This window comes from Nicotiana tabacum, chromosome 4, assembly GCF_000715075.1.
Source record: "Nicotiana tabacum cultivar K326 chromosome 4, ASM71507v2, whole genome shotgun sequence".
Taxonomy (NCBI): Eukaryota; Viridiplantae; Streptophyta; class Magnoliopsida; order Solanales; family Solanaceae; genus Nicotiana; species Nicotiana tabacum.
In genome coordinates, this window is record NC_134083.1 from 32,016,727 (window position 1) to 32,088,815 (window position 72,089).

A 72,089-nucleotide genomic window follows, 5' to 3' on the forward strand; every position below is an offset into this window, starting at 1 on the left:
TTGTCACCAACAGTAATAGTCATTTTTGTGATTATAGCAACAAAGCTTCTTATGTTGCTGAATTAGCATCTTGTTTAAAGAATGAGGATTTTACTCCTTCTACTCCTTCGGGGTAGGGGTAAGGTCTGCGTACACACTACCCTCCCAAACCCCATTAATGAGATTTTACTAGGTTGTTGTTGTTGTTGTTGTTGTTGTTGTTGTTGTTTAATATAAACAATTTAAAATAGAGATGTAGTTTATAATATATATTATATATGCTTAAAAGTTATGCTCAATTATTTATTATTTTAATATTATATATGCTTAAAAGTTATGCTCAATTATTTATTATTTTAATATTATATATGCACAAAAAATATTTTAAACTTTTTTAACTTTATAATAAATTTTATTTGTTCTATAGGTACGTTCATAATATAGATCAAAAGGAAAAAAATCATAATATTTAAAAATATATAAAAATAAAAATTTGGAAGGTAAAATAGATATTTAGCAATCAAAAGTTTGAGAAATTTGGTTGAGTGACATTCTGAGTGCTATATGTATAGTTAAGTGACTTTTTTGTTATAAATGAAAGAAAAATGACTTTACTAAATAATTAGGGATAGTTCAATGACCATTTGAGTAATTGACTCTGGAGAAATTAGAAAAAAATTAATACGGATAGATACGTTTTAGGTGAGAGAGAATCTCAACAGAGATGTATAAGAATATGTTTTAGGTATGAAAATCTCAAAGAAAATATAACATATGTATATATTATACTGTTTATAGTCCTTATCAAAAAACAAATGATACTGTGTATAGTATATTTTTTAATAATATTTTTTTTAGTTCATGAATATTTGTATACTATATATATATATATATAAACTTGGGGGAAGTAAATACATTTTGGTGATGGAATGATAAAGAAGAAGCAAACTTGGGAAAACAAATATAATGTATATATTATTAAATGTATATAATAAAAAATATAAATATATACAATAACACAATATATAGTATATATAATATAAAATAATACATTGTCAAAAAATAGTGCCCTAATTACGAATAATGTCATTCCTTCATCACTTCCTCCATTACGAATATCAAACAGTGCCCCTGTAATGCCACCTCTTTCATCACCAACTAGGCATCCTAAGCAAACATTCAATTTGGAGACTTTGGCAAAAGAATCAATGTCCTTTAAACATCCCTTTCTTTGCTGCTTCAAGCCCAACTCAGGTTCAGCGTTTTACTCCTCCCACTATACCTTAGTATAATGAATCTGACACATCCACCATTGACTCAGGCCAGTGGATCAGCTTTCAAAAGTATGCTACCAATGTTTCTATGCAGTTTGACGTGCACCGGGGAAATTGATAGTGATCCATTCGTTAGGTAGAAAGAGCGAGAGATTTTAGGATATGAAAAGTTATACATAATTTAATTAAAAAGGTAAGATTTTAAAATAAATTATACTAAAAGTAATTTTATTAAAATAATTGTAAAAAATATAAATAAATCTTTAAATGGTTGTATTCTACATAAATTCCTCCATAAAAAAATTACCCATCCATGTTACTGTTTCTAACATGGAAGTGATTGTATAATTGAAACAATTACATTTCGGCAAATCGATTGAATAGCACTGGGCCTATCATAGGGTTCATTACCGAAGAAATGACCAAACTGACAAAGGCGCAAAAAAGCCGAAAGAGGAAAAAATCCGAAGACCAATGTTCACCTTCTCCATGTTCGTCTGCAAAATCATCGAAAACGGCTCAAGTCACCACTGCTTCCTCCAATGGCAGTGAGCCATTCCCCGATTTCCCTCGGCCTACGCCGGACGAATGCCGAACTGTGAGGGATGATCTCTTGGCCGTCCATGGTTTCCCCAAAGAATTTATCAAGTACCGCAAGCAAAGATCACTCAATCATGATAATGACATTGGAGATGAAGATGATGATGTTAGTGGTACTGAGTCTTGTAAACGGAGTGTACTGGACGGTCTAATAAGCACCATTTTGTCGCAGAACACCACTGAAGCTAACTCTCAGAGGGCTTTTGCTTCCCTCAAATCCTCTTTTCCAACCTGGGAATCTGTAAGCTTTTTTCAAATTAAGTTACTCCATTAATTCAATTTCTTCGTACATGCTTGCTTTATGATGGCTAAGGGTTTGATTAACCAAAGACGGTATTTTTATTTTAAGTTTAATAGGGTAACTCTTAAACCCCTTCTGAGGTGCTTTTCCTCTATTTTAGGATTTTACGTTACTTACATTTTATGTTGGCTCATAGCATTTTACCTGATCTGACATTGCTAGTGTAGATACTGGCCGATTCATTATGTTTTTATATGGTGCTTTATTTTAGTACTAGCTTTTTTTGTACTATCGCTCTCTATATTGCTTAAACCAAGAATGATCATGTATTTCCTTGACTACTCTATAATCGATTTATTGTGCATTGATGAAATGGATAAACTTTGGCACTTCGGACCAACTTATTTATTGAATTTTATCTTCAAATGCTTAGGTTCTAGCTGCTGATGCAAAGCTTGTTGAAGATGCCATAAGATGTGGAGGTTTAGCGCCCACCAAAACTTCTTGTATCAAGGGAATATTGAGTTCATTGTTTCAGAAAAAAGGAAATCTGTGCTTGGAGTACTTGAGAGAACTATCCATAGAGGAAATAAAAAGGGAACTCTCTTGTTTCAGAGGGATTGGCCCCAAAACGGTAACTTGTGCTCAGTTTTGTTTTAAATATTGCTTGGGGAATCGTGGACCGTGTTTAAGGCTAATATGAGTTGAGCTTGGAGTTTGGATATTAATATGCCTATTTAAGTGTTATTTTTTGGTATACTTGTCTCTTAGAGATCTGGCAAGTTCCTATTGCATATTAATTGAACAACCATGCATGGATTCATAACATTTTCATATTTCTTCTCTTCATGTTGATAACTAGACAGCGGCACCTTTGTAAATAGAAAATAAGGACGTTGTTCCTCTTTGTTATTAGCCCTCATCAGAACTGTAGAAACTTACTACTAGATTCTGTTGTATTACAAGAAAATATGGAAACTTAATTATTTTTAATCAATAAAAATGCCTTTACAGTGTATTCCTACACTATTTAAGATACCCTACTTCTGCTCTGTTCTCTTCATGGTACCTCAGAAAATGCAATTGCTTCCAAGCTTTCTGATGCCAATGCTTTGTCCACCCTCTACTGCATGTCTGGGTTGATCACCATGCTTCAAAGTATAGACTTTCTTTTTTCAGCGTGAGGGTGGTGTTGGACTATTTTTTGGTGCCTCCAAGGAAAAAGAAAATTTCTCCTTGTCTCTGCTCATAAGAGTAAATAAGTGGTAGAGAATTCTCGATCACACTTCTTTTTCTTGCTATATTTGTTTACAATCTTGTCCCATCCTACCATGAGGGACGGGAGTGACATGGGCAGAGTGGGGTGGAAGTCCTATAGACTATCATAACTTTGGTGAACCTCCACTTTCTTTCAATCCCTTAAACCTTTCGAGCCAAGTTCGAGCATCAAATGGTGAATTTTACAGGATTTCTTTCAGTTTGACATGAGAAATATGCTCTAAACAACTATCTCCCCCTGCTCTTGGAATTTGAAGTTAGAACCCCCCTTAGGCCTTAGCAAGCCTTTTCATTGTTAGTAATATCTGATGGAGTATTTGTTCAAAAAAAGAAAATATATCTGGAGTACTTATAAAAGGAAAATGAACAATTAATATCTAGTGGAGTCTCCATTAGGTCATAGAGCTTCCTAGTGCTTAGAATAAGTGTAGTGCCAGTATGAGTAGTACCAAACCAGACATGACTTGACTTTTGTGTCTGAAGCGAAAACTTGAAATTTCAAAATTTTGGGGGACTTGCAAGAATTGAGCATGTTATGGATCTCAATTAAATTGTTTTTATGCTTAAATTAGAAACAAAAAAGGAAAAAGAAAAGATAACATTGTAAGAAAGAGAATAAGATTCTTACTCTGTGACAGGAAAATGCAAAATTACATTGCAAGAATTTGCTAGATATTAAGAAAGAATCTATATAGAGCTACATATTATACTAGTTCTAAGAGTCCAACTCTTTTTGATATTGTATCAAAATGTACCATTCATTATCGAACATAGTCTATTTTTTTGGGGCTAAAGTATGTTGCAAAGAGCAGCATATTAAGCACGATTGAGGGAGCAAAGAAGTGATGAAAAGAAGAATACTTCCGAATGATAGGTGGAATTGTCGAGGTACCCGCAAGCAGGCCCGTACACCTCCTTGTTAAAAGAGACAGAAGCAGAATACTTGACCAAATGACCTGGAACTAGTAGAGCCAAGGAAGATCACGGGTAAAGAAGAAGAGCGAGAGGGAGAGGGAACAGAAGAAGAGAACCTGAAGCAGATGAGAGCATTGGCAAAACTTAGTGTTGATTTGGTTTCCAAGTCTAGTCACACGTCCCCAGTGCATGGAAGATATGTTTGTCTGAAATGGAGGACATATGTGCTGTTACCTTTTAAAAATTATTAGCAGGTATCCGTGTCCCAAAAACTTATAAGACGGCAGATTAGAAAATGCTTCAGACAAGTGGCAAAGGTTTGCCCAGAGCGTCCATGTCCTAAAAATGTCTGACTCCCATGCGCGACTTTAAAAATGTTGGTCGTGCTTACCATTGATGGGGAAAAAATGAAGTTATCTGAAAGATGGCATGAAAAAAAAAGGCGTATGCTAATGGTGGTGTTTGCAAACTGAAAGATCTTATCACCGGCAACCTTTCTAATTGGTCTTTTACCAGCTGCTGTGATTCTAACAATATGCAATGGATGCAGGTGGCATGTGTCTTGATGTTCCATCTTCAGCAAGATGATTTTCCAGTGGACACACATGTGAGTTTCACTTTAAAGGACTTATTTGCCTGTTCAAAGTATTCGCCTAACATTCAAAACTTACTACAGATTTTTCAGATTGCAAAGACTCTTCGTTGGGTACCCGCTGCAGCTGATGTAAAAAAGACATATCTTCATCTGAATCGGCGAATTCCAGATGAACTAAAGTTTGACCTTAATTGTCTCATTTATACCCATGGTAAGGTCTGTAGGGAATGCTCGGGAAAAGGTTCTGACAAACCCAAAAAGGAACACTGTGACAAACTTTGCCCATTACTGCGCCAAAGTTCTAATGCAATATGAAACCAAATTATGAACTCTATGCATCTATTCATGTACATGAGGTTTTTGTTTTTTTTTCTTTGTTCTCTTTTATGACCTCTGAACTCTATGCATCTATTCGCGTACATGATGTTTTTGCATTCTTTTTTGTACATGATCTCTTCACATTTGGTGCTGCATTTGGGTCCTGTGCACAAAGATTAAATAGGAAATCAATTACTTCATGTCTTTGGACCACTTCTTAGAGAAAACAGGTCACATCTCTCTATTTTCACTAGCGATTTGTAATGCATCTACGCCTGGTATATGCTTAATTATATCCTCTGGTCATTCTGCTTTTGTTGTGCTTTTCACCCCCCCCCCAAACCCCTCCCTATTGAGGAATAAAACTTTTTGTAAATTGAGTGAGAAGAATGAAATGGGGCTTGAGATGATTGTTGATAAGCACCAAATAAAAATGTGGTATTACAACACATTCCATTAGGCTTCTGAAATGGCAAAAAAGCTCCAAAGATGTGGTCCATTGAGCCAACTTGGGCAGATGGAACAAAAAGCTTTAGCTGGCTAATGCTAATACATGCCAATGACTTGCTTTAGCTGTAAATCTATTTTTCTAGGTGCTGGATACAAATTTATTATGCTCAAACCAGATATGCTCAGATCTAATTGGTGACCTTGATTAAAAGATTTGCTCCTCTCATTATCCACTTCTGAATTTATTTTATTTTGCTTGTAACCAAGAAGTAATTTCTTATGCTTTTGACAGGAAATAATAACTGTATTATAGTAGAAATTTAAATTTCTCAATCTTAAATTATGCAGCTTACCAGCTGTGGTGCTGGTTTCTTTTTTGAGGATGTGGTCCACATCTTGTACAAGTCTATAAAATCGTCGATTATCAAGTTCGCTACCTTTTGGTGCAAGTTTTGTGCTGCTAAGTTACTTTAAGAGGTGATATTTCTGAGTGAAATACGGATTTCCTTCGCGAGATTAACTAATGACATGTCTAGGAAAAAAAAAAAACAGAAAGAATAACTAATGGCATGTACTGGAAAATAAAGATAAAATGGAAAAAGTCCTAATTGAGTAATGCGCTAGGGCTCCTTGTTCTGACTTTATGTGAACCTTTTCATTATATAATGATTTAGTTGGATATAATGTTGGATATGCATGAGTGTGACATCTTCTTTTGGTGGTTCTACTATAATATATAGTGCATCTCCTATAAATGTAGCATTCCAAAACATTTGGCATGCCGGGAACTTTTCAGTCCAATGGATGAGGCAGTGTACCAAAAATCTACCAACTATAATCTCCTTTCAACCGGAAGGAATGGAACAGATATTATCTGTTGCAAAACTAGTGCTTCAGATTAAAAGCTTAGAATATTTGGCTTTGAGTTAAATCCTTGTTTGAAGGATAGCATTTGTTCAAGATCTGAAAGACACGAGAGTGTAAGCTCCTTAGAAACATTTATGGATGAACGACCAAAGGAAAAAACTTCCATCTGTATGAATTCCTCTGGTATAGTTCTTCCCAACCCAAACGAGAACCTCCGAAACTTGAGTGTCTCAGCTGTCATGGAGCTTAAATATGAGTGCCACTTCTGTTTGAAAAAGTTTTCAAACTCACGGGCACTTGGAGGTCACCAAAATGCCCATAGAAGAGAGAGGCTGAAGAAGAAAAGGATGGATCTTGAAGCAAAAAGGGCAAGTAGCTCCATGTTCTACCTTAATGCTTTAATCAGAAACAATGGAGTTATGTACCCTTACTCTTATGTTCCCACCATTGTTTACGGAAGTTCACTTATCAGTTTCAGCTCTGTATATCACTGTCAGAACGGCACTCATTCCCCATGTTTTACTGTTGCTAGTTCTTCAGGTGAACTATACTTGCAGAATAGCTCTTTTATCGCGATTCAGGGTGGTGAGTCTAGAGGGAGATATCCCTTGTCCCTTGTCATCGTGCCCTCTACTTCCTGAGCGTTAAGTAGTTTGCTGGAAAGTTGCTGTCATCTAAAAGTGGTGTGCTAATATCCTTTGAATATGCTCTTGTTTTATCAGACAAGGATATAGCAGCTCGTTGTACTAACACTACATTTTTCTTATTTTGAATATATCCTGTTTTGGATTTAATATATTCTTAATTACTACTCTATGTTTACGCTTCGGGACCACCGCTAAAATAAAAGTTCAAGAAAACCCTTAGACAACATCGAACTTTCCTTTTACGAATTTTTAAATTAAAAGAATGCGAGGTTGGCTTTAATTGAAAAAGGAGCAGCTAGCACTATGGCTAACATAATACTTCAGATGGAAATTTACGTGGCTTAAATATGTAGCTGTATTAGCTTAGGTTTTGCCTCAGAAAGTAATTGTATTTAGTGTTTACATGTATTTTGACTGAATTTATGTAAGTATTTTGATTTAGTAAAAGCAACTTGTCTCGTACTAATTCGAGATCAACTACTAATTTAGTAATATCTATAATATAATACTGAGGCGTAAGCTTTAGTGTGTTAGTAGGCATGGGACGCTAGTTTATATAAGGCATGAAGCATAAGTTCAACGAAAGTTTTATTTAAAAATATACAATAACAATATATCTACATGAAATATACTATTATAGAACAAAAATATGAGAAACCTAGAAGTCATAGTCAAATAGTTTTAAAAATGTTATAAATAGAAAATTCAAGGCACAACATGTATAATATAGAAAATTTGTGTATTAGCATGTATATTTAACGCACGAGATAGACCATTAGAGATGTGGTCGTACGAATATTGGATAATAAGACCTTACATACTGATTTTGATTAATAGATTACTTAAAAAGGCATAGAATAACCCACAATTTATTATAGTGAGGAGTCATAGGAGGTTGAATCTCTTGGAAATTATTAGGATTAGACAAGAAAGGGAACAAAATAACTGCGTGATATGGCGGCTTGTGATTGGGCTCTCCAACGAAGCAATGCTGACAAGGAATTTTGAATACATCACAACAGATCCAAGATCTACTGCACTTTCAACCCCCTCGTCCCTCGCTTCTCAATACCCATCTTCTTCTCCAATTTTCCCTCCATTAATTTTCGACCAGCGGTGGCAATATGGATTCTTCTCTATCTTGTCATCTCTCCCTCCATATTTATCATCTGTTTGTCACAACAACACTCCACCAATCTTATGGCAGATAAAAGGAAGCGCATGAGCGATAGAGTTCGCGAAATGTAAGTCTAAACTTGTCTCAATCGCCTATCTTTCATTAATATCAATTAAAGATGTGATTTCCTTTACAAAAAAACTTGAAAAGGCTTTTGATGAATATATAGTCTAAAGTTTAATTTCCTCGCAAATTATACATGATGTAGCTATAAATGCTCGTTTTCATATTCCGTTGTCATTTACGAGCCTACAAGAGAGGAGGAAAGTACAATTAACATAATTTTCTTGTTAACATGCTACATTATTAAATAACGTTTTCTGGTGTGGCAGGTTTTACCATGCTTATGATAACTACATGATGTATGCTTTTCCGGTGAGACAAACCTCTGCATTTACTTTTCCTGTTTTACATTCCATCTGCTACTGTTGAATCAGCATCCAGAAGCTACCAACTCAAGTTACTAACTTTTTGGCTGTCTAATTTTTGTTGCAGCATGATGAGCTGAAACCTCTGACCAACACCTACACAGATTCTCTAAGTGAACTTGGAAATTTGAAGGTAAGAGTATGCCTTAACTTTAAAAGAATTCTCATTGAAGAAAACAAGCCTTATTTATTACTAATAGTATGAAATGGTTTACCATGTGTCGCCATATTTAGCTTGAACATCTGCCACAACAGTACAATGGGTCTGCTCTTACCCTAATTGAATCACTCTCCAGGTAGGTTACACTTGTTGTTCTTCTTGCAACTCAGAACCAATTATGTATCATTTTTATTTTGCCCATTTATCTTTTTTTCTTCCAGCCTCGCAATCTTGGGTAACTACACTGAGTTTGAAAAGGCTATTCTTTGGCTATCCGAAAATCTATCATTTGATGTTGATGCAAGGATAAATCTGTTTGAGGTAATACATATATTGTAACATTTACATTTCTTTGTATGGTCTAATTGGGTGATTGTGCTTGCCTTGTGTATCTTCAATTTTTTGGCGCAATTAATACTTTTGATAACCACGTTTAAGTAGTATTTCCAAGCACTCAATCAAGGAGGATATGTGCTTTGGCTCACGTTTTATTCAAGTCACTTAATAATTTTTCTCTTTTCCTGACCACCAATTGTAGTGCAACATAAGAGTTCTTGGAGGACTTGTTTCTGCTCATATTCTTGCCACTGATTCTACGAACAGGTTGGTTCAAGGAACTTATAAGAATCAACTCCTTGACCTGGCTGAGGATTTGGGACAACGCTTTCTACCTGCTTTCAATACTCCAACCGGATTACCTTATGCTTGGATCAACTTAAAGGTACATATCATCAATCTTACTGCTTTCTTGTTTGGTAATTCTTATCACAATGTATGCAAGAGATACTCACAGAGAGGTACTTCCGGACAAAATAAATAGAAAGCAAGGAAATGCTTGATGGAAATAAATCAGTTGAAGAGATATTCAAGTTAGTCTATGCTTTTACTTGAAGGTCAAGAGATAACCTTGTAGATTACCATTTTAGCAACACATTCTTTATTATGACAGCTGTCTTACCAAGGAAGGAAACAATAGTACAAAATGTAGGATTGCATATAGATGTTCGTAACACGCAGCCGAAGACAATAACAATCCTAGGTATATCTTTTCGTGTTTAAAATTTATTTACATGTCAAAGATTGAATCTAAGACGTACCTGGTGAATAGAGTCTTGTTTCAAAATTTCTTCGATAGTGCGAAGACTCTATGCGTATCCACACCGAGACCGATCCTTGCTATCAACTCTTTGATCAATGAAATCGCTAACAAATTGGATGAAGAATACCATGCTGAAGTTTTTTCTCATAAACCTTCAGTGTAGTAGTAATCGGACAAGAAACTATTTTTCTTGTCAAAGACGTTTCTCTCGCCTTTTGGATTTTGTGAAGACAATCTCTACTGCTTCTAGTTGAATAATATCTATATATATATATATATATAACCATAGCCTTATTTCCTTTTATGTTAAGGAAAAGGCTAATGACGGTGACTTCACGTAGCTAAGCCCAAAGTTCTTAAAATTGGGCATGTACAATTTTCTTATAAAATTGCAAATCCCATTCCTAATGGGAATCAGATGAAAGCCACGTCCAACATATATACATAGTATATATGTATTGATAACTATTTTAGATAATAATTAACCAAGAGATATAATTCAATATACTATTCTAAATATTAAAATCCAATTTGCTTACAATATTCATTAAATTCTGTGTGCCAGCAAAGAATATAATAATATTTCATCCGTATTAATAACTAACTTTATTTGACTAATTAAATTATTTAATTTAATTATCAAATAAAATAATTAATCCTTTAGCAAAGATTAGAACACTCGTTAGTGTGCGACCCCACAGGTTCAATACTAAACCTGTAGTAAATTGATCGCATCAATATACTAATCAAGGGTGGCGTCTAGCAACACTCAACGATCGGATAGAATGAAGTATATAATTTACTCTCAAGAATCAGTAGAAGAATAATGTAGTAATTCCTTCTGTCCTTATAGCTCCGGGTCACCCTAGGATATGATTCAACTGTCAAATCCTAATAGGCGACCAACTATGTGTTCATATCAAATATAATCGACTATTGAATGACCTAATAAACTCTTTTCTTCTTTCATTTAATTGCTATGGCCAAGGTCTTAATTTGGTCGTTTACAATTCATGACAACATGGAGCTTAAACTCATTACCAAGAGTTGACTGACTCCATTTTGATCAGTCACTAATTCTACAAGTATTTAATCGTACCCAATATCCTTTCAGCTATCGCCCTAGGGCCATAGGTGTCTAGTATCAAAACATAGTAAATAACTTGTCAATTACTATGACGATCTCAGGTCAAAGGAAACTTTTACATCACATTCTTCAAGAGAATATCCTATTGACAATTTATGGTAATTTTTACCATTAGGAATTATTCAATGAGTCGGTTCAATGATCATATCTCTATATGCATCATCTATCTATATGATTTAGTTGGTGAGATCAACTAATCTTTATCCAATAAACACGATCACATAAATATTGATCTAATCAGATTACTAATGTCCAAATTAATAACCCTATGATCAAGAACAAATTTAGATTAAATTATAATCTCCATCACAATATCAAGTCTCAAAATTTAATCAAGGACCTTATCAAGTTAATCAAACAATTAATAATAACTATGATGAAAGAATATCAGATGCAATATGTTTTTATATCAAATAACGTTCACAAAAATATGTTCAAATCATCAAATATGAGATTGGATCTAGGGCATATCTACTATATCCCTAACAATCTCCCACTTGTTTTAGAGCCAATCGCTATTGTACTCCATTCCCAATTTTCACTTGTGTTTGTCAAACTCCTTTGCACCAAGAGCTTTAGTGAATGGGTCTGGAGTATTTTCCTTTCCATCAACCTTTTGAATCTAGACGTCTCCACGTTCAATGATTTCTCTTATCAAGTGATACCTTCGCATGACGTGTTTGGATTTTTGGTGTGATTTTGGTTCTTTTACTAGAGCAATGGCTCCAGTATTGTCACACAACAATGGAACCGCACCTTCTATTGAAGGAACCACACCAAGTTCAGTTAAGAACTTTTTCACCCATACAGCTTCCTTAGCAGCTAGTGATATATTCTGCTTGAGTAACTGAATCAGTTACTGTAGCTTGTTTGGAGCTTTTCCAACTCACTGCACCACCATTTAAGGTGAATACATAACCAGAAATAGATTTGCTATTATCTCTATATGAAGAGAAACTTGCATCAGTATAACCTTCAAGTTTCAATTCAGAATCTCCATATATGAGGAATTGATATTTAGTCCTTCTTAAGTACTTAAGAATGGTCTCCACCACCTTCCAATGTTCCTCACCAAGATTTGCCTGATATCGGCTAGTCACTCCTAGTGCATAAGCCACATCAGGACGTGTACATGTCATGGTATGCATGATAGCTCCCACTGCACTAGCGTATGGGATCCTACTTATGTGTTCTCTCTCCTTAGGTGTTTTAGGACAATCCTCCCTACTAAGAGTAATTCTACCGACAGGCTCTTTTGGAATTATCCATGCTATACCTCTTTAAGATGGTATCAATGTACAAAGACCGGGAAAGTACAAGCAGCTTCCTCGATCTATCTCTATAGATCTTTATTCCCAAAATATAAGCTGCTTCTCCCAAGTCTTTCATGGAGAACTGTTCAGATAGCCAAATCTTGGTACTTTGCAATGCCGGTATATCATTCCCTATGAGTAATATATCATCAACATACAGTACTAAGAGTATAATTATGCTCCCACTAACCTTTTTGTACACACAAGGCTCTTCTTCGCATCTAACAAAATTGAACTTTTCAATTGTCTTGTTAAATCGAATATTCCAACTTCGAGAATCTTGCTTTACTCCATAAATGGATTTTTGTAGCTTGCAAATTTTATTATGATCAAACGGAGATGTGAAACCTTCAGGTTGTGTCATGTACACATCCTCTTCTAGCTCACTATAAAGGAAAGCTGTTTTCACATCCATTTGCCATATTTCATAATCATAGTATGCTGCTATAGCAAGCAAAATTTGAATTTATTTGAGCATTGCCACGGGAGAGAAAGTCTTGTCATAGTCGACTCCTTCTTTCTGACGATATCCCTTGACAACAAGACGAGCTTTGTAGGTCTCTACCTTTTTGTCTGCTTCAATCTTTTTCTTAAAAACCCATTTACAACCTATAGGTTTTATATCCTTTGAAGGTTCAACTAAAGTCCATACTTTATTTTCCTTCATGGATTCCATTTCGGATTCCATAGCCTTTTGCCATCTCTCATAGTCAGAACTTTGTATAGCCTCTTCATAGGTCTTAGGGTCATTATCAAATGATGATCAACCTCATTTGATACATCATCTTGTACCATTAGATTTAATCTAGTTGGTACATGACGTTCTCGTGTAGACCTTCTAAGAGGTGCTTGTACAACTTGTTCACCTTGTGCTGGATTTGGTTGTTGTTCAATTTGGTTTGTAACTGGTTTATTAACCTGTTCTTGAACTACATTTAGTTCTTGAACTTCAACCGTTGAAGATGGAAACTTCCTTGTCAACTTCAAAACATCCAATAAAGGTTGTTCAACTTGTGTCTCATGATCTTGATTTTGTGTTGATTCATTAGTTTCTTGAACTTCATCAAGTTCTATTTCTCCACTATAATTTCCTTCCAAAAGAAATTCTCTTTCCAAAAAGGGTGCTCCTCTAGCCACAAACACTTTATGGTCAGAAGGGTGATAGAAATAATATCCCATTGTTTCTTTGGAATAACCAATGAACCTATACTTCTGAGATCTTAAGTCAAGTTTATCAGACTGCAGTCTCTTAACATAAGCTGGACAACCCCAAACTTTAATATGTTTAAGGTTAGGCTTACGTCCTTTCCATATCTCATATGGTGTTGTAGAGACTGACTTAGTGAGAACTTTATTAAGTATGTTGCTGCTTGCAAAGCATATCTCCATAAATTTATTGGAAGAACAGTGAACCTCATCATAGATCTCAGCATATCTAATAAGGTTCGATTTCTCCTTTCAGATACACCATTGTGTTGTGTTCCTGGAGGTGTCCACTGTGAGAGAATCCCATTCTCTTTGAGATACCTAGTAAAATCTTCACTAAGATATTCTCCACCTCTATCAGACCTTAGTACTTTGATACTTTTACTAGTTTGTTTCTCAACTTCAGTACGGAACCTTTTGAACATTTCAAAAGATTCAGATTTGTGTTTCATAAGATACACAAATCCATATCTTGACATATCATAAGTGAAGGTGATGAAGTTAGAATATCCACCTCTAGCTTGAATTTTCATGGATCCACAAACATCTGTATGAATTAGTCCCAATAATTCAGAAGCTCTTTCTCCACTTTCAGTAAATTGAGATTTGGTCATTTTTCCTTTGAGACAAGATTCACAAGTTGGATATGATTCAAATCATACTTGTCAAAGTACCCTTCCTTGTACAACTTGTTAATTCTTTTCTCTCCAATATGACCAAGCCTACGATGCTAAAGGTATGTATGATTTACTTGATCATCTCTTTTTCTCTTAAGACTAGAAACATGCATAATCGAATTTGCATTCACATTAGGTAAGAAATAAACATCATGTTGGAGATAGCCATTCACATATAAATCATCACCATAATAAATAGAGCAAATACCATTGCCTATGTTAATGCGAAACCCACGCTTGTCCAACATAGAAACTGAAATTATGTTCGAAACAAATTTAGGAACATAATAACAATCATCCATCATAAGTACTTTGCCCGAAGACATTATTAAAGAAGTTGATCCTACAGCTATGACTACAACTTTTGCACTATTTCCAACTTGTAGATTAACTTCTGCTTTCTTCAACCTTCTACTTATCTTGAACCCTTGTAACCTATTGCAGATGTTATAACCACTGCCAGTATCTAATACCCACAATGAAGAATTAGTAGTAGCTAAAGAAACCTTGAAAACATTTTTCATTATTGTCTCACTTTGTTTCTTATCCTTTAGAGTTGCAAGATACTCCTTGCAGTTCCTCTTCCAATGTCCTTTCTTCTTACAGTGAAAACATTCAGCATCATATATTGATTGCAAGATCAAATCTTCAGAAAGCTCTTTACCAAGCTTGTACCCCAACTTCTCAAGTTTTTCGGTAAGATCAATCACATGATTGTCGTGGGGTCCAATTGGAGAGTTTCCAATGTCCAGCTGTGTATCAACCATCTTCTTAAGATATTCAATGATTGCAGTTGGATTCATTTTCTGATGTTTCCTTTGGAGTTTCGAACTCATAGTAGCGAGAATGATGTGTTTAATAGCAAGGCATTCTTCCAAGTATTTCTGATAAACCTTGGTGCCTTCAACATCATTCTCTGGTGGGACTATCTTTGCTGGCTTATCGATCACATCAATGAGCTTTTCATTCATTAGAACAATTCTCAAATTTCTATACCAGTCATCAAAGTTTGGTCCTACCAACTTGTTGGTCCCAAGTATTTTACACAGTGATATCTTTATTTCTGTTAGTGGAGTAAAGAAATCATGCAACAATATGTATGAGCCATTTGGAAGTCAAATCGTTTCTCACATATATTTTAAAGGTACGTACTCTTACCAATTGTATCCCCGTACAATTTCCTTAAATAGCTCTATGTCAAATAATCCCTTGGTAGTTAGGTCGATCCTATTGGCATAGTTGAGTTCAACCATCATGATAGCAAAGAACTTATTAAATTTTATACTCCCCGGGTACTCCAGGCGTCTAGTTTAAAATTAAATAATTCTTTCAATCCATGCATCTAATGCAATAAATAATTTTTACATATTCTCAAACTATAAGTCTCATGATTGTCAGGCCGCTCCTTATAAACAAGAAATAAATAAAATTATTTATTTTGATGGATAGCTTTACAATGAATTATCTTATAGTTTATTATTTAAGAACTCAAATTTTAGTAAGAGGGAATTGTTACTAAAACAACTTTTAGCATGTGATTTTAGTTCAAGTTGTCTACATGCTTTGTCCTAATTTAATTTACATCACATGTAATAAATAATTCAAAATTATGTAATGAACAAGCACGTGACATAAAAACGAAATTCAACATTCTTCTAACATGTTTATCTTATACTATATCACATAAAAATAAATCATGCCAGAATATTATTATTAATTAACATCTCATGAACTAATAACAATTAAAATAACAGTAGAATCCAATAACCTATTATAGATTACCGACGTATCTAATACAAAATTTCAAATTCAAGTTATGAACTATCTAAATAGCTTAACTTATATGAATACATATTTTATTCACAATAAAATAATATCAATTCATGTGCATTCAAACAATTTGACTATTACACAAAACCCATGTATTATGGTTTGAACTCTTCAAATATAATCTTAAAATATTTCGTAAATAAATTTTAGACACAATAAAACACGGTTCTGATACCACTGTAGGATTGCCGATTGCATATCGATGTACGTAACACGCAACGGAAGACAATAACAATTCTAGGCAGATCTTTTCATGTTTAAAATTTATTTACATGTCAAAGATCGAATCTAAGACGTACCTGGTGAATAGAGTCTCGTTTCAAAATTTCTTCGATAATGTTAAGACTCTATGCGTATCCACACCGAGACCGATCCTTGCTATCAACTCTTTGATCAATGAAATCGCTAACAAATTGGATGAAAAATACCATGCTGAAGTTTTTTCTCATAAACCTTCAGTGTAGTGGTAATCGGACAAGAAACTATTTTTCTTGTCAAAAACGTTTCTCTCGGCTTTTGGATTTTTTGAAGACAATCTCTACTGCTACTAGTTGAATGATACTTATATATATATCATTAACCATAGCCTTCTTTCCTTTTATGTTAAGGAAAAGGCTAATGACGGTGACTTCACGTAGCTAAGCCCAAAGTTCTTAAAATTGGACTTGTACAATTTTCTTATAAAATTGCAAATCCCATTCCTAATGGGAATCATATGAAAGCCACGTCCAACATATATACATAGTATATATGTATTGATAATTATCTTAGATAATAATTAACCAAGAGATATAATTCAATATACTATTCTAAATAGTAAAATCCAATTTGCTTACAATATTCATTAAATTTTGTGTGCTATCAAAGAATATAATAATATTTCATCCGTATTAATAACTAACTTTATTTGACTAATTAAATTGTTTAATTTAATTATCAAATAAAATAATTAATCCTTTAGCAAAGATCAGAACACTCGTTAGTGTGCAACTCCATAGGTTCAATACTAAACCGGTAGTAGATTGATTACATCAATATACTAATCAAGGATAGCGTCTAGCAACTCTCCGTAACGACCAGATAGAATGAAGTATGCAATTTACTCTGAAGAATCAGTAGAAGAATAATGTAGTAATTTCTTCTGTCCTTATAACTCCGGGTCACCCTAGGATAATAGTTCAAATGTCAAATCCTAATAGGCGACCAACTATGTGCTCATGTCAAATATAATCGACTATTGAATGACCTAAGAAACTCCATTTTTCTTTCATTCAATTGCCCTAGCCAAGGTCTTAATTTGGTCGTTTACAATTCATGACAACATGGAGCTTAAATTCATTACCAAGAGTTGACAGATTCCATCTTGATCAATCGCTAATTCTACAAGTACAAGTATTTAATCGTACCCAGTATCCTTTCAACTATCGCCCTAGGGCCATAGGTATCTAGTATCAAAACACAATAAATAACTTGTCAATTACGATGACGATCTGAGGTCAAAGGAAACTTTTACATCACATTCTTCAAGAGAATATCCTATTGACAATTTGTGGTAATTTTAACCATTAGGAATTATCCAATGAGTCGGTTCAATGATCATATCTCTATATGCATCATCTATCTATGTGATTTAGTTAGTGAGATCAACTAATCTTTATCCAATAAACACGATCACATAAATATTGATCTAACCGGATCACTAATGTCGAAATTAATAATCCTACGATTAAGAACAAATTTAGATTAAATTATAAGAAACTTCACTCTCATTATCATGATCTCCATCATAATATCAAGTCTCAAAATTTAATCAAGGAACTTATCATGTTAATCAAACAATTAATAATAACTATGATGAAAGAATATCATATGCCATATATTTTTATATCAAATAACGTTCATAAAAATGTGTTCAAATCATCAAATATGAGATTGGATCTAGGGTATAGCTACTATATCCCTAACACAAAATATATCCTTCGATTATCAAGCTTAGCATCTTGACAAGTACAATTATGAGCATAATGAAGGCAACCATTAGTGGGGATAAAAAGGCAACCTTTTCTATGAATTTACTGTTACGAAGGACACAGGTGCTGGAGTTTGGACAAGTAATTTGTGGAGTCACTTAATTTTATAATTTCTTGATTGAGATAATCTATACTATATTAAAAGTATGAATGCACTTAGCGAAATGTCGTTCGCCTTTTATACCTTTTAGGAATATATTTTGTACTGGACAAAGTAGTAATTTTAGTTATTTTCCTTATATGTAGGAATAGTCATTTAATTATTTTTCTAATATTTAGAAATAATTATTTAGTTATTTGCCTAATATTTGATATGAAAATGATATAATTATTTAATTCGAGTTCTTTCAATTTCCTGCCGGTTCGAGGAGTCTTTAATTTTATAAGTTTACGAGTATTATATTTTGTTTGTCAATTTTTTTGTTTAAGAGTCCATGTTGTCCTATTCTTATTCCACTTTTAGGTTTACGAGATCTTTTTTTTTGGGTTAAAAAGTTTTAGGTTTAGTATTGCTTATTTTCTTCTTTTTCAGAACTCCTTTTCTTCGTATAATTGTCATTTGGTTATACAAAATGAACTAATTTATTCTTTTTCTAATCTATTGGAAATATTTCATATAATATTTATTATTAATTAAAAAAACAATTTTCATTTTACTCTTGAAAAAAAGTATTATTTTCTATCAATTTACTAATCCTGTTTGAGTCTTCTAAAATGAACTTGTGAATAACTTTTCAAAAAAAAAAAAAAAATTCCAAAAAGTTCTTAAGTTTTCAAGGATTATATGTGATTGATGAAATTGGAAAATAAGCATACTAACTTATGAATTTAAAGTGATTGAATTAAAAATCTGAAATAAATTTTTAGTTGAATATATTGACTGATGATTGAGAACTTGTATGAAGATTCATCATTTTAGGGAATATTAACTATTATCTTATCACCCAAGCGTGATATTTTAATATTATTTATATAATATTTTAAAATTCTTTCTTATTGAGATAGTGTACACGCGCAAAGCACGTATCATTAGACTAGTTAATTTCAAAATGTGTTTACTTATGCTGAAACTGAATTTTTGTTTTATTATCCTTACATCCCGATCAGCTACAATGTAGTTCCTGCCGAATGTCTGTGGAGTTTCAAACTCTCCAAGTTATAATTTTCATGATAAAAACTCCCTTTACTGCAATCTCTGGTCCAACTTTAGACCAGATCATCTAATTTAAATGTGCTTGGGATTATCCTGATATCGGAATCTTTGCTGGGCTGAGAACCACGTAAAACTGTTGAAGTTTTAGGATTCAACAGGAAACCAGCCCATTTGCTTGGCGGACCATTTCCGCCATTGACTTGTGTCCTGCATAATGCCGTTGATATTTGATATAAGGAATACTACAAATATGCAATTCACTTTTGATTTTCTTTTTCCCTTAGCCTGTTAATTCAAGGTACTGTGACAGAAATATGAGAAAATAAGATTCTGTTGAATTATGGAAAATTTTGTTGCACCTAAATTCGTCTTAGAATGCTTTTAAAGATTTTCAAAACCTCAGTTGCCATTGATCAGTATTCAGTCCATGACTTGCACTACTGGTATGCCACATCAGTTCTTGCATAGCAACTAGAACTTGTTTTTAGAAGAATTATGAGGGTGATGTGTTGCACTTGTATCTGTGAAAGATAAATTTATGACACGGTAAATGCAACATGTGACAGCATGGTGTAATGGCGGATGAGACAACTGAAACGAGTACATCTGGATGTGGTAAATTACTTCTTCTTTCCTACATTACCTCTTTATCTCTTTCCCTGAACTTTGATAGCTGCCATCAAATAGATTTCACCGGCCTCCAATTAAGTCTTATCATAACATTTTTGGGTTATATTTCCATTTTAATAGGTTCTCTAATCCTTGAAATGGGTACATTATCACGTTTAACCGGTGATCCGAGATTTGAGATGGCAGCTTTGCGTGCTCTTCGTAAGTTATGGAGCATGCGGAGTTCTCTAAATCTTCTTGGCACTACACTGGATGTAGAAACTGGAAACTGGATTGAATATTCTTCTGGAATTGGAGCTGGTATGATTCTGTAGTATAGCACTTTTTAGGAGAATTCTCCACCGCTGTTCTCCTCAAATTAGTTCCGTACACTTTTTGTAAATGTCTTCTGATTCCATTGTTCTGATTTGCGTAGCTAAATAATGTCCCAGCCTTCCTTGTTTTATCTATTTCTCAGAGCAACATGTAATCTCTTGACGCTTCATTGCTTTTTGCTGTCTTTTAGGTGTGGATTCATTCTATGAATATCTGATGAAAGCCTATGTTCTATTTGGAAGAGATGAATTTTGGAAGATGTTTCAATCTGCTTACATTGCTGTGCAGAAATACTTTAGGCATGGCCCATGGTACTATAATCACACCTTGTCTGGAAATTTTGGATTTCTTTGTTTTCGTTTGTATTGCCATCATATAGCAGTTGATCTGATTATTGGTTCATTAGCCTGGGTAGTTCTCAAATTCAGCAGTCAGATCAAGATCACAACATTTAATTTTGTGTAGGTATCATGAAGCTGACATGAGAACAGGAAAAGCAACATACTGGCAGCTCACAAGTCTTCAAGCATTTTGGCCTGGATTGCAAGTAAGATGGAAATTTGTAGCATATAAATCTATAGGAAAAAAGGGCAGCCCAGTGCACAAAACATCCCCTGTTCACGCAGGGTCCGGGGAAGGCCCGCACCCCAAGGGGTGTGATGTGAACATCCACCCTAATGCAAGCATTATAGGTTGCTTTCACGGCTCGAACCCGTGACCTGTAGGTCACACAGAGACAACTTTACTGTTGCTCCAAGGCTCCCCTTCTATAAATTCATAGGAACACTTTATGTAAATCTTTGTTGTAAATAGGACATATACTCCATGCCTGCACATCCGTTCTCTTAATAAACTACTCGTTTCGTATGTACGTAAAAGAATAACTCTAAGTTGAAAACTGGAAGTGATAATTGATCTCGTCCAATTTCATTTCTTTTTTTTGTCTTTATGAAAATGGTCGATGCAATAGTAATACCCAACAAGAGTCGGGGTCGAATTCCGCAGGGAGCTATATGAATGGGAGTTAGTAGTATATATCTTAGCGTGTGAGTTTGTATATCTAAATTTGCACTTCCGCAAAATTTGGTTGTTTAAAAACCTAAATTACACTACGATTGCAATTTAAAGACTGAAACTAGGAAATTGTTTTTTTTGTTGTTTTTCAAATGATATAAAAGGCCTAGGGCTATGACCTTCACCTAGGTGTTTGCCTAATGGATTGTAAATTTTAAAGCTTGTTTTATTGGTCGGGGTGTATTATAGCTATCAACACTCGGTTACCCACTCAATACCTCTCGGTCAGAGAGTGATTTTGCCCAATTTGGCTTTCTCAACTCCAAATAGGTATTGAACAAAACGATTGAATAAAAGCTCAAGTCGGGTTTTACTATCTCTAGGTTCAACCCTTTAATTGGGCTTATCTATCTCTCGATTGACCCGATTTCTTATTAGCCAAGACTAAGCCTCTCTTTCTCAAGTAGAGACCAAGTCAAATAGGCATGAACTAATGTTTGCTACAATTAATTCTTCAAATAAAAGCAAAAACAAGGCTAAATATTAAACATTCAACCATAAAACAAGCAATAAATCAAACACCCATTAAGTTTACACACTAGGGTTGTGTGACAACCCTAGTAAAAATCTAGCTACTCATGCTTAAATTGGAAGAAAAAGAAGAAGAAATGATAATTAAACCCATATTGCTAATTAAAATGATAAACTCTATGTTCAAAAAGCTCAAAATAGCAAAAACTACTAAAAAGAGTAAAAGGAACCGTCTACTGTAGCAGCTGATATCAAAAGTTAACCTAAAAAAGTGAAACTCTTCTATTTATACAGGGCTGGAATTTTCGGATAAAAATACCCTTTCGAAGGTTCTGTGGCCGCACAATTCCATGTGCGGTCCGCACTTTTCTTCAGCTTCACAGGATTGGAAATCTGCGGCCGCATAATTCTGATCTGCAGCCGCACTGCACTCTTTCTGCGGTCCGCAAAATTGTAAGTGCGGCCGCACCTTGTTCTTCTGCGGTCCGCACAAATGTGACTGCGGTCGCATAGCTCTTCTTCGGCGGCCGCACTTTTGGTGGACTTGAGATGTAGGTTCTCTGAACTTTTGCTCTGACCCAGCTTCTGCGGCCGCACACTTCATGTGCGGACCGCACTTTGCAACATTCTCTGATGGAAGATTCTTCACAACCTGCGGCCGCAGATGATATTCTGCGGTCCGCATTTTTGAGCTTTTGTGCCTGTTTTTGTCCTTGAGTTCAGATTACTCCTTCTTGAGTTGGATTTCATCTCGGGAGCTCATCTTCCAATATTCCTGCAATTAAGCACAACTCATCAGTTTTCGGGAACATAATTAAGCGCTTTTGGACTAAAACCAAAGCTAAAGGGCGCTAATAAGTAGTCAAAATCCCCACTTATCAACTCCCCCAAACTTAAGCTTTTGCTTGTCCTCAAGCAAATAAAGTAGTTCCCACCTCCACAAGCTAGGAGCCATTCCAGCTAATCAAAAGTGAATCAATCACACATCAATTGGGACCAACAATTATCCACACCACTTATGAATTATCAACAAGGCAACAAGTTAAACTTTTAAGCACAAATAGTTCTAGTGTGACACTTGAGCATCAAGAGTTGACTTTGTTCATCAAGGAAGCTCGCTTTTTTATGTAGGCCATTGTGGATCTCAAACTCCTCCTCCTCTACTCTTCGTTTGCCTATCTCACTTAAAAATATAGCACTTAATCCAAAGATTTATGAAAGGTTTGCTCATCTCTCTCAAAAGAATGTCGCAAGTACGGCTTTAAGTACCATAGGCTTGCCCCTCATGTAAATCACCACTAATGTAAGCTCACTCTGCTTGAAATCACGTAGGGCTTTTTCGGAATGCAATGAAGGCTTTTGGACTAAGGTTGGAAATGCTATGATAGATTAAGTTCATCTTTCCTTAAGTATTCCATTTTCTTTTCTAGGCTCATGCTTTGCCAACTCTTTTAGGCATTTTCTTTTCCTTAGGGGAACTAGAGAGACTTAACATCACTCTTTCTTGGTCATGATATTCATCTTCTCCTTCTTTGATTTCTCCATGCTTTGCATCATTACTTTTCTTTGAATCCCTTCAACTCTTCAACTTATTCACTTTCTTTTTGCATTTTTCTTTTTGTTCTTTCTTTTTCTTGCCTTTTCTTCTCTTCATTTCTTTTCTCTTTTGTGCCTTGATACCTTTTTCAAATTCCTCGTCTCTCCCCCAAACTTACGTTTTTAGCCAATTGTTTCACAAGAGTGTTAAGAAAAGCTCGGGTGCCAAGAGAGGGTCACGACAAAACGGGTAAAGGCTTGTTACATGGTTATCAAATGAGAAAGGTCTTAGGCTCGAATGGGTTGACTAGGGATAACAACATTGGTGGGCAACGAAAAATTTCAAGCGGGTCAGTGAGAGCCTACAATCACTTCTCAAGCCAAACAAAACTTAAAATTTCGCCTAGAAACACATTCGGGGCAAGTTCTAGACCATTCGCCCGGGTACTTGGACTTGCAACAACAATATCTCACCTCTCACGCAGCTGGATTGTTAAACAGGATAGAGTCGAGGGCCCACAACGACCATATTCAAGATTGAAAATTACTATGGTTCGACTAAACCACTCGATGATTGCCTAAGCCGACACAAGAGTCAAAAGGTCACTAACTAGAGCTATTTCTTTCCAAAAACCTTGTTTTTAACCATAAGCACGTAGTTAAGTGTGTTGGTACCAAGTGAAATATGTTTGACTCTTCGAGCATGAATCAATTAGGTCTTTTTATTCATTATTACTACTATTATTATCTAAACACCAAAAACGGACTCAATCCCTTAAGAAAGTTTTCACGCCATCCATCGTTGGAAAGAGCCGCCCGGTTCACACAAAAACCACCTTCGGAAAGAACCGTGACATTAAGAAAATTAGAGGCTTATTATCCACTAAAACATAAAAAGAAGCTATTAAATAAAAAAGAAGCTACTAATTCAAAAAGAAGACAAGCATAAAGATAAAGAAGCTTTAAAACAAAAGAACTATTGAAAGCTAAACGAATATACATAATGAGAGATAAGAGGGAATATATACATAATGAGGAAGAGGAAGAAAATAGTAATAAGTTAATTACAGGCCAAATGTCTCATAGTTATCAAAATACAGAATCATTAGAATGTGTCAAAGAAACTCCACCCCCCGACTAAAAATAAGCATTGTCCCCAATGCTTAACAACATAAGAGTAAGAGAAAGGTGAGAGTGAAGAAAACTCCCTATGGCTCTGTGGCCATCTCTGTGTCTCCAACAGTGGCACCGACCTCAGCGTCATCCAATTGGATCTCATCATCCTCAAGTCCGGGAGTGGCTGGGTTGGTGAACATCTGACGGACTGCCTCAGCAGTGTCTGGCTCCTCAGACTGGCCAGCTGGTACTGTAGGTGCTGTAGGAGCTGGGCCTGGGTGGTGCGGGTCTATCAACATGTCAAATGGAATGTCTCTAGCTGCTGCAAGCTTTGTAATCTGGCTCCGAAGCTCGTCCACTGACTTCTTAGATGCCTGTCGCTTTCTTATTTTCTTTACCACTTTGCACAACTCTTCGATCATTGTCCCATGCTGCACTAAAGTGGCCATGATCGTGTTTTGATTTTCCATGAGCTTCTTCAAAGTTCCATCAACTGTGGGGGAATCTGGGGTGCCGGAGAGGATGACTGTGCTGCAACATGACTGGATATGTCAGTCAGCTTTGCAGTAGTTGTATGCATCCAGTTGTTGAGGTTCACCAGTGTCTGGGAGACTCGCAGCGCAGAGAGTGGAGCAGATGGCATAGGTACCGGCTTCAAAGCCGAGGTGGGAGGTACTGAGGCTGAAGGTGGAGTCATGGCAGCTGCACTGGTAGAAGGCTCTGCTGAATTGGATGGCATATCAGTTGTCTTTGTACCCACCACCGATGGCTCATCAGACTGGCCTACGGTGGTGTCGGCTGACCCTTTCTCTTTGGGTTGTGTGCATTCATTAGAGAATACCAAGAGAAGGGCTTCTTCGCCCGAACCTTCATGTCATAATCTCTAGGTTCTACCCGTGCATCCGTAAGGTATTCAGTGATGGTGTTGGGATACGGGTAGGAAGTATCAGCTTGCCTGGCGACCACTGACATGTTGGCCGACATCACTGCACTCACATTGATCGGGTACCCGGCCATAATAGAGGCGAGTAGAACTGCCCGTGGAATAGGTAAGTTTGTCTCGTTCAGGCACGGGTCTAGTCTGCTGCATACGAAGGTCTGCCATCCCTTCGCCTCGAAATTTAGGGTGTTCCGCTGAATAGGAACCCCTGCAATGATCCATGGTGGTGGTGGCCCCGGGGATGCAAGAAGCTCAGCTAGCCATGGGCGAGCTGCATCACCCGTCAGCCAGCTTCTCCAAAATACTGTGCCGGCTCAACGTCCTCAAACCCCAAGTAGGAGTTCAGTGTGTGCTGGTCGAACTGCACCTTCAGATTTCTCACTTTTGTAACTTTGGTCCCTTTCTTTATGTGTGCCACATTGGTATAGAACTCCCGGACCAAATACTCCTTGGCGTCCATAACTGACTGGGTGAACCACATCCACCCATCCTTTCCCGGAACTGTCTCAACACTTCTGGATTGTACTTGTCAAGATCTTTGAGCTGGTGAAGGCAGCTAGACTCACAAAACGGTCCTCCCAGATCTCTTTCTTCTTCGACTTCTCAAGGCCGACAACTATAGTATCACCCCTTCGGCTATCGTCCGGAATATCGTCAACAGTAGCTACTGGTGCCTCAGTGACAGTTGTAGAAGAGGTCTCTGAAGCCTGACTTGCACTCTCCGAACCCTCGGATGTGCTATGTGAGCAGGAAGGCTCGTCCCGGAGTTGATACCTTCCCTGTGGCTGTTGTGGCAGTGATTGGACTGCAGGCTGCTCTTGCACTGAGTCGCCCTCCGATGCTTCCCGAGATGGGGCATATGAATTAGATTCGGAGGGCTCGGGCTGTCTTCCTCGGCCTGCTGCAGCTTTCTTGGTGATTATCTTCTGGAGGGCGAGGGGTAAAGTGCTTTTGGCTCGGCCTCTGGAAGGTTCACCCTTCCTTTTTGAAGTGTCACCGCGGCCACGAGATCTAACCATTTTCTGCAACAAGCAACAACAGAAGTCAGTTGTAATTCAATTGCACACAGACAGTATATCACAGTGTAGAACATGAGTGCAGGGTGGGGAAGTGCGGTCCGCACAATTACAAGTGCGTCCGCAGACTGGGATGTGCGGACCGTACAACTTGAACTTGCGGCCGCAGAAATGGAACTGCGGTCTGCACAATTTTGTGCGCGACCGCAGAATAGAAGTGCGGCCGCACATTAGAATTCCAAAAAGTACCAACTCTCTGATGACTGAGATTGGTCTGATCTGCGGCCGCACACACTTATCTGCGGCCGTGGTGAAATTTCTGCGGTCCGCACAATTTCAAGTGCGACCGCAGAATCATGCTTGATCAAAGAATCCCTATTCTCTACTTCTGACGCGGTGGAATTTCTGCGGTCCGCACAATTTCAAGTGCGGCCGCAGGTTTCAAACCAACTATCTTTGTACAAGGACGAACTTGCATATGCATGATACCGTAATTCATTCAAATGTGCAACCCGCAAGTTAGCGGTTGCATCCGAATCAAGATTCAGTTTCTTTAAAGCCCACATGACTTTGTGCTCAAGTTCCACCGGAAGATGACAAGCTTTGCCAAACACCAACCGGTATGGAGACATCCCAATAGGAATTTTGAAAGCAGTCCGATAGGCCCATAGTGCATCATCAAGCTTCTTTGACCAATCCGTCCGGTTAGCATTCACTTGTTTTTACAAGATACTTTTTATTTCCCGGTTGGAGACTTCCACTTGACCGCTAGCTTGAGGATGATAGGGAGTTGTAACTTTATGAGTGACATCATACTTACTAAGCAAAGTGTCAAACGCCTTGTTGCAGAAATGTGACCCCCCATCGCTTATGATAGCCCGCGGAGTACCAAATGTTGTGAAAATATTCTTTTTCAAGAACGCCACCACACTCCTCGCTTCATTATTGGGTAGAGCAACGGCCTCAACCCATTTAGACACATAATCAACCGCGACCAAGATGAAGGTGTTTCCACAAAAACTCACAAAAGGACCCATGAAGTCAATACCCCACACGTCAAAGATATCGATCTCCAAAATGGTAGTGAGAGGCATTTCATTTTTCTTCGAGATTCCACCGGCCCGTTGGCATTCATCACATCTTTTCACCATATCACTTGCATCTTTGTAAAGAGTGGGCCAATAGAAACCACAATTTAGCACTTTAGCCGCCGTTCTTGCTCCGCCATGGTGACCACCATAAGGCGAAGAATGGCAAGCCTAAAGAATAACATTTTGCTCTTCATCCGGTACACATCTTCTAATTACCCCATCCGTGCAAATTCGGAAGAGGTAAGGCTCGTCCCAATAATAATCTTGACAATCCCGTTTGAACTTTTTCCTTTGATTTGAAACTCATCCGGGATGATTCCACATACAAGGAGGTTTGCTAGATCGGCGAACTATGGCACCTCCTTCATTGAAATGGCTAAGAGTTGCTCATCGGGGAAGGAGTCATTGATTTCAAGGCCTTCATGCGGCCTCCCCTCCTCCTCCAAACGAGACAAGTGGTCCGCCACTTGATTTTCACTCCCTTTCCAATCTTGAATGTCAATATCAAACTTTTGCAACAATAGCACCCATCTCATCAACCTAGCTTTTGAATCTTTCTTGCTCATAAGATAGCGAAGTGCCGCATGATCCGTATGAACAATAATCTTTGCACCCATCAAGTATGGGCGGAACTTCTCAATTGCAAACACAATGGTAAGGAGCTCTTTTTCAGTAACGGTGTAATTTACTTGGGCATCATTCATGGTCTTACTAGCATAGTAGACCGGATGAAAAATCTTACTGATACGTTGCCCCAAAACTGCTCCAACCGCTATATCACTAGCATCAAACATGAGCTCAAAAAGAATACTTCAATTAGGAGCAATGATAATGGGAGTTGTTGTCAACTTGAACTTTAGCAATTCAAAGGCTCTCATGCAATCATCATTGAAGTAAAACTTAGCATCTTTTTCTAAAAGCTTGTACAAGGGGTTCACCACTTTGGAAAAATCCCTTATGAAGCGCCGGTAGAACCCCGCGTGACCCAAGAAACTTCTCACGCCTTTCACTGATGTTGGAGGTGGAAGTTTAGAAATCACCTCTATCTTCGCCTTGTCGACCTCAATGCCCTTCTTTGAAATTTTGTGGTCAAGGACAATGCCCTCCTCGACCATGAAATGGCATTTCTCCCAATTCAACACCAAGTTCGTTTCTTCACACATTGCCAATACTTTATCCAACTTTGCCAAGCAATCATCAAAGGAATTCCCGACTACCGAAAAGTCATCCATGAAGACTTCAAGGTAGTCCTCGACCATATCCGTAAAGATCGCCATCATACACCGTTGAAATGTTGTCGGTGCATTGCATAAGCCAAATGGCATCCGCTTGAAAGCGAAAGTGCCATAGGGATAGGTGAAAGTTGTTTTCTCTTGATCTTCTGGGGCAATAAGGATTTGGTTGTAGCCCGAATATCCATCTAGAAAGCAATAGAAAGCACGACCGACCAACCTATCAAGCATTTGGTCAAGAAAGGGGAGTGGGAAATGGTCTTTCCTTGTCACTTTGTTTAACGTCCGATAGTCCATACACACTCTCCATCCGGTAACTGTTCTTGTTGGAATCAACTTTTTCTTATCATTGGTGACCATAGTTATGCCCCCTTCTTAGGGACACATTGCACCGGACAAGTCCATGAACTGTCGGAAATGGGGTAGACCACCCCGGCATCTAACCACTTGATGATCTCCTTTTTGACCATGTCTTGCATGGCTTCATTGAGTCTCCTTTGATGTTCTATGGAGGGTTTGGCATCTTCCTCCAAGTTAATCTTGTGCATGCAAAACGCGGGGCTTATTCCCTAAATATCCGCCAAAGTCCACCCAATAGCTTTCTTCCTCTTGTGGAGCACCGCCAATGTGGAGTCAACCTGCACGTTAGCCAAACAAGAGGAAAGAATAACTAGTAAAGTAGAACAAGGGCCAAGGAATTCATACCTGGGATGTGGAGGCAATGGCTTCAACTCCAAGATAGAGGGCTCTTCAATTGAAGGCTTTGTAGGAGGAGTTTTCCTGTTTTCAAGATCCAAGGAAAGCTTCGGGGTGCATAGTTGTACGACCCCATTCCTTGCAAAGAATTAACACATTCCATGAAGTCATCCATCTCGTCATCATCAAAATTTAGCAAGACAGCCTCCAACATGTCACCCACATTAATCGTGGCACTTGCATCATCAATAATCACATCGGTTACCAAGTCCACGAATGAACACACTTCATTGCTATTCGGTTGCCTCACAGATTTGCACACGTGGAACACTACCTTTTCATCACCCACCCGGAAAGTGAGCTCTCCGGCTTCCACATCAACAAGAGTCTTCCCCGTAGCAAGGAAAGGTCTACCAAGCATAATCGGGACTTCATAGTCCACTTCACAATCAAGAATAACAAAATACGCCGGGAGAATAAACTTGTCAACTCGAACCAATACATCCTCAATCACCACCAACGGTCTCTTCATTATACGATCGACCATTTGTAATCTCATAGACGTGGGTCTTGGCTACCCAATTCCCAATGTCTTGAAAACCGAATAGGGCATCAAATTGATACTTGCCCCAGGATCACAAAGAGCTTTGGCAAACTCGGCACTTCCAATGGTGCAAGGGATTGTGAAAGCACCGGGATCTTCCAACTTAGGAGCCATCGAATGCCCCCTTAGGACGAGAATTTAGAGCTTGAGAGATTTGACCCTATTTACACCTCTAGATTGCGGATCGATGTGTTGTGTGAAGTAAGTTGGGCATCAGAATCGGCATTCTTCTCCATCATTTGTTTGAACATTTTCTCAATACGGCCCATTTCATTGTTGGAAGACTAGGACCATGGGAAGGATAAGGGGGTGGGTTGTTCGGTTGTTGAGACATCGGGGCCTTTGAAAACCCGACCCCCGATTTCCTTGATTGTTGTTCCACCCGCCTTGGTTGTTGCCTCCCCAATTGCCTTGGTTATTATTGTTGTGCCAATTCCCTTGGTTATTGCTTCCACTCCAATTGACTTGATTGTTTCCACCACTCCAATTACCTTGATTTTGAGAATTCCAATTGCCTTGATTGTTTGAAGGTCTCCATTGATGTTGACTAGGGCCTTGGAAGTTGTTTCTTTGCCCTTGAAAATTGTTCACATATTGGACCTCCTCTTCTTGGTCATTGTAAGATTTATTTTGAGCAAATCCACTATCATCTTGCACAAATTATTCACTCTTTGATGCACTTGTGGACTTCTTGTTTTTCGCTTGTTCACCATCATATTTACTCCTTCCATTGCATTGACTTGTCTCGGATTTTGCACTTGTTGAAGTTGAGCCTTTGCCAATTGGTTCATGGTGATAGTCAACTCGGCTATGACTTGTCCATGATCATGCAACTCTTTGTGAAGGTGAATCACGTTGGGGTCACCTTATGGAACATTAGCTCGAGATTGCCACGCCGAAGAAGTATCCGCCATCTCATCCAAGATATCACACGCCTCCGCATAAGGCGTAGTCATGAAGTTCCCACCGGCAAGTTGATTCACTACACATTTGTTGGTTGTATTGATCCCCCGATAAAAAGTTCGTTGAATCGTGTTCTCCGTCATATCATTGTTGGGGCACTCTTTCACCATTGTTCTATATCTTTCCCATATCTCGTGTAGTGGTTCATTGGACTCTTGCTTGAATGCTAGAATTTCATCTCGAAGAATAGCCATGTGCCCGGGAGAGAAGTATTTAGAGATAAATTTCTCCGCTAGTTCATCCGAAGTATGAATGGAATGATTTGGCAAACGTTCCAACCATTCTAAAGCTTTCCCCCGTAGAGAGAAAGGAAAAAGCCTTAGCCTCAAAGCATCCTCGGAGACATTAGTTTGTTTGCTCCCCTAACACGTATCTACGAACCGCTTCAAATGTTTATATGCATTTTGACCCGGTGCACCGGTGAAGAACCCTCGTTGCTGGAGCAAAGTGAGCATCACATTGGTTATTTGGAAGTTGCCCGCCCTAATACGGGGAGGGGTTATAGCACTTGCATACCCTTCATTCGGCAACACCCGGTGTGGAGCCGCTCGTGGTGGAGGTGGGGGTGGAGTGGGTACATTGTCTTGAGGCAGTCGGCCTCGTCTATTGGCCTAAGGTTCAAGAGGGACCTCATCCATTTGATCATCCTCAACATCCACATCCCCACGACTATGTTTCCTAGATCGTTGTTTGTCATGATTGCACCTACAATACTCACACGTTAGTAACAAGGAAGGAAAATAAGATATCCCAAAAACACACCTAAATATATAGCTAACACAGTTTTTAGCTCCCCGGCAACGGCGCCAAAAATTGATTTCGTCCAATTTCACTCCTCTATTCGGGGTTATGAAAACGGTCGATGCAATAATAATACCCAACAAGAGTCAGGGTCGAATTCCGCAGGGAGCTATATGAATGGGAGTTAGTAGCATATATCTTAGCGTGTGAGTTTGTATATCTAAATTTGCACTTCCGCAAAGTTTGATTGTTTAAAAACCTAAATTACACTACGATTGCAATTTAAGACTGAAACTAGGAAATTATTTTTTTGTTGTTTTTCAAATGATATAAAAGGCCTAGGGCTATGACCTTCACCTAGGTGTTTGCCTAATGGGTTGTAAACTTTAAAGTTTGTTTTATTGGTCGGGATGTATTATAGCTATCAACACTCGGTTACCCACTCAATACCTCTTGGTCAGAGAGTGATTTTGCCCAATTTGGCTTTCTCAAGTCCAAATGGGTATTGAACAAAACGGTTGAATAAAAGCTCAAGTCAGGTTTTACTATCTCTAGGTTCAACGTTTAATTGGGCTTATCAATCTCTCGATTGACTCAATTTCTTATTAGCCAAGTTTTCCTAGACTAAGCCTCTCTTTTTCAAGTAGAGACCAAATCAAATAGGCATGAACTAATGTTTGCAACAATTAATTCTTCAAATAAAAGCAAAAACAAGGCTAAATATTAAACATCCAACCATAAACAAGCAATAAATCAAACACCCATTAAGTTTACACACTAGGGTTGGGTGACAACCCTAGTAAAAATCTAGCTACTCATGCTTAAATTGGAAGAAAAAGAAGAAGAAATGATAATTAAACCCATATTGCTAATTAAAATGATAAACTCTATGTTCAAAAAGCTCAAAATAGCAAAAATTACTAAAAAGAGGAAAATGAACCGTCTACTGTAGCAGCTGATGTCAAAAGTTAACCTAAAAATGTGAAACTCTTCTATTTATACCGGGCTGGAATTTTCGAACAAAAATGTCCTTTCGAAGGTTTTGCGGCCGCAAAATTCCGCACTTTTCTTCAGCTTGACAGGATTGGAAATTTGCGGCCGCACCTTGTTCTTCTGCGGTCCGCACAAATGTGACTGCGGCCGCGTAGCTCTTCTTCGGCGGCCGCACAATAATTGTGCGGTCCGCACTTTTGGTGGACTTGAGATGCAGGTTCTCTGAACTTTTGCTCTGACCCAGCTTCGGCGGCCGCACACTTCATGTGCGGACCGCACTTTGAAACATTCTCTGATGGAAGATTCTTCACAACCTACGGCCGCAGATGAGATTCTGCGGTCTGCACTTCTGAGCTTTTGTGCCTGTTTTGTCCTTGAGTTCATATTACTCCTTCTTGAGTTGGATTTCATCTCGGGAGCTCATCTTCCAATATTCCTGCAATTAAGCACAGTTCATCAGTTTTCGGGAACATAATTAAGCGCTTTTGGACTAAAACGAAAGCTAAAGGGCGCTAATAAGTAGTCAAAATCCCCACTTATCAATAACCAACATGATATTTTGGTCTCAGGTTCAAGTTGGGGATATCGAGGCAGCTAATTCATCACACCGCGAATTTTTCAAGGTGTGGAAGAAATATGGAGTACTTCCTGAGAGGTAAGATATTTCTCCTCCATTTTTTCCTTTGGTCTCTTAAGTCCTTTTTCCTGCTTCTGCCTCTGCTTTCCTTGCGATAAGCTAGCTCTAGCATAATTGGTTTTATTGTGATGGTTGTTTTCCTTATAGGAACCTTTTCAATAATTTAGGTATCTGCTGGACCATCAGCTGTTGCATCCTACTGAAAAATACTATCCTCTACGCCCTGAATTGGCAGAGTCCACATTTTACTTATACCAAGCAACCAAAGGTGTATGACTCTTCTTTTTGCCTAGTCATAATTTTGGTTTCTTCAAAATAGTCATTGTTTAGCTTCTAAAATTTGTGAAAAAGACTATTTTCTCAAACTTTCAGTAATACAGTAGTTTTTCTCTTAACAGATCCATGGTACATGGAAGTGGGTGAATCAATAATAAATTCTCTGAATGCACACACAAGAGTTAAAGGCGGCTTTGCCAGCATTAGGGACGTGACTACAATGCAATTAGAAGACCATCAGCATAGTTTCTTCCTGGCAGAAACGTAAGCCTTTTGTATCTTCATCTTATTTGCATAACATATGCAGTATGGAAGCTGACTGATGTTTGATCAAGTCTCCCTCCGAATGTGATGATCGTCCATGCAATTATGGCTGCTTAATTTTCTTCTGATTTCTGCAGGTGCAAGTATTTGTATCTACTTTTTGATGATTCGTTTCTCCTTAATCAAAATTACATTTTTACAACTGAGGGTCATCCCCTGCCTGTTAGACGCAGTTGGCATGAGAGGCTTCCTGAGGCTTATAATCTAAGTAATGGAAGTTCTGTCAAGGTATAATTTCCTTTCCATTAACAATTGTCATTGGTCTGTGTTGTCTAGTTTTATTAGTAAATTTGTTTCTTCTTCTGCTTTTTCTTTCCATGCGTGTTTCCTTAATTTCCAATGGCAAGGGGGTGCATCGTGAGTCAGTCCTTGAAGAGAAATAGTCATATCTGCTGTATCATATCACGAACTTGCACATCTTAATCCTGACCCTTCAGTGTTCATATATCTGCTGTATTCACATCTTTGTAATATTACCTTTTAGTAGAAAACATACAGAGCTTCTAGTACTTTATTTTTATTTTGTATAATATTGGCATGAGATGAGTTAAAATGAAGAAATATGGTCAGTGAGGATTCATACCGCTAAGGCGCCAACCCCAGCTTGTTTGGGGCTGAGGCATTATAATAATTGTTGTTGCTTCTTAAGTATTACCTAGAGGTGGAAAACGAGTGAAGACTTGTGGAAATAAGAAGTTAGTTGCTAATTAGTTAGTAGTTGTAGTTGCTAATTAGTTAGTTGGACTAAAGTGTAATTAGAAAAACTAAGAGGTGTACAAGAGTGATAACCAACTTAGTCTATAAAGAGGACTAAGTCGGTTATCACTGAACATAACAAAAATGAGCTACTGATCTTCTCTTCTCTATTCTTCTTCTCTCTGAATTCAATACTACAGATCGAAGTTCATTGTGCATGTGAGAGTCGTGTAGATGTGTGCTCAATTAGTGCAAGTCGAAATGGTATAAGAGCGGAAATCGATCGATTTGAGTTGTTCTTCGCCTTCAATTTGAGAACTTAGCTGAGTTCGAAGCTTGCAGAGGTACGACAATGGCGGACGATGAAATTGGACAGCTTCCTCACAACCATTCACTATACCTTAAGGATTCAGATTCGCTGGGAACAGCCTTGATAGCTCTCAAACTCACAGGGCCAGAAAATTATGCACTGTGGAGTAGATCTATGAGAGTAGCTCTCCTAGTGAAGAACAAGTTAGGGTTTGTGGATGGAGCCTGTCTCAAAGCTTCATACAGAGGAGAATTAGTGGCGCAATGGGAAAGGTGTAATGCAGTGGTCGTCTCATGGCTTAGTAGCACTGTAGCGGCAGAGTTGGTGCCAAGCATCATGTACGCATCAAGTGCGAGAAAAATCTGGGACGAGTTCAAGGAAAGGTTTGACAAAGATGACCTGACCAAAATCTATCTGATATCTGCTGACATTGCAACCTTAAAGCAAGGTACAGAATCTGTGACCTCTTATTTCTCAAAATTGAAAGACTTATGGAATGAATTAGATATCCTAGCACCATTACCCTCATGTGACTCTGAAGAATCACGCCCATACGTAGATCATTTAGTGAGACAAAGGCTACTACAATTCTTAATGGGGCTGAATGAGAGTTATAGCCATGTGAGAAGTGCAGTGTTGCTAAAAAGGCCAGTCCTTACTGTGAACCAAGCCTATGCAGTTGTAGTGCAGGAGGAGAGTCAGAGGGAATTAGGAGTGGTTGATACAAATAGGGAGCCAATGACTATGTTAGCAGGAAAAGGAAATCAGTTTCTGAAGGGGAAGAAGCCAGGACTTGTCTCTGAACACTGTGGGTACAAAGGGCATTTAAAGGAAAACTGCTACAAGATCATTGGGTACCCAGCAGACTTCAAAAGCAAGAAGAAAGGTCAATTTCCTGCCAAATCTTATGCTAACAATGTCAATGGAGAAAAGGAAGTTGCAATGAACAATCAGCCACAGGGGAACTATATGATTGAGGATCAATACATGCACCTAGTAAGTCTGTTAACAAAGTCATCAATGGAAGGAAGTTCCAACAACACAGCAGGCTCAGCAAACATGACATGACAGGTATAAAGTCACTATTATCTAATGCAAGATCATATGATTGGATAGTAGATTCAGGAGCATCACACCATATCACCTTTTGCAAGGAAGTTTTAGAAAAATTAAGGAGAGTTAATAGAGGAAACAGTAGTGGAGTTCAAATACCTACGGGAAGAAGATCAAAAATAGTACACACAGGAGATGCAACAATACTAGGAGGACAGAAGATTAGGAATGTTTTACATGTGCCTGACTTTAAGTTCAATCTCATTTCAATATCCAAGCTGACTAGAGATTTATGTTGTTCAGCCTGCTTCTACCCTGGTTTTTGTGTGTTTCAGGGACTTTACAATGGCAGGGTACTGGGGATTGGTAGAGAAGATGAAGGGTTGTACATAATTAGAAGTGAAGAGGAGGAAATAGTAGCTGTGGGGATTGGTAGAGAAGATGAAGGGTTGTACATAATTAGAAGTGAAGAGGAGGAAATAGTAGCTGGATCAGTCAAAAAGGAAGAAATAAATGCAGCATTGTGGCATCAAAGGATGGGACATGCATCCACAGGTTCCTTACAATGCTTGCCAGATTTGAAGAATAAAGTGAATCAAGATGTGCAGAAGAACTGTGAGATTTGTCCATTAGCCAAGCAGAGTAGACTGAAGTTTCCTATTAGTAGTCATCAATCTGATTGCATTTTCCAACTTGTGCACATAGATGTGTGGGGACCATACAAAGTAGCTACTTATGACAAGAGGCATTACTTTGTAACCATAGTAGATGACTATAGTAGGTATACTTGGGTCTGTTTGCTACAATCTTAATGTGAAGTAATATTAGTATTGAAGGATTTCTTTTCTCTTGTGAAGAATCAGTTTAATACTACTGTTAAAGTACTGAGATCTGACAATGGTACAGAGTTTTTCAATAAAAATTGCAATGAGTTGTTGTCATCCTTGGGTGTAGTACACCAAAGTAGTTGTCCTTATACTCCACAGCAAAATGGAGTAGTAGAGAGGAAACATAGACACATATTGGAGGTGGCAAGAGCATTGAAATTTCAAAGCAACATACCTACTAGATTTTGGGGAGATTGTGTCAAATCTGCAGTTTATTTAATCAATAAGTTGCCCACAACAGTGCTGAGTGGAAAGTCTCCATATGAAAAGCTCTATGGGAAACAACCTAAAATAGATCATCTCAGAGTATTTGGGTGTCTTTGTTATGCCAGCACACTGCCAAGAGGGGACAAATTTGCAGCCAGGGCAATGAAATCAGTATTCATTGGATATTCAGAGGTGCAGAAGGGATATAGACTGTATGATTTGGAATCCAATAGATTTTTTGTAAGTAGGGATGTGAGCTTTAGAGAGGATATCTTTCCTTTCAAGGCACTACCCAGTGAACCTGAGAATCTGTTCATCCCTGATATTGATTGCTCAACAAATCAACCTAATTCAGCAGCAGAAGCAGATGATGATCCGGGGACAGCCTCTCAGAATACAAATGACCAAATCCACAACACTGAAGCAGATGATTCCAGCTCCTCTGTAGCACTAGATATGTCACTAGATGAGGCAGTAAATGACATAGAGGAACTTGGGTCAGGAGAAAGCAGTGAACAAGATCCTCCACAACAACAGGAACATGAAGAGACTACAGTTGAACCTGTTAGTTTATAGATATGTATAGTGTAGTCTTGTCCCACATTGGAAGAGGAGTAATATCTCCTTGTATCTCTTTGTAGTGTATAGCTATAAATAGGGACCTCTTGTATTGTATTTATCATCCAATATCAATAACATATTTTCTCCCGTGCCTTCTCACATGGTATCAGAGCATTAGTGAGAAAAGATCGCTGTGCGTCATTCCAGCGTTAACCGGGAAGAAAGAACTTAGTCATCGTGTAATTTTTCCGGTGACCTAAGGCTTGTCTAAGTGAAAGTCACTTTCTGTCGGTGTTGTGCTAAAACCAACACCACCACGAGGTAGATCACCCTCCGACTACCAACCCCTGAAATTTTATCCGGCAGAAAAGCCGCCACGCTCCTCCACGCGCCGGCAACAACTTTTCCGGCGAGGGTTCCGGCCACTTTCCGGCCATTTTTTCGCGAAGCTTCTTCAGGACAGTGTGCTCTCTTCAAAATTCCGAGCCTTACCATCTAATTCAAATCAAATTCCGGCCACTTTTATATTTTTCTGGCGTGAACAGTGACCTTTCTGGCCATTTTTTGAAAATATTTCTTCAAGACAACTTGCTCGCAAAGGAATTCCGAGTCTATCCATCCTGGTTACAACAAATTCCGACAACTTTGGAATTTTCCGGCGAGCGACAGTGTTTCCGTCGTGAACAGTGTTTCCGGCGCAGAACAGTGCTCTGTTTTCCTGCTGTAAACAGTGTTTTTCAAGCTATTTCTTCAGTTTTCTCACAGTAGTTACTCATTTTCACTATTTCAAGTTAACCCTACTACAAATTGTAGCGACATGGGAACCGATGCTTTGAATAGTCGGATGGTTTCTTTAGCAGAGTATATTGAGTTCCTTCAGTATAAAGCATGTAAGCAGACATCTTCTGAGATAGCTTCTGTTGTTCAAACAGGTAATAGCGTGACTTGTTTCTCCCAATCTTCATCCTCTGAGTCTTGGGTCATTGATTCAGGTGCATCAGATCATATTTCTGGTAACAAATCTCTTTTCACTACTATTTCGTATTCTCAATCTCTTCCAAAAGTCACAATGGCCAATAGGTCTCAAACCATGGCAACTGCAATAGGTCAAGCAAGCCCACTTCCTTCCTTACCTTTAGATTCAGTCATTTATGTTCCCAATAGTCCTTTTAATCTCATAGCTGTTAGTCGCTTAGCCAAATCACTTAAATGCGCTGTTTTATTTCTTGATGACCATGTTTTTATACAGGAACGCAGTACGGGGCGGATCATTGGTACCGGGCGTGAATCAAACGGACTTTATTACCTTATCCTTGCTAAATCACATGGACTCACATCTTGTATTCCTTCTACAACTTGTCCTGTTACTGATTCACCAGATTTATTACATAAACGGTTGGGACATCCCAGTTTGTCAAAACTTCAGAAAATGGTATCTGGTTTATCTCACTTGTCAGCTCTAGAGTGTGAGTCATGTCAGCTCGGTAAGCATACCCGCTCCCATTTCCCTCGGCGTCTTGATAATCGAGCACAGTCACCTTTTACTTTAGTCCATTCAGATGTTTGGGGTCCTAGTCGGGTCAGTTCCACCTTAGGATTCCGCTACTTTGTCAGTTTCATTGATGATTATTCCAGGTGCACTTGGATATTTTTGATAAAAAATCGATCTGAGCTGTTTTCTATTTTCCAGACCTTCCACGCTGAAATTCAAAATCAATTTGGGGTTTCTATTCGCACATTTCGTAGTGATAATGCCAGAGAGTATTTGTCTTCCCCATTTCAGCAGTTTATGAAATCTTATGGGATTATTCATCAAACATCTTGTCCGTACACATCTCAACAAAATGGGGTAGCTGAAAGAAAGAATAGACATCTTATTGAAACTGCTCGTACCCTACTCATACAATCTCATGCTCTGTTGCGTTTTTGGGGGATGCCGTTCTTACATCTTGCTATCTTATTAATCGTATGCCATCTTCAGCTATCCAGAACCAAGTTCCATTCTCTGTCATGTTTCCCCATTTACCTTTGTTCTCTCTTCCACCCCGTATCTTTGGAAGCACTTGTTTTGTCCATAACCTTACTCCAGGAACAGATAAGTTAGCTCCTCGTGCTCTTAAGTGCCTATTTCTGGGTTTCTCGAGAACACAAAAGGGGTATCGATGCTACTCTTCTGACCTCCAGCGGTACCTTATGTCCGCTGATGTTACCTTCTTTGAAACCCAATCATACTTCACAAGTACGGGTCATCACTTAGATATTTCTGAGGTACTACCAGTTTCATCTTTTGGAGATTCAGTCACTCCTGCTCCACCACCTATAGCTCCAGTTGTAGCTCCACCACCTATAGCTCCGGTTGTAGCTCCACCACCTATAGCTCCAGTTCCTCCACATAATCCAGTTCAACCTTCTGCAGCTCCACCACTCTTGACTTATCATCGTCGTCCACATCTAGCATCAAGCACAGGTGATTCATGCCCCGCATCAGATTCTGCACCTACTGCGGACTTGTCTCCTCTTAGTCAACCAATTGCACTCCGCAAAGGTGTACGATCCACACTTAATCCTAATCCCCACTATGTCGGTTTAAGTTATCATCGTCTGTCGTCACCACATTATGCTTTTATATCTTCTTTGTCCACTGTTTCTATCCCTAAGTCTACAGGTGAGGCACTATCTCATCCAGGATGGCGACATGCTATGATTGACGAGATGTCTGCTTTACATGCGAGTGATACTTGGGAGCTTGTTCCTCTTCCTGCAGGTAAGTCTACTGTTGGTTGTCGTTGGGTTTATGCAGTCAAAGTCGGCCCGGATGGCCAGGTTGATCGGCTTAAGGCTCGTCTTGTTGCAAAAGGATATACTCAGATTTTTGGGCTTGATTATAGTGATATTTTCTCTCTCGTGGCTAAAGTAGCATCTGTTCGTCTCTTTTTGTCCATGGCTGCTGTACGTCATTGGCCTCTTTATCAGTTAGACATTAAGAATGCTTTTTCTCCACGGTGATCTTGAGGAAGAAATTTATATGGAGCAACCACCTGGTTTTGTTGCTCAGGGGGAGTTTAATGGTTGTGTGTGCAGATTGCGCAGGTCACTATATGGTTTGAAACAGTCCCCTCGAGCTTGGTTTGGTAAGTTCAGCACAATTATTCAGGAGTTCGGCATGACTCGTAGTGAGGCTGATCACTCTGTGTTTTATCGGCATTCTGCTCCTAATCTGTGTATTTATCTAGTGGTTTATGTTGATGATATTGTTATTACTGGTAATGATCAGGATGGTATTACTAATCTGAAGCAACATCTCTTTCAGCACTTCCAGACTAAGGATCTGGGCAGATTGAAGTATTTTCTAGGTATTGAGGTCGCTCAGTGTAGCTCAGGTATTGTTATTTCACAGCGGAAGTATGCCTTAGACATTCTTGAGGAGACTGGAATGATGGGTTGCAGACCTATTGACTCTCCTATGGATTCGAATGCTAAGCTTCTGCCTGGACAGGGGGAGCCTCTTAGAGACCCTACGAGATATAGGAGGTTGGTTGGCAAATTGAATTACCTCACAGTGACTAGACCTGACATTTCTTTTCCGGTGAGTGTTGTAAGTCAGTTTATGGATTCTCCCTGTGATAGTCACTGGGATGCAGTTGTTCGCATTCTTCGGTATATAAAGTTAGCTCCAGGCAAAGGATTACTATTCGAGGATCGAGGCCACGAGCACATTGTTGGGTACACAGATGCTGATTGGGCAGGATCACCTTTTGATAGACGTTCTACGTCTGGATATTGTGTTCTAGTAGGAGGTAATTTGGTCTCGTGGAAGAGCAAGAAACAGAATGTAGTTGCTCGATCTAGCGCCGAAGCCGAATATCGGGCCATGGCTATGGCGACGTGTGAGTTAGTTTGGGTCAAGCAGTTGCTCAAGGAGTTAAAGTTCGGAGAAATCAGCAAGATGAAACTAGTGTGTGATAACCAAGTTGCTCTTCATATTGCGTCAAATCCGGTGTTTCATGAGAGGACTAAACACATTGAGATCGACTGTCACTTTGTCAGAGAAAAAATACTTTCAGGAGATATTGTTACAAAGTTTGTAAAGTCAAATGATCAACTAGCAGATATTTTCACTAAGTCTCTTACTGGTTCTCGTATTAGGTACATGTGTATGTACCGGCTTGAGGGGAGTGTTAGTTTATAGATATGTATAGTGTAGTTTTGTCCCACATTGGAAGAGGAGTAATATCTCCTTGTAGTGTATAGCTATAAATAGGGACCTCTTGTATTGTATTTATGATCCAATATCAATAACATATTTTCTCCCGTGCCTTCTCACAGAACCAATGTCATCAGTTGTGCCACAGCCTACTGGGAGCAGAAAGTCAACAAGAACAATAAAACCAGCAGTATGGCTCAAAGATTATGTGACTTCATGTAAACCAAAAGGAACTAGCCTCTATCCAGTTTCCAATTATGTGAGCTATGATCACTTATCAGAACACTACCAATGCTATCTTGGGTCATTCTCAGCTCAGATGGAACCAAAGTCCTTTCAGGAAGCTTCTCAAGATGGCATGTGGATAGAAGCAATGAAGCAAGAGATTCTGGCACTTGAAGAAAACAAGACCTGGGAAATAGTAGACCTGCCTCCAGGAAAGCAAACTATTGGCTCAAAGTGGGTGTACAAGATCAAACACAAAGCCAATGGTGAAGTAGATAGATTCAAAGCCAGGCTTGTTGCCAAAGGATATACACAACAGGAGGGGTTAGATTACCATGAAATATTTTCACCTGTTGCCAAAATGGTAACAGTCAGAACTGTGATAAACCTAGCAGACTCTAAAGGATGGGCTTTGTCTCAAATGGATGTAATCAATGCCTTCTTGCAAGGTGATTTGTATGAGGAGGTTTACATGGATTTGCCTCAGGGATTCCATAGGCAGGGGGAGTATAAAGTTTGCAGACTACTTAAGTCTCTTTATGGTCTCAAACAGGCATCGAGACAGTGGAACATAAAATTGACTGATGCCCTGATAGGTGCAGGGTATTCTCAAAGTGCCTATGATCATTCCTTGTTCACAAAGAAGACAAGTGCAGAACTGCTGATCATCCTTGTATATGTGGATGATCTGTTGATTACTGGCAGCAACAACACATTGGTGGAAGAAGCAAAATCAACCCTACACAAACATTTCAAGTTGAAGGATCTAGGTGAACTTAGATACTTCCTGAGAATTGAGCTCATGAGGTTAGCAACATGAGTCATACTTAATCAAAGGAAGTATGCTCTTCAGCTGATTTCAGGAGTTGGGTTAAGTGGGGCTAAACCAGCTAGCTCACCATTGGAACAAAACCAAAAATTGACAACTGTTGAATATGATAAACATGCAGGGACTAAAGGAGATGAGGAGTTGCAAGACATTGTAAGCTATCAGAAACTAATAGGGAAACTCATTTACCTCACTATTACCAGACCAGACATATGTTTTGCAGTTCAAGTTCTAAGTCAATTCATGCAGCATCCAAAGCAATTGCATTTAGATGCTGCACTGAGAGTTGTGAGGTACATTAAAGGTTCACCAGGAATGGGGATATTATTGAAGAAAGGATCATTGAAAGTGTTACAGCCTATTGTGATGCAGATTGGGCAGCTTGCCCAAACACAAGAAGGTCTGTAACTGGATATGTGATAAAACTAGGAGACTCATTGATCTCCTGGAAATCCAAGAAACAACCAACTGTGAGCAGGAGTTCTGCTGAGGCAGAATATAGAAGCATGGGAGCAGTAACTTCAGAATTGGTATGGTTGGTAGGATTACTAAAGGAGCTGGGCTTAACTGTGAAGGAACCAGTAATACTACATTGTGACAGCAAAGCAGCTATGCAAATAGCAACTAATCCAGTTTATCATGAGAGAACGAAGCATATAGAGATTGACTCTCATTTTGTGAGAGAAAAAATTAAGGATGGTTTGATTACACCTCAGTACATTTCCACTAAAGAACAGCTCGCAGATGTGATGACCTGGGAACTGAGCAGCACAGAACCTTGATATCCAAGCTGGGAGTGTTCAATGTCTTTCACCCTCCAGCTTGAGGGGAGTGTGGAAATAAGAAGTTAGTTGCTAATTAGTTAGTAGTTGTAGTTGCTAATTAGTTAGTTGGACTAAAGTGTAATTAGAATAACTAAGAGGTGTACAAGAGTGATAACCAACTTAGTCTATAAAGAGGACTAAGTCGGTTATCACTGAACATAACAAAAATGAGCTACTGATCTTCTCTTCTCTATTCTTCTTCTCTTTGAATTCAATACTACAGATCGAAGTTCATTGTGCATGTGAGAATCGTGTAGATGTGTGCTCAATTTGTCTTCTCTTCTCTATTCTTCTTCTCTCTGAATTCAATACTACAGATCGAAGTTCATTGTGCATGTGAGAATCGTGTAGATGTGTGCTCAATTAGTGCAAGTTGAAAAGACTCGATAAACTATCCTATGACAATCAGTTTAAATGGGCTTGGGTGATTAAGATTCTATTAGTTGGGCGTTTTCTTAATCGAAGGCCAGTAAAAGCACTTTATTTTCTTTCCTATAAGAATGTTTTCTAAACATTATTAGGCCGTCTCAACCTAGACTAGAAATTTGATGGTAATCAGTTGTGGTCAATTGGTAACCATTAGAGTTCTGTAGGTGGTTGACTGCTAGTTGGCAGTCCCATGGGTTCTCCTTTTTTAACAATTTTTCATGTGTTTTCCTCAGACAAGTTCTATTGTGGGGGGGAGGAAACAAATTATGGCTCCACATTGCTGGCAAAATGGTTAGTTATGAACTCTGGGTTATAATTGGGTCAACTGATTAACTGAAATAGGTTTTACCTATATTCTCATGGACTCACAAAGTCTCTCTTTACTAGTACATTAACGAGATACATTTAAAGAAAATAGGATCATGATTTTTATCAAGTAGCAGAACATTGCTTGATAACTTACAAAGGACTTGGTCCGTTTGTTCTTGTCATGTTGCTGAGTGTGTCTACCTTTGTCTTTCCCGTTGTTTTTGGTCTGTTCACAAGTTCTTGCTTAGTTGATTGCACAACTTTTGTCATTTACGCTAGTAAAAGCAGATAAACATGAGCTCAAAGAATGATGATTTATTTAACTTGTGTAGAACGGAGAGCAGATAAAACGAACCAGTGCCATGTCACTTCGAGTTTGTCCAGCTGCTATGATTCACCATGAATCAAATGAAAGGCGACTTGAAAGTGCTTGCCACATCCCTGATACTCGTGCTGATCATCGATGTTTCAGTGATGATAATTGTGGTATTGATGCCAACACCTGCAGACGGAGGTCATGCAGTATGGCGGGATACTGTGGTCTCTGGTCGTACATATAAAAGGATGTATATCTTCAAATTCTTTTGCAACAGTCATGGTACACAGGTTCTAGGGAAATGTTCATTTTTGTATACTATATCTTAGAGTCAAAAGGTATATGAGATATAGGCCAAGATGAAAATGTAACAGACACTCAAAAAGCTGTCACATGAATTCTCTTGATATGTGCTTAAAAGCATTAAGAGCGTGCCAGAATGAAGTTAATCAAAAGATAAGCATTTTGCTGCCACAAGAATTATATTATTGGCTTGTAATGTCTCTGTAGCATGTCTTATATTAGCAGTTCGAGCGTGAAAACAAGGAAGAGAAAGCAAGAGCTAGATGTTTGTTATTTATCTTTCACCTTGTTCTTGTAATCCAGGTGGAAATTTTGAGAAATTTCTGCAGTATTTCTGGTTTAACAGCCCTTCTAGTTGTGTGGTGTTTTTTTTCATTTTTCTTTGCTTTTTATTGTCAATGACTCATATCCTGATTCCTGTGAATGCTTTGTTCAAAATTTGATTCTGCCATTCTTCTAATTGGTTTACTCGTGGACAGTGTTTTAAAAGGCGTGAGCATAAGGCGAGGCGTAAGCCCCGAGGCACGGGGCGTAAGCCCCATGGATATTTAATTTTTAATATTTTATAAAATAATATAATTACGGTAAATATTTATAAACGGGTAAAATTGCATTAAAATTGAAGAAAAATATAAATATGCGAAAAATATATATATATATAGATGTGCTCCATCCCCACAAAAAACTAGTCAAAACAATCTATTATATGCTAATTAGAAGCACAATAACTTGAGTCAGAAAAAAAAAATTCTACATGGAGGGACAAAAAGGATTACTAACCTGCAATTTGAACTTTGAACTTGCTGCTATGAAGGAGAATGTAGTTCTCTTTGTATTTGTAAAAAATATTGAATAAGATATTAGCAGACTAGCGGATAAAGAATTGAAAAAGTCCATGAATTAGGGTTTCAATCAATAAAAAAGGTCTTGACTTTTAAATTTAATACATTTCAGTTCCTTTTTAAATTTTTTTGAGTAACTACCAAGCTAACTTTTGAGAATTTGGGTATATATGAAGGACTTATTCAATAAATTTTGTTTGAATTGATAAAGTCTCTGGGGCTTACGTCTCACTAAAAAATGCATCGTAAATATCCGGATGTACGCCCGGGCATACGCTAAATTGTTGGGCGTATGCCTCTTGAGATTTTCACTCCACACCAGCACCTCAGAGCGTTTTTGGTGCGCCTCGCCCCAGGACTCTCCCCGAAAATGTCTTTTAAAATATTGCTTGTGGATCCTTATCGCTTTTTAGAGGTATTAACTTATTGTTGTCATTGCCACTCTCGGAGACATCTTGAAGTCCAATATATGAACTCTAGGAAAAGTTCCATGCATTTGTTTGGGGATGTTAATAGTCCTCGCTCTTAGTTGAAAAATATTGGCAACACACTCTCTCTCTCTAATATTGCTAGTACACATTCTTATTCTACATTCTATTGTACATAAAATTTATCTATCTATCTATATTTATATACTATATTAAAAGCACGAGTGTCTTAATAAAATATCCTTCGCCTTTTTTACCCTTTATAAAAATAAAGTTTACACTAGACACAAGTCATTTAATAAATTTTTCCTAATATTTAGGACATTGAAAATAAAAAACTACTAAAATTGTAATTACTAAATTTTTCCATATTTGAAATATATAGGAAGTCCTAGAATTATGTAATATTTGGAAACATAATTAAAGAACCTCGTACACTTGATGTAGGCGCTTATTTGAGTTCTTACCATAAAATTAAAACATAATTAGCATAAAAATACTAAAATTTTAAAATTATAAAATTTAAAAGTTAAATAAAATGTTGAAATAAATATTAAGAGTTCAAAAAAGGTCAATTAGATAACTTCGATAGCTGGCGGAAACACCAAAACTTAAAGTCGTATTTCTCATTTAATGGACAAGCTAAATATGATCAATATTTATTATTTTCAGTAACTTATATTTTCAAAAAAAAATTAATTTTATAATGAAAGCATATTATTTTTATACTGAATTAGATTTCGCGCATATCATAAGACTAGTAATACATAAATTCCCGTAATGCATGTATTACTTAATACCGTCAACCATACACTATCACTAATTATGCAAGATAACTTCTTCTTCTTTTATGTAGGCAACCAAATACTGCATTATTCCAAATATCAACCAAACGATCCTTTAACGTATTGAGAATGAAACAAAAAGTAATTAGACATAATTGGGGGGGCCATTTTGTGATCTAGTCCTTGATAAAGATGGAAACTACCCTATATACCTACCTAATTAATCAAAAATAATTACTGGTATATATTCATTTTAAAAGTAATTACATAAAATACCTATTTTATTACAAATAATTACCCGCCCAACCCAATACATAATTAGCTTTCCTTTTTGCATCACGACATCAATTCTAGTTGTTGTCGCCACCCATTTCTCAAGGAGAAGCAGAAAACACTTTTAAAAAGTTTCAAAATTGATTTTCCTCTTTTGCTCAATGGAAAATTACAATTTTCAAATCGGAAGTTCAATCACAAAAAAGATAGCATTTATATGTTAATTGTATTGTACATATTTTCTTGCTCCCATCACCCACTTTTTTTTATTTATGCTTCATAATTCATTTTATCTCCTCAAAGTAAAATAAAAAATAATATGCTCTATCTAACTAAGATTTGAATTTTTATGTGTGTTTGAAGTATTTGCTGTTGGAATTTATTGGGTATTATTCTTTGATGTGTAGAATATGATGTTAATGCTAATTTTTGAATGTTTTATTGTGAGAAAATTAAATCCACCATTGAAGGATCTTGAAATTTATTAATTGGATTTGTTGAGTTTGTAGTTACCTCAATCCAGTTGTGATTGGAGTGTGCTTGAATATTGATTGGATGTTGTGATTATATTTTGAATCAATTTGGTGGAGATTTTGGAATATATTTTAGAATTTTGTGTTGAAATTGAGTTGAACTAGCGAAAAATACGAATTTATATTGTATACCAAAATAATATATTGTCACGACCCAAAATCCCGCCACAGACGTCGTAATGACACTTAGTCTCTAAGATTAGGTAAGCCGATTTTATAATAATTCAAGCCAATTTTTTTTATACATAAACCAACAGCGAAAATAATTACAAATATAACAACCTCCCAAGATTGGTAATACTGAATCACGAACTCTAACTGAATACATGAAATGATCTCAAGGATCGAATACTCAATACTGTTTGATTAATAATTAACAGTACAATAAAATAAAAAGTCTTCAAGGGACTGCGACGACCAAGTAGCTCTACCTTGAATCCTTGCGATCACACTTTAACTCTGTCCGAGTACGATAGCTCCAATACCCGATTCTGCAAAAAAAAATATGCAGAAGTGTAGTATGAGTACACCACGGTTGGTACCCAATAAGTATCAAGACTAACCTTAGTGGAGTAGTGACGAGGTACAGTTGAGACTAACCTCATGGATAGGCAGGCTTCTCTCATTCGCACCTGCGATTGGTGGCTCGCACCTGCGGCTGTCCAAGCGCAGGTGCGATTATGACAGTAGCTGGGAGCTTCAGTCCTTGCTCAATTTCCCAAAATTGGTCCGAGCCTCGTCCGGTTAACACTCGGGACCCCGGGGGGCCCGCTCGAACATACTAACAGGTTTGTAATTATAAAATGGACTCGCTCGAATTCTCGGAACGCGTAAAACAACATCAAATCTAAGAATCATACCCTAAACCAAATCGATTCAAACTTAAGAATTTCAAGTTCTTCAATTTACTTTCAATGCGCCAAAATATACTTAAACTACTCGGAATGACACGAAATTTTGCGTGCAAGTCTTAAATCAATATATGGAACTATTCCCAAACTCGAAATTCTAAACAGACTTCAATTACTCAAAAATCTACTCCAAATAAATTTAAAGAATTTTAAACCTTCAAATAGTCGATTTTACTATTAAGCGTCAAAATACTCCCGGGTTATTCAAAACCCGATTCGGACATACGCCTAAGTCCAAAATTATCATACGAGCCTATTGGAACCGTCAAATCCCGATTCTGGGGTCGTTTTCTCAAAATGTTGACCGAAATCAAACTTGGCCATTTAAAGCCAACTTAAGGAATCAAGTGTTCCGATTTCAACCCAAACACTTCCAAATCTCGAACCAACCATCCCCACGAGTCATAAATTAATAAAAGCATGTTCAGGGAGTTTTATTTTAAGGAATGGATTTCTAAAAGTTAAAATGACCGGTTAGATCATTACATTCTCCACCTCTTAAACAAACGTTCGTCCTCGAACGAGTTTAGAATAATACATGGAGTGCTAAATAAGTGTGGATATTTTCTCCGCATGTCCTCCTCGGCCTCCCAAGTCGCTTCCTCGACTGGTTAACCCCTCCACTGGACCTTTACTGCAAAAATCCTCTTGGACCTCAACTGGCGAACCTGTTTATCAACAATAGCAAATGGCTCTTCTTCATATTACAAACTCTTATCTAGCTGAACTGTGTTGAAGTCCAACACATGTGACAGGTCAACATGATACTTTCGGAGCATAGATACATGGAAAACCGGATGAACTTCCGATATACTGGGAGGCAATGCAAGCTCATAAGCAACCTCCCCAACTCGTCTCAACACCTCAAATGAGCCTATAAACCTTGGGCTCAATTTCTCCCTTTTCCCAAATCTCATGATTCTCTTCATCGGCGAAACCTTCAAGAGAACTTTTCCACCTACCATAAATGATAAATCACGCGCTTTTTGATCTGCGTAGCTCTTCTGTCTGGACTGTGCTGTACGAAGTCGCTCCTGAATCAACTTTACCTTTTCCAAGGCATCCTTTACCAAATCAATACCATATAACTTAGCCTCACCGGGCCCAAACCACTCGATGGGCGAACGACATCACCGACCATATAAAGCTTCAAATGGAGTCATCTCAATGCTAGATTGGTAACTATTATTATAAGCATACTCGGACAAAGGCAAGAAACGATCCGACTGACCTCCAAAGTCAATCACACATGCCCTGAGCATATCCTCCAAAATCTGAATTGTCCGCTCTGACTGCCCGTCAGTCTACGGATGAAAAGTTATGCTGAGCTCTACACGGGTCCCCAATTCACTCTGTACTGCTCTCCAGAAATGTAAAGTAAACTGAGGGCCTCTATCTGATATGATAGAAATTGGCACACCGTGCAACCGAACTATCTCCTGGATGTATATCTGGGCCAACCTCTCTGAAGTATATGTAATCACAACCGGAATAAAGTGTGCCGACTTGGTCAACCTGTCAACAATCACCCAAATTGCATCAAACTTCCTCAAGGTCCATGACAACCCAACTACAAAGTCCATAGTAATTCGTTCCCATTTCCACTCTCGTATAGTCATCTGTTGAAGTAGGCCACCTGGCCTCTGGTGCTAATATTTAACTTGCTGGAAATTCAGACGCCTAGCTACATACTCGACTATTTCCTTTTTCATTCGCCGCCACCAATAATGTTGCCTTAGATCACGATACATCTTCATAGCACCAGGATGAATAGAGTACCTGGTACTGTGTGCCTCCTCTAGGATCGTTTTCCTCAGTCCATCCACATTAGGAACACATAGACGACCATGGAGTCACAGAACACCATCCGCACCAATAGCAAATTCTTTGGCACCACCTCGTAGCACCGTTTCTCGAAGAACCATCAAGTGTGGATCATCATACTGGCGAGCCTTGATCTGCTCAAATAGTGAAGACTGGGCCACAACACATGCAAGAACTCGGCTGGGCTCTAAAATATCCAGTCGCACAAGTCTGTTGGCCAAGGACTGAATATCTAAAGCTAATGGCCTCTCTTCTGCTGAAATGAAATCCAAACTACCCATATTCTCCGCCTTTCTACTCAAGGCATCTGCAACCACATTTTCTTTACCCAGATGATATAGGATAGTAATATCATAATCTTTCAGTAATTCCAACAATCTGCGCTGCCTAAAATTTAGGTCCATCTGCTTGAACAAATGCTGCAAACTGCGATGATCAGTATAAACTTCACAGGACAACCCATAAAGATAATGCCTCCAAATCTTAAGAGCGTGAACAATCGCAGCTAACTCCAAATCATGCACTGGATAATTCTTCTCGTGGGGCTTCAGCTGACGTGAAGCATATGCAATAACTCGCTTTTCCTGCATTAATACACAACCCAAACTAACATGTGAAGCGTCACAATACACTGTATACATCCCCGAACCGGAAGGCAACACTAACAATGATGCTGTAGTCAATGTTGTCTTGGTTAAAGGCGCTGCAATAGATGAAAAACCTTCCATGAATTGACGATAATAACCTGCTAAACCCAGAAAACTCCTGATCTCAGTCGCAGAAATGGGACGATGCTAATTCTGAACTGCCTCAATCTTTTTGGGATCAACCTTAATACCCTCACCCGATAGAATATGCCCCAAAAATGCTACAGACTCTGGCCAGAACTCACATTTGGAGAACTTAGCATATAGCTTTTGTTCCCGCAATGTCTGAAGCACTACTCTCATATGTTGCTCATGCTCCTCCTTACTGCGCGAGTAGATCAAGATATCATCAATGAAGACAATGACAAACGAATCAATATATGGCCTGAATACCCTATTTATCAAATCCATAAACGTTGCCGGGGCATTAGTTAAACCGAAAGACATTACCAGAAACTCATAATGACCATATCTAGTACGAAAAGCAGTTTTCGGAACATCCGAATCTCGAATCTTCAACTGATGATACCCCGACCTCAAGTCGATCTTAGAGAACACCCTAGCACCCTGCAACTGATCAAATAGGTCATCAATACACGGCAATGGGTACTTGTTCTTAATAGTAACTTTGTTCAATTGGCGATAATCAATACACATTCGCATTGTGCCATCCTTCTTCTTCACAAATAATACCGGTGCACCCCAAGGCGATACACTCGGTCTGACGAACCCTTTGTCTAGTAACTCTTCAAGCTGTTCTTTTAATTCTTTCAATTCTTTCGGAGCCATGCGATATGGTGGGATAGATATAGGCCGGGTATCTGAAGCCAAGTCAATACAAAAATCAATATCACGATCAGGTGCCATACCTGGAAGATCTGACGAAAATACATCGGAGAACTCCCGAACTACAGGCACTGAATCAATAGCCGGAGTCTCTATAGTAGTATCCCGAACATAGGCTAGATAAGCCAAATAACCCTTCTCAACCATGTGTTGAGCCTTTATAAAAGGAATAACTCGATTAAATGAACTAACAGATGAACCCTTCCACTCCAGACTAGGCAAAGATGGAATAGCCAAGGTAACAGTTTTGGCATGACAATCTAGAATAACATGATATAGAGATAACCAGTCCATGCCCAGAATAATTTCAAAATCGGTCATCTCAAGAAATAGGAGATCTGCTCTAGTTTCATAACCACATAATGTAATAATACAGGACTAGTAGATCCGGTTCACAATAATAGAATCTCCCACAGGAGTGGACACATAAATAGGAGTACTCAAGGACTCGCGAGAAAAACCCAAGAATGGAGCAAATAGAGATGACACATATGAATACGTAGATCCTGGATCAAATAATACTGAGGCATCTTTTCCGCAAATAGAAATGATACATGTAATCACGGCATCTGAGGCCTCTGCATCTGGTCTAGCCGGAAAAGCATAGAACCGAGTTGGAGTGCCAACTGGTTGACCTCCACCTCTAGGACGGCCCCTACCCACTTGTCCTCCACTTATTGGTGGTCGGACTACTGGTGGAGCAACTGGTCCGGTAAGCATGGGCTGCTGACCCTGCTGTACTGGTCTACCCCGAATCCTGGGGAAAAATCTCTGCATATGATTGGGATCCTCGCACTCGTAACAACTCTTCGATGCGGTGGGCTGCTGACTAAGAGTCTGACCCTGGGGAACTGAATACCCACTGGGAGGACCCTGAATAGCTGGTGGGCGATAAGAACTCACTGGTATAGCACTGATATAGGGTCGCACTAGAGTACCTCGAGGAGGCGGTGGTGCTGGATATAGGGGCCTACTGGACTGCCCTCTCACGAACTAACCTCTGCCCCCAGACAGAGCACCTCTGAACTCTCTAGAATACCTGAACTGCTTATCTCTCATAACCTGTTCTCGGCTCCGCTGACGTACTCAATCCTCCAGGCTATCTCCACAACTAGCTCATAAGAAGTACCCTTCTCAACCTCTCGAGCCATAGTGGCCTGAATGCCAGTATGTAAACCAGCTACAAACCTCTGCACTCTTTCCGCCTCAGTAGGGAGTATCATTAAGTGCATGGAGAGATAATTCAGAGAACCTCGCCTCATAATCGGTCACTGGCATCTGACCCTGCTGGAGCTGCTCAAACTGAAACCATAACTCTTCCCTCTGGGAGGGTGGAATATACCTATCCAGAAAGATACAAGTGAACAGGTTCCAAGTCATGGGAGGAAAATCTGCTGGTCTGCCAAGAACAAAAGACTGCCACCATCTGCGGGCTCTGCCCTCTAGCTGAAAAGTAGCAAAGTCTACCCCATGAGACTCCAATATCCTCATGTTGTGCAGTCTATCCCTGCAACGATCAATGAAGTCCTGGGGATCCTCATGTCGCTCACCCCCAAAGACAAGAGGATGTAGTCTAGTCCATCTGTCCAATAGTTTCTGAGGATCAACAGCTACAGCTGGCCTAGGCTCAGGTGTAGCTGCTGCCACTGGCTGGGCTCCACCTGTAGTGCACCCTGGGTCTGATATACAGTAGCTACATGTCCATGAGCCTGTGCGGTAGGGGTCTGTGCTCCCCCGCCCGCCTGAGATGTGGCTGGGTCTACCGGAAATAAACCAGCCCGAGTCATAGTGTCCATGAATCGCAACATACGACCCATAACATCCTGAAATCCCGGTACAGATGTGAAATCCACTGGAGCTGGCTCTGCCACATGCACTTCACCCTGCTCCTCAATAATAGGATTCTCTGCTGGACTCACTGGCGGCATAACTGAAACAGTCCTGGGACGTCCTCGCCCTCTACCAAGGGTTGGAGCCCTCCCTCGGCCTCTGCCTCTAGCAACTGGGGGAGTAGTTCTTCCCTGGTCTGGAACCTCATTAGAGCGCGTTCTCACCATCTGTGAGAGAATAAAAGAAGGATATTTAGTACTGCATTAATTACACGATGGAATATAAAGAAAGGTAGTTTCCTAACACCCAATAGCCTTTCGAAGATAAGTACAGACGTCTCTGTACCGATCCGCAAGACTCTATTAGGCATGCTCATAACTTGTGAGACCTACGTGAACCCAGTACTCTGATACCATGTCTGTCAGGACCCAATGTCACCTATAGGTGGTGATGACGCCCAACACTACAGCTAGGCAAGCCAACCAACAAATTAAGCATATATCGATAAAATTTAAAACCAAGAAAAATAATAAGACACCAATATGTGTGTGCCAAGACCTGGTGTCACAAGTGTATGAGCATCTAGTAGATTATACAAAACCTTCTAATACTGTCTGAAATAAAAATAGATAGGATGAAAAATACAAGGAGAGATACTAGTAGCTGCAGAACGGCTCAGAAAGGCAGCTCACCACTATGCCCCTGGATAACGTGGGTGTAAGACGATAGGTCCCCCACTAGTACCTGTCTCAGATCCTGCACAAAAAGTGCAGCAAGTGTAGTATGAGTACGTAAACAACGTGTATCCAGTAAGTATCAAGCCTAATCTCGAAGTGGTAGAGACGAGATGACCGACTTTGACACTCACTATGGGTCAATAATAATAATTAAAATAAAACTAGAATATTTAAATCAACATGATTCACAGAATTTATAATAATTTATTTAACTAGTAGAAATAATTAAATCCCTTCAAATGCAAAAATTCTCAATAAATTAATTAAATCCTTCAATTTCAATAAAAATTCCAATTTATCAATAGAAGCTCCAATAAACTGTTCAAGTATCGTGTAGTTATTATTATTAATATTAAGCACGATTTCTGCCGAGGACGTACAACCCGATCTAGAGTGTCGTGTACACTACCGAGGGACGTGCGGCACGATCCATAGATGCATCTATCATGCCGAGGCCCGATCCATAGGAAATGAGGACATTTTCTTATGTGCCTCCGGAATGAGAGTATTTATTGTAAACTTTATTCGAGAGGATAACAATTTATTACAACAATTAATTAATCTAAACAAAAATTTAGCACATGAGAATTTTATCTTTTAATATCCTTATCTAACAATTCACAATATATTCATATACATCAATTAATATTAATTAAACAAAGAATACCATTTACACAAGTAATTCATGCTTTGAGTCCTAAACTACCCGGACTTTAGCATTTATAGTAGCTACGCACGGACTCTCGTCACCTCGTGCCGTACGTAGCCCCCACAATTAGCAATAATTATTTAATTTAATCACCTATGAGGTAATTTTCCCCTCACAAGATTAGACAAGAGACTTACCTTATCTCAATGTCCATTTTCCGATTATCGCGTCGCGTAAAATTCTCGATTCGATGCCGAAAAATCCGAAACTATCCAAAAGTTATATAAAATAATTAATTTATGCTCAATAATTCAAAATTCATCTATTAAATAAATTACCCTATCCAAAATAGAAAAATTTCTAAAATTCACCCCGGGCCCACATGCCCGGATTCTAAAAATTTTCAGATGAAAACGTTACCCATAATCTCAAGAACTCAAATATATAATTTTTATCCAATTCCATAACTATTTTCGTAGTTAAAATACCATTTTGTAAAATTCTAGGTTTTTCACCTAAACCCTTGATTTCTAAGATTTACTAGTAATAATCTACCTATAATCTATGTATTTAACTCAAATGGTATAGAATTAACTTACCTCCAAGTTGTTAGTTGAAAACTCCTCACAAAGATATCTGAAATCGCCCAACAATGGATGAAAAGTAGAAAGAAATGGACTGAGTTTTTGTTCGTTTTAAGGTTCTGCCCAGACATGTTTTTTGCACCCGCGGAAGGAATACCGCACATGCGACTTTCGCACCTGTGGAAATTCCTCACAGGTGCGCATTTTCCCTCTTTTATGGGTTCCGCACCTGCGGAAGAAGTGCTCGCTTCTGCGCAAGCGCAAGTGCGCCCATCCCTTCACACCTGCGCATTTTTCGCTTCTGCGCGCAAGGCCATCGCACCTGCGCATTCGCAGGTGCGCCAAATGCTTCGCATCTTCGATGGCTGGGCAAGCTTCTCTCGTTCGCACCTGTGATTGGTGGCTCGCACCTGCGGCTGTCCAAGCGCAGGTGCGATTATGACAATAGCTGAGAGCTTCAGTCCTTGCTCAATTTTCCAAAATTGGTCCGAGCCTCGTCCGGTTAACACTCGGGACCCCCGAGGCCCCGCCCGAATATACTAACAGGTTTAAAATTATAAAACGGACTCGTTCGAATTCTCGAAACGCGTAAAACAACATCAAATCTAAGAATCATACCCTAAACCAAATCGATTCAAACTTAAGAATTTTAAGTTCTTCAATTTACTTCCAATGCGCCGAAATATACTTAACCTACTCGGAATGACACGAAATTTTGCGTGCAAATCTTAAATCACTATACGGAACTATTCCCAAACTCGGAATTCCAAACAGACTTCAATTACTCAAAAACCTACTCCAAACCAAATTTAAAGAATTTTAAACCTTCAAATAGTTGATTTTACTATTAAGCGTCAAAACGCTCCCGGGTTATCCAAAACCCGATTCAGACATACGCCCAAGTCCAAAATCATCATACGAACCTATTGGAACCGTCAAATCCCGATTCCGGGGTCGTTTTCTCAAAATATTGACCGAAGTCAAACTTGACCATTTAAAGCCAACTTAAGGAACCAAGTGTTCCGATTTCAACCCAAACACTTCCAAATCCCGAACCAACCATCCACGCGAGTCATAAATTAATAAAATCATGTTCGGGGAGTTTTATTTTAAGGAACGGTTTTCTAAAGTTAAAATGAATGGCTGGGTCATTATAATAACATATCATCCCTGACAATAGCCACTCTTATCTCTCCTTTAGCCACCCTTATCACTCCTATAATAGCATCCCTTATCCCTCCGCCCTGACAATATCAATAGCCATATTTATCGCTCCTACAACCACCCTTATCTCTCCTATAGCCACCCCTTATTGCTCCGTCCAGACAATATCCCAAAATATATAACAACAATGAAATGCCACCCTTATACCCGCATAGTATCAACTAAGGCTGTCCAACGGGACGGGACATCCCGTGTCCCGTCCCACTTAATTCTAAACAGGATGGGCCCATGTTAAACGGGACACGGAATGGCCATTTCGTCCCGTCCCGTCCCGCGTTCTTTTTTTTTTGAATTCTAGCCTTTGGGCAATGGCTCTAATTGCTTACTAAATTTTAGAAAAAAATTATTATGCTACAAAATAATTTTCTGGTATATATTATCCTATTATTACACAAATATTATGGTATATTTATGGAATTTTTTTTGTACTTGGTAAGTATAAAACTAATCCAACTAATGCACCAACCATTAATGAAATGATTATAAAATTTAAAAAGTATTTTTTTCCCTATTCCTCATGTTTATTTAATATCTACTATACTTTACCCATACTTGTTCGTAAAATTTATGAGAATTTAGCAATTCAAGAAAATAAACAACCATCTCTCGAAGACTGCCAAGCTAACATATACTCTTATGCTAGATCAATATTTGATAAATATAAATCTATGGAAACAATATGTGGTGAAACTGCTCCCTCTACTTCTAAGTCTAGAGTAGAACTTCTATGGGAAGATATGGATAGATATGGATGATATAACAGGTTTTGATTCCTCTATTGATGATGAACTTGATTCTTATCTTAATCAAGGATTGGGAAGTATTAAAGACGAAGAAGGCAACAAACAACTTTTGGCATGGTGGAGGGAGCGTGGCAATACTTTTCCAACACTTTCAATAATGGCCTGAGATATCCTTTCTATTCAAGCATCATCAGTAGCATCGGAGAGTGCTTTTAGCGCGACAAGATTTCAAATCGGAGATCATAAACATTCATTAGCGGAGGACCCTACCTAGGAGGTGGCTGCGTAGATTAGGTGCTCTTCAAAAGAATTATATTTGTATGCGAGATTTGAAAGTTCTATTAATAAAATAAAAGGCTCTAAGCGTTGAATTTTTTTATGAATTTTCTTACACTCTTACTTAGTTACTTAATGACTTAAAATTATATTAAATAAATTATAACTCTATTATAAATTTATAATTACTAGAATATTTCATTACAAGTCTTTTGTTTTAATATTTTATAATTCTTTACTTAGTTTTTTAATTTTCGTTTAATTTTTAAATTTATTAAATAAGTTAAAAAAATTAACTGTTGCAAACTTTAAAAACTTAGTCATTGTCAAAAGAATAACCGTTGCCAAACTCAATGCTTAAATAATATATATTTTTTTAAAACGACACTTAAGGCCCGCGAACCCGTCCCATACCGTTTGTTAGCGGGACGGGATGGGCCTACCGTCCCGTCCCATCCTGTTTGTTAGCGGGACGGGATGGGCCTACCGTTTCGTCTCGTTTTTTCCGTCCCGGCTAAATGTCGTCCCGTCCCGTTAATTTTGTCCCGTCCCGTTGGACAGCCATAGTAACAACAGTGAAATGCCACCCTTATATCCTCAAAATAATAACTCAAATAACATAATAATTTACACGGAATATTATCACGACAACATAACAAAATCAATTCATATCACAATTTGCCCAATGGCCACAACCAATTCTAAAGAAATAACAAAATCAATTAATTTCACAACAAATAGCCCAAGGCTCTATACAATGTGTATAACACCTCAAAATAATAACAGAGATGGAAAATATTCAGTATAGGGCAACACCTTCATTAATCCAAATTCTTGATAATTATATAACGTCTCGGTTTAAACTTATTTTATTAATTATTTGCATATGAAAAATTCATAATATAATTATTTACAGGAAATATCAAATCACCAAACTCGTGGAATTTATATAAATATTCAAGTAACAATCACATTAAATTATCATATAAAAATAAATTCAACAAATAAGGATTGAGACATGGCAAATAGATGATTTAATAAATGCCAATAATTATTTAATTTACTACACAATAATGCCTAAGACTTTAACCCAATAAAATTTACACATATAAGCCCGAGTACGTACCCTTTACCTCGCGTACACGGCTTTTCACATTTCACAAATAGCACATAAGACTCGATGTCTAAGGGGTAATTTCTCCACTCAAGGTTAGATAAGATACTTACTTTTTTTGAAGTTAGGCCGATATTTCAAAATTGTTTTTTTTGCTTGAATTGACCTCCGGACAGCTCAAATCTATCAAAATTAATTCAATTCAGTCAATACTAATTATAGGAATTAATTCCATATGAAAATACTGATTTTTCAACAAAATCTGAAATTTAACTCAAAAATCGCCTGTGGGGCCCATGTTTCGGAATCTGACGAAACTCACAAAATCCGATAACCCATTCAATTACGAGTCCACCTATACCAATTTTATCAAATTCTGATAACAACTCGGCCTCCAAATCTAAAATTTTTGTTTTTGAAAGATTTTGCAAAAAACCCAATTTCTTCCATTTAAAACCGAATTAAATGATGAATATAACCATGGATTTATGAAATATAATCACTTTTGAATATAGGACACTTACCCAAGTTAAAGTCTTGAAGAAATCCTCAAAATCGCCCAAGAACCGTGCTCCAAAAATCCAAAACGAAATGAAGGAAATGACCATTTTTGGTCCTTAAGTTTCTGCCCAAAAAATACTATTCTGGTCGCTAAAAGTCCAATCCCGTTGCTAAAAGTGTCAAATCTGATCGCTAAAGGTGCGCACCAGAACTGTTTACACCAGCAGTTTTGTTTTCACTAAAAGGACTCTAACTCCATCATACAAACTCAGAATTTGATGATTCTTGTTCCCGTGAGTCACAAATAATAATACGAACCTACTCGTTCAATCGAAACTTAATTTAGAGCTTATCTGCTCAATCCGATACCAATTTCGCTCGTTAAACAATTAACTCATGTTTCACGCTAAAAATCCAACCGCGACTTGATGGAATTAGACCAAACTTTCCAGATCACTCCTATAATTCATTATCAAAATCTCAGAAGTCTCGAAATCAAATTTCGATCTCTAGAACTAAAAATGGACCTTTTGATCATTTCATGCTTATGCTAAAAACATCAAACTCTTCCTCGACAGTCTGTAGTGTATCAATCATAACTTTTTGTACTCAACTCCAACTGCCAAACGGTTTAAATTTCTGCAAACTAGATACAAAAGAATACAACTTTCATGTTTTGATCATCGCCCAAATCCTTATAGATTGCGATATATAAGCTTTCAAAATCAACCCAGTGCAGTAGAAATTTCTAGCGATGCACACTGCTGTAGCCAAAATCTGCGGTACCAGCTTCAGTCAATCGATCATAACTTTTTGTACAAATGTCTGAATGATGAATGGTTTATTATTCTGGAAATCAGAATCAAAGGGATACAACTTTTATGTTTTTATAATTTCGAGATTACTTATAGATTTCGAGATATAAGCTTCCAAAGTGAGCTTTACGCATCAGAAATTTTGCACATTGCTGTAAAAAAAAATCAGCAGTTAAAATTGATCCGAAACAACTCCGAAACTCACCCGAGGCCCTCGGGACCTCAACCCAATATACCAACAAGTCCTAAAATATCATACCAACTTAGTTGAAACCTCAAATCATATAATACAATGCTAAAACCATGAATCATACCCTAATTCAAGCTTAAGGAACTTAAGAATTTCCAACTTCTACCTTCGATGCCGAAACCTATCAATTCAATTCCGATTGACCTCAAATGTTGCACACAAATTATAAATGACATAACAGAACTATGAAAATTTTTAAAACTGGATTCCGACTCCAATATAAAAAGTCAACTCCCCGGTCAAACATCCCAAAAATTCAACTTTCGCCATTTCAAGCAAAAATTCACTACGGACTTCCAAATAATTTTTCGGACACGCTCCTAAGTCCAAAATTACCATACGGAGCTATTGAAATCATCAAAACTCTATTTTGAGGTCGTTTACATATAATTCACCATCCTGTCAATTATTTCAACTTAAGCTTCCAAAGCAAGAATTGTTTTTTCAATTAAATCATGAATCATCCAAACCCAAACTTGACCACCCTCGCAAGTCATAATACACATTTCAAAGCTGCTCGAGACCTTAAGCCACCGAGCGGAACGTAAATTCTTAAAATGATAAGTCGGGTCGTTACATATATTGTATACTATTTTGGTATATAATTAATTATAACAATATAATGTTACGGTATATACTATAATATAATAGTATACTATTGAATGAAGAATTATTTTGATATATTGTATACTATTTTGGTATATAATATACAATTTAACAATATATAATTTACTGCAATATTATATTATAATAGCACATAATATAGTGTAACAATATACTGTTATGTATGGATCATTTTTTTATTTTTCAAATTTTTTAGCTTGATCCTTTTTAAACATTTTAACAAAGTTTGCATGCTTTTTACAAAAAAAAAAAAAATCTTAAAAGAGATGTTTGATGGAGTTCCATAGAGATATTATTCACATTATTAGAAGTAGATGTAGAAACAGACATAGAGTAGTAATATGCCTAGTTGGTATATTTATATACCTTGCTAGTATATGTGAACCAGTCATCTATGATACCCTAACGTTAGACACTAATATGTTGTTCAGTTATCTATGATACCCTATTAATATATGATATATACCACGTTGGTATCATAGAGGATTGAAGGTTGTAGCTAAACATTGTGCGAATTTGGTGGAGATTTTGCAGTAAATTTTTTAAATTTGAGTTGAACTGGCGAAGACGAATTAATATTATTTTTTGGTATACAGTTCTTTCCAACGGTATACTGTTACAGTATACTATATAATGTAACAATATACTATTACAATTTGATCCTTTTAGAATTTTTTAAAATTTTCATTGAGTTCTTTTTAAACTTTTCAATGGAGTATTTTTTTAATTTTTTTTCTTAAACCAAAATAATTAGTTTGAAATATTTGTTTAGAGGTGTGGCCAAAGTTTGAGTCAATTTGGTGAAATCTAGAGTAGATTTTTTTAATTTAAGTTAAAATTGAGTTAAATTAGTGAAAAAGACTATTTTGTACTATATTACAAAATAACGTTAAAATTGAGTTGAACTAGTGAAAAAGACTAATTTATACTATATACTAAAATAGCATGCTATATATCATTTTGGTATATAATATTTAATTTAATAGTGTATAATTTATTATTTTGAACAAACGAACAAGAATTTGTATTGTATACCAAAATGCTATACTATATACTATTTTGGTATACAGTTCTTTCCAATAACATAATAGTATACTATTATGATTTGGATCTTTTAGAATTTTTTGAAATTTTTATTGAGTTCTTTTTCAACTTTACAACGGAGTTCTCACGTTTTTAGAAAAAAAAAATTTTAAACCAAAATATTTAGTTTAAAATATTTGATTGAAGATTGTGGCCAACATTCGAGTAAATTTGATAGAAATTCTGGAGTAGATTTTTGAAATTTAGGTTGAAATTGAGTTGATCTAGCGAAAAAGACTAATATGTACTATATATCAAGATAACCTACTATATATTATTTTGATATATAATATTTTATTCATAATATATACTTATTGCAACAGTATACTATTACAGTATATGGGATAACGTAACAATATAGTTAAATTTGGTATTTTTTTATTTTAAAATCATATATCCTGTCAGTATATGATATATAGCATGTGGGTAACATAGTATACTGCAATAATATAATTCAACAGATTGCTAATATATTATTTTTTTATATAATATATGCTAAAGTAAGTTATTTACTAATAAATAATATATAAAAAATAAATAAATAAAAAGAACAAAAATAAAGGGGCCAAAATATGTGCGGAATTAGATTCCGATTTTGTTTTTTGAAATAATAATAAAGGAAATTAAAAAAGAAAAAAATGAAAGCAAAAAAGAGATGAGAAAATAATTATAATGAATAAGTTGTTCTAATAATTTATTTAAAAAAAAAAGGGAAATAAGAAGAAAAAAAAGACAATATATATTATACGAGTATATTAAGAAAGAGGTGAGTAAATATTTACTATATCATTTATCTTTTCTTATTGTTTAAAAAAAAAAAAGAATAATGAGAAAAAAATAAAGAAATAAACAAAAGCAAAAAAAGAAAAGAAAAGAACGAGCCAAAATTGAGTGTGAAATTAAATTATGATAATAATAATAATATAATTTGGGTAAAAAATAAAAAATCGAAATGGAGAAAAAGGAAAACAATAAGAAGAAAATGAGAAAAGAGAAAAGGAGAAGAGAACGAAAAGAAGATAAAAGAGGAAATTACACACAAAAATTATTATAGATTGAAAATATAATTAGTTTGAGAGGTAAAAAGTAAATTGATAGATAAGGATAAATAATTTTGTTTTTGGATAATTGTATCGTTTATCCGATCAAGATACTATCGTAACAGCTGGACTCCAAAGAACTGTGATGGGAAAGTGAAATGACAAGGTTGTACGGACCCCATGGCAGCTGACACTTTTGTTTCTTTTTTGGGGATAAAGAAGGAATAGGTCAATTCGGCTCCCGAATTTCAAAGCCACAACCTAATTTATTGGGCCCCGTCGTCGTTTTCCTTGATCTCTCTGTTGTCCATACTTGTTCCGAAACAGTATTAAAGGCCCAAAAGTACGGCCCATAATGTGACGAACAGATAATTTCTGGATCCAAAGTCGATGGCCCCGTCATCAAAAGACACGTGTTAAAAATGTTACTGTTACTACTGGTTGGATGGTCTGGCATTACTGGTTTGCTGATGGTATTGAGTACGCAGCAAAGCTGGCTGTAATTTAAATGTTTTCTCTTCGAGTCCTTTGCACATATAGGATCTCGACTTTATAACAACGTGATACTCTAATTCGAAAATGTTTTTAAATTTTTTTTTTCGTTTCTATATAATATTTAAAATTTATTTATTAAAATTATTTTAGATTTATATATTATCCGATCTAATTATATTTTTCTTATAATTTATAAAAAAATCATTATTATTGCATAAATTAGAGGATTGAATTACACATTTTTTCTTTTTTTTTCTTTCTGTTTCCCTATTCTTTGCTGCCTCTCTCCATATACAATCTATTATTACTACGTTAAATTAGGGGATTCAATTACACTATTTTTTTCTTTCTCTCCTCTCCTCTTTCCCTATTTTCTATCGCTTACAATTTAAAAATAAATTTCGTACAAATTTGATATATCTATAACAACATATAAACCAAAAATAAATTTTATAAAACTAATTATATAGTAATATATAACTTATCTTCAACTTTATACAAAATCTTTACGTAGTTAAATACAACAACAAAACTTAAATACAATTTTCATGCAAAAATTATACAAATATCTTCTGTATATATATTGTATATGACATGTATATATTTTATATGTAATGTATTCTTTTTCTTCTTTGAAATTCCAATCAAAACTTTCTTTCTTAATACAACTTTGATATATATTAACAACTTTATTTAAAAAGATAGCATTTATAACTTAAATACAAATTTCATACGATTATTTATATATTATACAACTATTTTTTAACTTTTATACAAATTCAAATAAAAAAATATAACTAGAACATAATACAACTTAAATACAATTTGCATATAATTATAATATAATTTTAATACAATTTTATATCTATATCGAATGTCATATGTTTTTTTTATTCGAGTTTCAATATGAAATACTGGCAAAATTAACTATAATCTTCACCAAATATCATCAAAATTGAGATATAAACTCCAAAGATATTCCAAATTATTTGCAACGATATCAAGTCCAAACAAATAACATTTTATAAAAACACAAATTCGAATTCAAAATTTTGAAGCTTTTAATGGCTGTCAAAGGTGGAGAGTCAAACACCTTCAAAATTATTGATTAACAGTTAAAAAAAATGAGAAGTTAAAACTCTATGGTAAAACGATTGATATCTATTGACGAATTATACGGTAAAAAAATAATAATGTAGATAAGAAAAGACATAAAACAGAGAAAATCGAAGGAAGAAAAATTGAAAAAAAAACAAAGAATGTGAGATAGAGAAAGAGAGAGGGGAAGAGAGAATAACTCAACAACAACAACAACAACAATAACCCAGTATAATCCCACTAGTGGAGTTTGGGGAGGGTAGTGTGTACGCAGACCTTACCCCTACCCTGGGGTAGAGAGGCTGTTTCCAAATGACCCTTGGCATCCTTGCCTCCAAGAACTACCCACCTTACTCTTGGGGTGACTCGAACTCACAACCTCTTTGTTGGAAGTGGAGGGTGCTTACCATCAGAGCAACCCACCTTGTCAATAATTCATATTCTTTATTCAATTCCTAACATAATACTTATTAATACTAGTTTTTATATAATTGATAAATTGTATATTAACTTGTAATTAAGTTAAAATCTAAACAGTGAGGGTAAATAAGTTTCTAATGTAGTATATACAAGTAAAATAAAAATAAAAAAATCCAACTGGCCAATGAAATGTGCTCAACAACAACATAAAAAAACAGTGTATTCTCACAAGTAGGGTTTGGGGAGGGTAGTGTGAATGCAGACTTTACACCTATCTTTAAAAGGCAGATATATTTTCGGTAGACATTCGGCTCAGAAAAGATAAAGGGAAGGGGCAATGACAAACAAACCAATTAGAAAATCAAGCGGAAACATAAAACTAACACCAGGTAGTGTGACAAGAGAGACTTGCTCAGTTGGTAAAAATACCTCTACCTATGGAGGGGAAGCGTGAAAACACTATAGATGCTCTTAATTTTGGAGAAAAAATAAAATAAAATACTAGATAATGCAATTAGAAAATCAAAGCGAAAACAATAAGTAATAACAAAAGTTTAGAAATACAAAAATAACTAAAGATACTCCGTGGCCTACGAAAACTATTGTAACAAATAATGACAAAACTGGGCTACCTAACCCTTTTTTGTTTTAATCACAAACGAAAATATAATTTCATCTTTTTGAAAATGTTTGACTGGTAGCGTTTAAAATTAAAGCTTTTAAAAAGAAGGAAAACACATGTTTTCTCGTACATATGACGGTACGGTCACATAAAGAAGGTGGAGATGTGGGGACATTTAATTGCATTGAAATGAAAACACATAATCCACATATTTCTTAAAGTAAGGTTTTTTTTTTTCAAGAAGTGTTAAATTTGTTTTTGGTATAACTTATTCAATTTCTTTTCAAAAATAATTCAGCCAAATACTATTAGCGAATAAATTTTACTTTTTTGCAAAAATTCCAAAAACAGCTTAGAAGTGTTTTCATTTACATGACTACGAGTGCAAAAATTATGACAATGACAGCAGAAGAAAAAAAGAAGAGCAAATATCATATGAGTAGACGCAAAAGAATAAATTAAAGCATTAATGTGATAGAAACTTTAGAATTGTTGTAGCTCGAAATTCTAAACCAATAGTGTATTTGATCTAGGAAACAGCTGTACTACTGGTGCACCATTAAACACAAGCGATAGATCAGAAGATTATTAACGAGGGTCCCAAATTATGGTAAGAAAGAAATAAAAATGAACAGATCTGCAACTATAAAAGAGTACACAACCAGTGGTAGTCCTTATAGTCGAGCTTTCTTGGAGCGGACAGAGTAACAAAACTAGTCAGATCATGGCGATGGCGATTCGTTTGGTTTTTGTAATGGCTCTTTTACTTCTGTTTTTGGGGGTTAAGGCCGAGGTAAATAGTCTTCTTCCACCATAGTTACCTTACTGGGATATCGTAGAGAAGTGGTCTTTAATTGTCTCTACATATATTTATTTTGCTCTAAATTTGATTGACTGTATTATATTCCATGCATGCAGGTTTCTTTAACTGATCCCAAGGTTGAAGAAGATAAATCACAACATTTTGGCCTCAGCCAGGCATTTCGTGTATTTGCATCTTCTCTACTTCTTTAATTTCTTTTAATACTAATCTGTCTTCTCTCCTTTTTTTTCTTTACTACTACTATTGGGCTAAACTGGCCTATAGATCCCACATATAGTTTTTTTCTTAAACTCTCACACTATTAAAAGTATCTCTATATTTATACTTAGCTTTTCAATCTTTTCAAATACTAATTGGATTTGTTCTATTATTTGATGAATCCAGTTAATTAGTATGGTAGGAGAAAACTATTCACTCCTTGTTATCTGAGCTCTGTTGGTTTTCATTTTTAGGTTTTCACCAGAGGAGCCAACAGGCGGCTGGTTCAAGGCGTAGGTGAGTCATAAAATACTACTCATGTCATTGTTATGGTGTTAAGGTAAAATATGTGTTTGAATTTTTTAAGGTAGTGCAAAGTCCATTGTAGACAATATTAAAAGTAACAATAATAATAACAACCTATAGTGCCGCAATTTAACAATAGTAATAGTACTTCTTTTAAGTGCTTTCGACTGGTTAGTGATGAGTAGGAAACCATTTTCTGCCGCGCGTACAAAGATCACGTTTCCGTTCGTGATTCAACTGAAATAAATGCACCTCTGATGGGTTGCTTTACAGGGATACTAATTAAATGTCACATTAATCGAACTGCAAGTGAAAAATTAAATTTACCACATGATGACTCCGAAGTGAAACAGTGATGAGTGTGACTAGTCAAGTCACCAACTTCCTTTCTAATGTCAAAGAGGTTAATATCCTCTTTGGAGAAGCTTATTTTTGGACCAGAGGTGTTTTTTTTTAATTTTACCAAAAGTGTTTTTTCCCTAAAATTGAGGTGAGATGGAAAAAAGTGCTTTTGAGTAGAAATAAAAATAGTTTCTTATAAGTATTTTTGAGAAACATATACTTAAAAATAAATTTTAAAAGCATAGCCAAACACTAATTACTGTTTTTAAATTAATTAGTTAAACATAAATTATTTATTACCAAAAAAGTATTTTTGAGAAAAACACTTTTCAAAATAAGCTGATTTTAGAAGCTTGGCCTAAAACATCTTACTGAAAAACTTTAGTCAAATCTTTAGCCCAAAAAAAAAAAACTTTAATCCAATAGATGAGGTGCTCTTAAACATCTTCATAAATTCATTTGGATGTCTTTTATACACACTTCATTTTAAATAACATAACATTTTCTTGTCTCTGTGAACTTTAATTTAGATACACGTGTAAGAACTAATAGGTTGGTTAAGTTAAACATCCAATTTTAACCAAAAAAAAAAGTTAAACATCCAATAGCCACATTTTCACTAACTTTTTTTTTGTGTGGCTACTATTTGAATTATGTATCCTTAATCTAGGTTGCTGTGATGGTAAGCAACCTTCACTTCCTCATGATAGGGGTAAGGTCTGCGTACACACGACCCTCCCTAGACCTCACTAGTGAGATTATACTGGGTTGTTATTGTTGTTGTACCCTTAATCTAGGGGAAGAAAATATCCGAAAAGGAAAATTTTATTAAACCTCTTTTAAAAGAAAAATTTAGCCACTTGAGCTAAACGGGACAAAATTTTAAGAGTGGCTTTAACAAGATTATATTGTGCAACTATTCTCGTAGTACAAATAATATAACAATTGATAGAAAGGTGTAAGACATTTATAACTTTTTTAGATGTCCTGTACACAATGTAAAACCTTAAATACTCGACCCAATCTAAAATTTTTATTAGACTACACTTAGGTTTTAAGGCGAGTTTTAATTGTGTTGTATTTTAATAAATATAAGATGTTGGCTTTGAAGATCGTGAACTTTACTCCTGAAGGCGAAAAACATGTAAAACACTGTAGAGAAGAAAATTCTTTATTAGTGAAATGTTCTTTAGAAATTGGAATAAGAAAAGAATGATGAAATTGGCATAAGGAATATTTAACCGAGGGAATTAATCTTTCAAGTTTTAAGGAATATGCTGCAAATTTTTAACTGGTCCGCAAAGTACCTTCATGCTTGTAAATTTATCTTTCTCAACATTTTATTTTGGGGAAACTACACAATACAAAAGGTCCAAAAAATAATAGCTGATAAAATATATATTTTTTATATATTAATATATATTATACATATATGTATATTTTTTTTTGTATATTTGACTAGCACGGGCCAATTTTGTATTTTGCCTTTTTTTTATGGTGAAATTTTCATTTCGAGGTTGCCTATCATTGGATTGAGGAATACTACAATGTTCAGAATTGGTTTTGCTGAGTCAACACCTTAGATTTGCCTCGCATATTGTATTTTTTTGGCTAAATATTACACATTATCCAAAATTTCGGTATATTTCATTTGACCTTGTAGTTATTGAAAGCATCAATTCTTTTTTTCTCCTTCACGGTTGTTTTCTTCATTACCTTTTTGGATATTAAAATTTTTTAGCTGGTAATACTACCTTTATGCTATTTTATTCAATGTATGATGATTTATTTTATCTATCCTTAATCGCATAACAAAATTGGACGCAACTCTTATGTTTAACTCGTAAAATTGAAAGTTCGGCAATTTTTCAGTTACTTATATTATTCTCAACAGAGCAACCACTGTTTCTCACTGAGAAGCTCTTCTATATACACTGAGGCATAAAGTAATTTACTGTATGCAGTTTTAAAGCTTGTAAAATACTTGAACAATGGGGATCTGGCTGTAGCACCTGCACCAGCTCCACATCCAAGCCAATTGGATTGTGGAGGGTTATGCAAATACAGATGCAGTTTACACTCGAGGCCAAAAGTGTGTATAAGGGCATGTGGAACATGTTGTCTAAGGTGCAAATGTGTGCCACCAGGTACCTTTGGCAACAGAGAGATGTGTGGCAAATGTTACACCGAAATGACCACTCACGGAAACAAGACCAAGTGCCCTTAATTAATAGTATATTATTTTTATCTTACAAGTGTGTTTTGGGTGGACCTAGCTTATTGAATTTCATATATCATATGAGATAGTAGTAGCAAATCATGTCTGGCTTGATTGATAAATCTGGTTGCAAAGTCATGTGGGTTTTAGTTTGGAAAGTATGTAAGATGTTATGTACCATGTTGTACCCGGCTTAATTAGTTATAAGTATATCTCGATATGTTATTTTTAGTGAGTTTTTAATAGTAGAAATTCTCCGTAGAGATTGCTCTACCATTTTATCTTGATATGATTATAATGGAGCAATAGGGGCCTCATTCCTCAAGGTCACCTGTTAAAGCAGCAGATTATTTAAATAAGAATCCTATAATGATTTATTTAATGATTTACTTTAATAAAGTTGATTTAGTCACATCGATTGAAATTAAATGGGTTCCAAAATAAGCTTGGGGCGAATTTTTCCTCACTTGTTGAATGTTACAGAGTTTAGGCACATTTTTCCTATGCCTCCGGTGGGTGAAGTACACAAATAATTTAATGGACAAAACTTCAAGTTTAACCAGTATTGCCTGTTTGCTTGTCCATGGAAAACAATTTTAATTTTTGACCTTAAAATTCTAACTATGAATTAAGCAAGAGACAAAAGTTAAAAACCACCCAAAAGGTGTTACATTTTTGCAATTTTTTGGTTTCCAGCAGAGTAGTGCCAGACTTCTTCGGCCCAAATGAAACCAGCTGAAGAATCGTAGAGTGTAAGAGAAAGTTGGGCTTCTACAGTATAAGATAGAGATATCTCTCATGTTGGTCAAAAAGGAAAAGTTTTAGGCATATTATATATTGTGATGCATCGTGGATTGGTCTCGGTGCAATGTTGATGCAAGACGTTAGGGTGATTGCCTACGCGTCCAGACAGTTAAAGGTGCATGAAAAGAACTATCCTGTCCACGACCTTGAGTTAACAGCTATTGTTTATGCCTTGAAGATTTAGCGGCACTATTTGTACGGTGTCCTTTGTGAGATTTACACTGATCACCGGAGTTTGCAGCATCTGTTTAAACAGATGGATCTTAACTTGCGTCAGCGGAGGGGGTTGGAGCTACTTAAGGACTATGATATTACCATTTTGTACCATCCGGGGAAAGGCCAATGTGGTAACCGATGCTTTGAGTCGCCAGGCAGAGAGTTTGGGGAGTTTAGCATATCTACCAGCAGCAGAGAGGCCATTGGCGTTGGATGTACATGCCTCAACCAACCAGTTTGTGAGATTGGATATTTCTGAGCTGAGTCGAGTATTGGCTTGTGTGGTCTCTCAGTCTTCTCTTTATGATCGTATTAGGGAGCGTCAGTATGATGACCCCTATCTGCTTGTCCTTAAGGACACGGTTCAGCACGATGATGCTAAGGAGGTCACTATTGGGGATGATGGTGCATTGAGGATGCATGGCAGGCTATGTGTGCTCAATGTAGATGGTTTGCGCGAGTTGATTCTCTAGGAGGAGGCTCACAACTCGCGGTACTCCATTCATCCGGGTGACGCGAAGATGTACCAGGACTTGAGGTAGCATTACTGGTGGAGAATAATGAAGAAGGACATAGTAGAACATGTAGCTCGGTGTCTAAATTGCAAGCAGGTGAAGTATGAGCATCATCGGCCAGGTGGGTTGCTTCAGAAGTTAGAGATTCCGGAGTGGAAATGGGAGCAGATCACTATGGATTTCGTTGTTGGGCTTTCGCGGACTCGGCGAAAGTTTGATACAGTTTGGGTGATTGTGGATAGGTTGACCAAGTCAGCTCATTTCATTCCTGTGATAACTAC

At 37.1% G+C, this 72,089-nt stretch overlaps 3 protein-coding genes across 4 annotated transcripts; all 3 read left to right on the forward strand.

Moving 5' to 3' along the window:
• Nucleotides 1–1,553: 1,553 nt before the first annotated feature.
• Nucleotides 1,554–7,311, forward strand: LOC107783606 (putative DNA glycosylase At3g47830). Of its 2 annotated transcripts, none has more exons than XM_016604588.2 (4): nt 1,554–2,094; nt 2,528–2,728; nt 4,838–4,894; nt 4,973–7,311. In XM_016604588.2, the coding sequence occupies exons 1-4, from the start codon at nt 1,672–1,674 to the stop codon at nt 5,195–5,197; spliced, it is 906 nt and encodes a 301-aa protein (XP_016460074.1). In that variant the 5' UTR covers nt 1,554–1,671; the 3' UTR covers nt 5,198–7,311. The 2 variants fall into 2 exon arrangements, with proteins under 2 accessions (XP_016460074.1, XP_016460073.1); XM_016604587.2 differs by having other exon boundaries at nt 1,556–2,094; nt 4,964–7,311.
• Nucleotides 7,312–8,265: 954 nt separating this feature from the next.
• Nucleotides 8,266–45,372, forward strand: LOC107783605 (alpha-mannosidase I MNS5). Its single transcript, XM_075251638.1, has 15 exons — nt 8,266–8,408; nt 8,674–8,716; nt 8,837–8,902; nt 9,004–9,065; nt 9,151–9,250; nt 9,468–9,650; nt 19,951–19,999; nt 20,135–20,314; nt 20,520–20,640; nt 20,795–20,876; nt 33,372–33,457; nt 33,607–33,707; nt 33,838–33,979; nt 34,117–34,267; nt 44,906–45,372. The coding sequence occupies exons 1-15, from the start codon at nt 8,365–8,367 to the stop codon at nt 45,131–45,133; spliced, it is 1,638 nt and encodes a 545-aa protein (XP_075107739.1). The 5' UTR covers nt 8,266–8,364; the 3' UTR covers nt 45,134–45,372.
• A 21,451-nt stretch (nt 45,373–66,823) lies between these two features.
• On the forward strand, nt 66,824–70,504 carry LOC107804473 (gibberellin-regulated protein 1). The gene is made up of 4 exons (XM_016628372.2): nt 66,824–67,179; nt 67,305–67,373; nt 67,662–67,704; nt 70,020–70,504. Exons 1-4 carry the CDS (start codon nt 67,111–67,113, stop codon nt 70,280–70,282), a joined length of 444 nt encoding a protein of 147 aa, XP_016483858.1. The 5' UTR covers nt 66,824–67,110; the 3' UTR covers nt 70,283–70,504.
• The last annotated feature ends 1,585 nt before the right edge of the window (nt 70,505–72,089 follow it).

What these genes read in the sequence shown, in the direction of transcription:
- LOC107783606 (XM_016604587.2), top strand. Translation starts at nt 1,672, where the DNA reads ATGACCAAACTGACAAAGGCGCAAAAAAGCCGAAAGAGGAAAAAATCC. An exon ending in CTTTTCCAACCTGGGAATCT is followed by an intron (nt 2,095 to 2,527) that starts GTAAGCTTTTTT and finishes TCAAATGCTTAG; the next exon opens with GTTCTAGCTGCTGATGCAAA. An exon ending in ATTTTCCAGTGGACACACAT is followed by an intron (nt 4,895 to 4,963) that starts GTGAGTTTCACT and finishes AACTTACTACAG; the next exon opens with ATTTTTCAGATTGCAAAGAC.
- LOC107783605 (XM_075251638.1), top strand. Translation starts at nt 8,365, where the DNA reads ATGGCAGATAAAAGGAAGCGCATGAGCGATAGAGTTCGCGAAAT. An exon ending in ATGCTTGGATCAACTTAAAG is followed by an intron (nt 9,651 to 19,950) that starts GTACATATCATC and finishes AACATGTGACAG; the next exon opens with CATGGTGTAATGGCGGATGA. An exon ending in TACTTTAGGCATGGCCCATG is followed by an intron (nt 20,641 to 20,794) that starts GTACTATAATCA and finishes AATTTTGTGTAG; the next exon opens with GTATCATGAAGCTGACATGA.
- LOC107804473 (XM_016628372.2), top strand. Translation starts at nt 67,111, where the DNA reads ATGGCGATGGCGATTCGTTTGGTTTTTGTAATGGCTCTTTTACTTCTG. An exon ending in TTTTGGGGGTTAAGGCCGAG is followed by an intron (nt 67,180 to 67,304) that starts GTAAATAGTCTT and finishes CCATGCATGCAG; the next exon opens with GTTTCTTTAACTGATCCCAA. An exon ending in GCCTCAGCCAGGCATTTCGT is followed by an intron (nt 67,374 to 67,661) that starts GTATTTGCATCT and finishes TTTCATTTTTAG; the next exon opens with GTTTTCACCAGAGGAGCCAA.